The sequence below is a fragment of the Rutidosis leptorrhynchoides genome, chromosome 9 (assembly GCF_046630445.1).
Source record: "Rutidosis leptorrhynchoides isolate AG116_Rl617_1_P2 chromosome 9, CSIRO_AGI_Rlap_v1, whole genome shotgun sequence".
In the NCBI taxonomy this organism is placed as follows: domain Eukaryota; kingdom Viridiplantae; phylum Streptophyta; class Magnoliopsida; order Asterales; family Asteraceae; genus Rutidosis; species Rutidosis leptorrhynchoides.
The window spans coordinates 17,795,741-17,867,829 of NC_092341.1; the positions used below are offsets into that span (position 1 = coordinate 17,795,741).

At 35.9% G+C, this 72,089-nt stretch overlaps 2 protein-coding genes across 2 annotated transcripts; both read right to left on the bottom strand.

The window, feature by feature from the left end:
* Positions 1 to 584: 584 nt before the first annotated feature.
* On the bottom strand, positions 585 to 2,264 carry LOC139867183 (cytochrome c-type biogenesis CcmH-like mitochondrial protein). Its single transcript, XM_071855516.1, has 4 exons — positions 2,162 to 2,264; positions 1,326 to 1,404; positions 957 to 1,088; positions 585 to 855 (listed from the first exon to the last, which is right to left on the bottom strand). The coding sequence occupies exons 1-4, from the start codon at positions 2,224 to 2,226 to the stop codon at positions 646 to 648; spliced, it is 486 nt and encodes a 161-aa protein (XP_071711617.1). The 5' UTR covers positions 2,227 to 2,264; the 3' UTR covers positions 585 to 645.
* A 913-nt stretch (positions 2,265 to 3,177) lies between these two features.
* Positions 3,178 to 30,994, bottom strand: LOC139867789 (golgin candidate 5-like). The gene is made up of 18 exons (XM_071856141.1): positions 30,850 to 30,994; positions 29,516 to 30,156; positions 28,848 to 28,991; positions 28,623 to 28,737; positions 28,398 to 28,459; positions 28,255 to 28,302; positions 27,734 to 28,018; positions 27,595 to 27,654; positions 26,670 to 26,753; positions 26,529 to 26,594; positions 26,346 to 26,444; positions 25,859 to 26,077; positions 25,647 to 25,761; positions 25,200 to 25,414; positions 24,095 to 24,154; positions 23,891 to 24,004; positions 3,327 to 3,401; positions 3,178 to 3,210 (listed from the first exon to the last, which is right to left on the bottom strand). The coding sequence occupies exons 1-18, from the start codon at positions 30,992 to 30,994 to the stop codon at positions 3,178 to 3,180; spliced, it is 2,580 nt and encodes an 859-aa protein (XP_071712242.1).
* Between the last annotated feature and the right edge of the window lie 41,095 nt (positions 30,995 to 72,089).

Sequence of the window (72,089 nt, forward strand, 5' to 3'; positions counted from 1 at the left end):
AATATAAATATTATATCGAACAACATTAAATAAATAAAAAGTATATCATAATTGAAAAGGAAAATATTGATTAATTAGAACTCACCTCAAAAAAATTCTCCTGCCTAACTATTTTAAAACAACTAAAACCATCTCATCCATAACTTACAGGCTACAGCCTTATAGGATCACAGATATAGGGACCAGGGACTAATGTGCTAAAGTAACAAACTTGAGGATTTTAACTTAACTAAACTATAATAACCAGGGGTAATTAATGAAACATTTTTAAACATCTTTTCTTCTTCCAGGAACCAGACTGTCGATTGAAATCTCTTCCTCAAACATAAACCCTAATTCTTAAACTATCCATAGTAACTTCGTTAAACTAAAATTAGCGATATAACTTGGTTTATATATCCAAAATATCATATTTGCCCATAAAAATTACATTACTAACTCAGAAATTCAGGATGACCATTGTCAATAGAGGATGCTCAAAACAAATAGCATTAGAAATATGGTAATGGACTAGAAGTATATGGGCTCAATAGGGGATGCTCAGCACCCCAAAGTACCCCTATTGGCTCCGCCATTGTATGAGATGCAAAATAATCAACAGGATCATTCCACAACTAGATTAATATCATTCATGTGCAATGATTCTTATTCTCTTTGAAGCAACTTTTTCCACCATGGCGATGAAGGAAAAATTCCTTGCGCCGGTGGAGGTGTAAGGATCTCGATCATGCTTTCCTTTTCATTACGAGTTAACGGAACACCTCTCGTAAGGTTCATCGCTAGCAAATGGACGTTTGTCCTTTGCCTGTGTCTGCCATATGCCCATATTCCTCCAGCGGTCGTAGCAATCAGAAGCTGTTAAAAGAATCACAAATATTAATTAATAATCAAAATTAAAATCATTAATAATATAGAAGATTAATGAAATATAGCTTTGAATGGGCAATTAAACTGACCGGTGAAAACCACAAGCCTGCAGTCTGCCAATCGAACTTTGGAGTGTAAAGTATTGTCTCCCCGTATTCCTCTCCAAGCTTCTTATAAATATCTTTGTCACTTTTTCCAGATCTTATTTCATCACGAATAAGCTACAATAGAATGTAGAGATAATGAGTCTGTAAAGCATGTATTTGTAATATCAATTTAGTGTAATTCTAATTACAAGCTCGTTAATATCATACACGAACATTATAATTAGAATTTTGATTATGAAACCATTCAAATAAACTTCTGGCTACATCCCTTAAGCATGATTTTAAAGCTAGGTTCAACTTTTGCTAACCAAATAATAAGACGAGGAAAAAAAAAAAAAAAAAAAAGTTCACCTTTCTAAGGAGAACAGCAATATCAGCTTGGGATTCTTCGATGGACTGACTACCACACTCTAAACATCGTACGTTGTGACTTATGTTCAAGGTTGTAAAACTCGCGACTCGGGGAGTACTCGGCCGGAGGTTTTTGAGGAGTAATCGGCTACTCGGGGAGAACTCGGAGGAGTACTCGGATGTTGACTTTTGTTGACTTTTCTAATATAACTAAATATTTTCAATATATTATTAGCTATAAACAAACATTTTATAAATATATATGTTAAATATATAAAATTTTATAAATATATATGTTAAATATGTAAAGTTTAGTTACATATAAATATTTGTTTTAATTGGAGGGGTTAGATTTGTATCTATTTGATAATGAAGAAGAAAGAAAAACTAAACTTAAGGTGTTAAAATCTATAACAGTTAAACTTTAGGGGGTTTAAATGTAAATTAAAAAATAATAAAATGAGTGTTATTTTAGAAACCCTAATCAATCAGCCGCATCATTCTTCACCTAACGCTACATCTTCCCTTCTTCTTCTTCAACCTTAGCTCATTCACCAAACCCTAAATTATTTGTTTAAGAGTCTTCATGAATGGAAATCGAGACATTACAGGTATGTTCCTTCAATTCGTTCTTTCTAAACAAACAAACACATCAAATCGTCTCCTGTTTTCCTTCATCTTTTCACTGAGTTCCGATATTGTTGACCACCGTTTGACCACCGTTGACCGGCGTTGACCGGCGTTGACCGAGTAATTGGACGAGTTAGACACCGATTACTCGTTTTGTTCTTCCAACTGAGTAATCGCCGATTACTCGGCCGAGTTTTACAACCATGCTTATGTTTCTTGCTCGAGCATCCACAATCTGTTGCTTTTTCACCGGATCCTCTTCGTTTTCCATTCTCTATAGCTTCCTTACTTCACTCAAATCTGAAAACTACAAAAAAAAAAAAAACTGATATTGTTAGTACAATTTTCAATTGGGCATTTGGTCGAACAGTTAAAGTGCATATAGATTCCATTCCACAAAACAACAATTTTCCAAAATGTAATGAAAGATAACGGCTATGAACACCCATAGAAGAATTCTGTATGTGTGTATATGTATACATACACCGATTTTCAAATTTATTCATCGGTCACAATGCGAATCAGTAATGCGAATTATACGAACAGATATACCAAATGAACAAATAGCTTATAGATAAACAAGTACCTTTACGTTCTGAAAATAAAATTAATAACACCGAATTCAAAGGACTCTAGTTCAACAATGATTCGAGGTTACACAGAAACTGTTCAATCAAAAAGAGCGATTTCGTTCACCTTCAAAGTTTAGGATTGTTGTTGTTATACAGTTTTTTTTTAATTTCCATGTTTGGTCCTTGACTTTTTCTAGTTTTTTCATTTTAATCCGGTTACTATTTTCTATGTATCCGTTTAGGTTTTAAAAGTTGAAAGATGGCACAATTGAAAACTAACGTAAACATAAAGCAATTTATCAACCTAGGAAACTGTGTACAACATAAATTTTACTAGTAAGAAGTTAGTGAATACACGAACATGACTCAAAAGCAACGACATACACAAGCTAATCCATGAAAAACAAAACAATAAATTCGAAAGAATTTATATAGAAGACGAGGGCGACATAATTAAGTGCATAAAATGTAGTAACTTGGTACCAAAAAATAATTGACTAGAAACCAGTAATTGCAAATAAGTCAAACTTCAAACAGCTATAGAAGAAACTGCGTCGAATTTAGCTTGCTTTGTCCTTCGGGTCACTAAGGCTCTACGCTTTTTGGGTGGGGGAATTTCCCCAACATTGGAATTAACAAGCGAACCTGTTCTAGTCAACATTATTCAAGGAACCCTTTTGGATCTGCAAGGATGTACACTTAAGCCATTATATCAGATTGCATTTTGTTTAGTAAATTTATTTATGATTAATTATACTTATTTACAGTTTCATATCTGCTTTTGTAGGATATATAATACCTTATTTACAAGCATGTTTACTTGTTCTCTGTACACTTCCTTCAAGTCCACTATATCAGCACTAAGTTCTTCAAGCTACACAATACAAAACTTGTTTTCATTTTCTTTGTACTAATTAATAGTTAAAATCACAACGCTTTATTGGTAGTGGTAGCAAGTTTGGCCCATTTAAGGAATTTGTTGAATTGGTTGTGTTTCATGTAAAATTGTTCAAACTGATCATAACAGTAGGGACAAATGGGTCGGTCAGGCATTCATACAACTTTCTAAGTCATTTTATTAAAAGATTTAGACAATTAATGTCAAATATTGTATTTGCAATCATTATTAACACAATTTTATATATTACGGTGTAAGACCCGAATATTTTATTGTACATATGTGTGTATAAGTTATTCAAGTTGTGGGGTTTTGGTTGTATATATTTAAAAGCAAGAAAGAAGCTGAACTTGAGGTGTCGCGCGCCGCGCGGTCTGGTGGCGCGCCGCGCCATCTGTCTGCGACAGATTCTCCTCTTCTTTTAAAATAGATATTTTGAGGGCATTTTGGTCAAAACACATTGGAGCTCGAATTTAATGCCTTGGATCAGTTTTGGAGCTTCATTCACTCCATTCCCAACAACCTTATCTTCTCCAATTAAACTCTAGAGAGAGAGTGCAACCCTTGAGAGAGAAAGCTCCATTAAAGGGTGAAAGAGGTTGAATCGGGTCTTGGTGCAAGTTTTAAAGTCGTTCATCTAGTCGATAGCTACGTGGTGATTGTGTTGGTAAGTTATAAAACCCAATTTCTTACTTTAATTGCTTTAAGGGTTAGGTTTTGGGCTAGTGATGAACCAAAGACCCATTTTGTTAGTATTTTGGGGATTTTGGGTGATTATGGGTTATGAAGACTCATTGATGACTAACCTAGGGTTTGAATGTGTTAATTGGACTTTTGAGTCTTAAATTTGGTTAGTTGGTGGCTAGAACACTTTTATAATATGTAAATGGGTGTTATTGGGTATGGATGACCCAAATGGGTGTGTTGACTTTGAAATGGGTCAAATGAGTCTTTAATGACCTAAGTGGCCTAGCAAGTATGAAAACGAGTTAGCCTTGTGACCTAAGTGTGTTTTAAACCCATCTTGACGAATGATTAGGGTTTTAGTGTGTGTTGACCCAAATTAGGGTTAAGGGTGCAAATGGGTTGAAATTGCACCTTGGGTCAAAATGGCTTAGAATGGTGAAAGGGTTTGGTTAACCGACTTGAGTTTGCGATTGATGTGTATAATATGATAGGTACGTTACTTTGAGGTCTTGCAAGCTCGGGTATCTTTTCACAAGACTTTGAGGTGAGTGGAATAATTATATGCGTATGTATATAATGTATCTATTTGTTGTAGCGTGAAATGTGTAGTGTCGAGGTGCTAAGACACCATGTTTCGCGTGAAGAGTGTAGCATCGAGGTGTTAAGATGCCACTCGGGTGTAGCATCGAGGTGTTAAGATGCCACTCGGGTGTAGCATCGAGGTGTTAAGATGCCACCTAGGAGTGTAGTGTCGAGGTGTTAAGACACCACTCCGTAAATTAATGAGTGATGCATCGAGGTGTTAAGATGCCACTCGGGGTGATGTGCCAAGGTGTTAAGGTGCCACCCTAGGGGTTAGTGGTGCGAGGTGTTAAGTGCCCTAACGGATGTTGTGAACACCGATGGCGTTTTCGCGAGCGTCGTTCCCTTGTACTATTGGTTAACCATGGTTATTTGTGTTGTAAGCATATTATATTATTCGAGTTATACTTATATGCGGTTGTTATGCTAGCTTGGGGGTATTGGTGAATTATAGCTTGTTATTGCGACGATAAGCTAATGTTGTTTGCTAGCATGTTTGCGGTTGTGTAAGTGTATGCAAGTAGGTATAATTATATATGTATTCGTATAATTATTGCATTCACTAAGCTTTGTTTACCCTCTCGTTGTTTACCATTTTATAGGTTCGGTTTTGGACAAGGGTAAGGGCATCGTTTTGGACTAGAGATCCCGCTTGATGCTAGGGGACGCTTTTGGCTTTAGTAGCTCTTGGAGTTTGACCGATATTTGGGTAGTTTAATCCCAAACACCATGCTCATTGCGTTGTTTGAAACTTAAACTTTTTGGTGGTCGAAACTCTTAACTTGTACTAAACTTGTAATTTGGGTCGTGTGGGCCCCGCTTGTAAAATATTGATTTTATGTTTGGAACAGGTTAGTTTTACATATTTGGATGTATGGTAAAAAGCGTTTCGTCTAAAAGTGTCGGGAACTAGTCAATCTTTTTCGCATTTAAAAACTTTCCGGACAGCCCACTTTGGCGCGCCGCGCCCCTACCTGGCGCGCCGCGCGGGTATGCTGCACAGAATTTTTTTTTATTTTGTATTTTCGCGTGGTTTGGTCGAGGGTTGGTTTGGGTTGTTACATACGGAGTAATATGAAACAAAATATGAAAAATGACAAAAAAGTGCTTAATGATGATGTAACACCCCGTTTTTCCCCGTACATGATTTATAGGTGTATTGTGTATGTACGACAGGCGTATGAAGGGTTCGATACATGTTTGGGTGTTAAAGTCTTGTATGCGAGAAAATGTGCCAGGCCACGTTGGGTGTCGCGGCGCGACAAAGGGAGCCGCGGCGCGGCGTTTCGAATAAATCCAGATCAGAAAGCTTGTTAACAAAGTCACCAGTTCGAGGCAATCGTCGCGGCGTGACGAATTAGGCCGCGGCGCGGCGAATGGTGCGAACTGGCACCAGATTCTTGTAAATTTAAATGAAGTTCAAGGGCAATTTGGTCTTTTCGCGTTTGAGCCAGATTTGAGGATTTAACCTCATCCATTCATTTCATTTCTCATTTTAATTTCCCTTTTCTTTTCATTTTTCCTCTCAAACTCAAACACCCATTTGATTTCAAAAGGATTTTTGGAAAGGAAGGATCGGGAGTTGATCCTTGGCGTAGTTGACAAGTGTGTTCTCCTCGTTCTTAGCTACACGGTGATACTAGTGGTAAGCTCTAACTCCGAAATTCATTTTCGTGTTCATCATTCAAGTTTAGGGCTTTTGATTGTATGATTCATAGGTGAAACCCATTTAGTTGTTAATTGAAGGTTAACACCAAGATTCGGGTTTATTGTTGTTAATGTCGGGTTTTGGGTTTGGTGTGCAAGTTCATGCTTGTAAGACTTGTAAATGGTGTATAATCACTAGTATTAGTGATTATTGAGGTTTTGGGGACATTTAGGGTTCTTGGAGTTGACTAATTTTGACTAGAGCCAAAATTAGGGTTTGGTGATGATTTTGACCCGATTGTTGATTTATTAAGGTTAATGAAAGGACCCGTCCTAATCCACCTAGACGAAGTCATCAACATTTGGTCCCATTGCGATGATCGGCTCCAAGTAATGTCCTTATATTGAGCAAATGCACAGTGGAAGACTTAATTCGTACCTGAGAATAAAAATGCTTTAAAAGTGTCAACCAAAAGGTTGGTGAGTTCATAGGTTTATCATAACAATCATTTCAATATGTTAATAGACCACAAGATTTCTTAATCATAAACATAATACACTCGCAAGTGTATGTAAAGCATTCTAAGTGGTTGAGCACTTGGTAACCATACTTAACATTTAATCAACGTCGCATATTCCCTTTATTATGAAATCTCACTATACCGTACCAAGTGTAGTCACCAAAACGAAGTACTGTGCAACCGTTGAATACTGGTCGTCCAGTCCGGTTGGGGTTGTCAGGCCCGATAGATCTATCAACAGGATTCGCGTTTACAATACCCATGTAAATAGTAGTTACCAAGCTACAGGGAAATATGCCAGTGGTACAACTCAACGTAGAATATATTTTTAAGTACTTGTGTCTATTTTGTAAACATGTATAAAAGCAGCGCATGTATTCTCAGCCCAAAAATATATATTGCAAAAGCAATTAAAAAGGGAGCAAATGAAACTCACTTTTGCCTTGAAGGTATTTAATTCGACTTGGTCTCCGATAGATATCACGAACCTAACCATATATAATATATCAACATATTTTCTTTTTAAGTAATCGTTACATATATATATACTTTTAATACTTTTAATATTTTCTTAGTCCGTAGTTAGCAGTCCGATGTTAGTGGTCCACAATTAGTTGCTTAAATAAAATAAATAAAGACCCCATCATATTCGTATTGATCAGAATTAATCTCGACCCATGGTACCATGTTGTCAAATGACTTGTTGCGTACATAAAGTACCGTGTTGTCAAATGACGTGTTGCGTACAATCATGAGGTCTTATGATTAATCTTCTCGTGTTGTTTACGGGTGGTCCTGAAATATATAAAATCAAATCATAAGTAATTATATATAAAATATCATATTAATTAGAAAAGATATGATTAATTTACTTTTTCTCCAAATATTTTCGTAGCTAAACTAGCTTCGGATACCCAATCTTGTTTTAGTCGTAGTTTCTTCATTACAACTCCGTTTTTGTTGGTTCAACTTGCCACTTCCTTGGATCGAGTCAAATTTTAAGAATATGAACTGAAAATACCTTAGTTTGTATTCGAAATCATAGGTTATAGGTCAAACTTTGGTGAAACTTATGAAAGTGATCATTTTCCATCATAAAAACAACATTTAATGATCATTTTTCTAAAAATACTTACACTTTGAGTTAAACCATGAAATTTTTATGTGTTAACATATTCATAATAAATATCATTTTTCCAGAACATGAACTTCCAATTCAAAGTTCAAGATGATTTTTAATTCTCCAACCCAAAACAGCCCCCGGTTGCACTCCGACGACGTAGATTCAGTTTTTAAGATGTTCTTTGTAAAACCAAGTTATATCTTGTTAGGTTAGCATATCATTATGATATATTACAGGTCTTGAAGTGTTTTAAAAGTCAAGTTAGAAGGATCTATTTAGTTTGCGAACAAGTTTGAAATCATTCAAACTATGTTCTTGTTGTTAAAATTTTATACCACAAAATAAGATAGCTATATGAATATGAATTGAATAAGATTATGAACAAGGTTATTACCTCAAGTTACTTGGACAAAGTTACTGCAAAAGATAAGAAATAATCTTGGAATCAAAGAGTGGTGGAGTTAGATCAAAAGGTTGGAAGTAAACTTCTTCAAATGGGTGGTTATTTTGATATGTTCTTGAAAAAGTTTTCTTATGGTGTTTAAGGCTTGTAATTGAAGCTAAATGATGGGGAAAATGCTTGGAGATGATCAAGTATGAAGTTAGGAGTATTTTGAGAGAGAAATGAGGGTGTAGGTATGAGAAAATGGAGTGAAGAAATGGTGTTCATTTATAAAAACGTTTTTAGTTTATAAAGAAAGAAAAGGATTCCTAATTTTGTTTTCTTACTAATAATTCATACTACTTGACAAATTCTAGTTACCTCATATCTAGGGCAGTAATAATGTTGATTATGATGTTGATTTGATGTGTATATACCAATAGTAAATACGTATAGAAGCTGGGTATGATACAGGTACATATACCCTAGATATACGTATAGAAATCTTGAGGAAACGGAACGAGAATTCAAATATAGCTATCTTTTGTGAATATACTTATATTGTTTTATGTATTTAAGTCCTTAAAAAGTGATTAAATACATTATATATACGATACATGTATAAGCATTATAGATTATAAGTATATATATCAAAGAATGTTACGTATAGTTATCGTTTTGAAAACTTAAGTTAGTAGTTTCAAAATATACTTATAACTCATTGTCATTAGTACACAATGAGATGTTAAACCATCCTTAGATCATGTTAAATATATATAAATACATATATATACACAAACGTATAATTATCATATGTTATATAGTTCGTGATATCATCGGTCATATTGGACGGTCAAACGTTGTGTAAAACTCTTTTCAAAAACACAAGTCTCAACAATTTAGATTTCTTATCATGTTGGTATGGTTTAATTTATGTAAATATTAATCTCATAAGTATAATTTGGTCGGAAAATTCTGGGTCATTACAGTACCTACCCGTTAAAGAAATTTCGTCCCCGAAATTTGATAGAGGTTGTTATGGATAACAATAAGAAGGTTTTCATGACAAATATAAGGTGATAATGGAGTTTTATCATTATTGAGTAATGTAGATAAAACGATTCGATTATGCGAAGAATATAAGTGAGACTGTCGTAAAAGAGTGAGATGAGTAAAATATATTCGTCTTAACCGATGACGTAGTTATGATTGATTTCCGGGATTTAAGGGATTTAAAGAGAATCTTACGTAATAAGATTTGGTTCTTTGGTGATTAAGGAAATCAGGATCTTCTTTGATTATATGCAATAATCTGTTTCGATTGCTCTATCGGATATTTCACTATAAATTCACCCCTTCATTTCCTTATTTTTGCACGACTCACACCTTCTATTCTTTCTCCCTTGATTCTTACTTTAAAGCATTCATCAATATGCTCCATCCAGTCCTGATTCTTGATATACTCCTAACTTTTATATCTGTCATTCTTCTTTTTCATCTACCACCAGAAGAATCTATTTACTTCTAATATACTCTTGTGTTTATAGTGTTTCTAATTCTCCCGTGTCTCTATATGGCTATCTACATCGATACACACGGTTTGTAATTTCGGGGTTATTATCGAAGTTTATATTCTTCATTATTTTTCGGAGCTTCATGCTTTCGTTTTCTCTTCCCGACTTCGAGTCAAGCGAGTAATGGTCCGAAATTCGTAGATATGAAATTCAGAATGTTCATAGCTAATGCTCTAAGAAGAAAATGGTAATAGAACGATTTTGATTTGTTAAATTACCAGAATACCCTGGAGAAGACCGAGTCATCCAGAAAAATATTCTCTTGATATGTTTAGAGATTAGATAGAATGTAAGAGTCGTGTAAATGGCACATGATGACGGTACTGTGAATCATCATGCTTCATTAGAAACTCAGCATGACTTACTGTAATATAATGACGTTGATCAAGTGTCATTATATTATACTAATCCATGCTTCAGTTCCCAACACTACTTCAAAACATTCATATTTTAAACTCGAAGGTTTCAGAATTTAGAAACTAACACAGTTTCTTTTATGTTGCAGATATTACGGAGAGATAAATGATCTCAGATAAGAATAGTTGTGAAAATATCGCTAGAAATATGGAGGATATTTATAATAGAACATACGAGAATATCTTAGAATTTCTAATATCAATGGATGACGAAGAAGATTTGTCTGTGAAGGTTTAGAATGAGAAATAAGATGTTTGCTAACGATTTCAGCAGGCACAGAATCATTTGGATTCTTTGAAGGAAAACTTATTCTTTGTGATTTGTCCACAGCTTTCTTCATAGTTTCACATAATCCGCTTTTCGGTACTAAATTTTCTATCGAGCATTCCTAACACTCCTTTCTTTATCATCAAACTTTTGGCCATTAAGATCATCTACAACATGCTGCTTCGTCAGCATTTTCAAAGTTAACTGATCTGGGTCATCGGTTATCAAACCGAGGTAGTTTTAGGAGAATTGTGTTTTTAGAATGATTAATCGCTGATGGTAATATTGTGGAATATAAAAGGTTCCCCAGTAACAATAAAGAGTACGCATATATATCGCGGTTATAATAAAGTTGTTTCGGATGAAAAGTCGGAGTTGACTTGCTGGAGCTGTGACAAAATTAGCTACTTTGGAAAGGGATTGCAAAACGATCTTCGGTAATAACAATGTCAAAGGAACTAGAACAGATACGTGTCAAACGTTTACTCAGTTTCTGAGGGTTTTTCAGGTGCATAACTATATGCATCAATCTTTTCTTTCGTAGATGAAGTGTGGTTGGTTTATCCTCTCGATTGAGGTGTTTTTAAGAATCATGATAGATTTGAACGCTGATTGTAATCGTCGAGATACAATGAGGTTTAAGATGAAATCAAGTGGCAATCTTGAAGAAATGTTTAGTTTCATATGTTATAATTAATATTTTAATTCATTTTAATTGTCCAATGTCATTAGTCCACAGTTGATAGTCCACAGTAACAGTCCAATAATTCATATATAGTTTAATATATAATATACGAATTAATTAATACGTGTCGTGACCCGTATACCTCTCAGACTCGATCACAACTCAAACTATATATATTATTGTAGAATCAACCTCAACCCTGTATAGAGAACTCGATCATTACTGCATATAGAGTGTCTATAGTGATTCCAAATAATATATATAGATGCGTCGATATGATATGTCAAAACATTGTATACGTGTCCCGATATTTAAAGTGCGTAAAATAATTACAGAAATTAAATGACGATAAATAAAAGTGGGATAATTAAATTGCGATAAATAAACTGCGATAAATAAAATGTAATCAGTTAGCTAGGAACAGTTAGCTGGAACAGTTAGCGTAGATTCTTAACAAAATTTTTCGTAGTTAATTTGTTTGTTTCTAACAGATTTTATTTTGTCATATGTTTTCTTCATATGCCACTTGTTGGATTCTGGGAAGTCAAAATCCAAATATGAAATTGAATGAAAATGATTATTCTGCGGTGAACAGATACGTATATCGGTAGTTGTAAGTAGGATAGTAAATGACTATTGAATCAGCTTCGACGAATGTACAATGTAACTTATTAAGATGAAATCTAATTATTCCTCGGGTATTACCTACCCGTTAAAAAAAAAATTTCACCATTAATATTTTGTACAAAAGAACTTTTAAGTACAATCTTTATGAAAACATATATACATATATATTTTCTTCAGATGAAATCATGAATTTAATGAGTTAATATGATATTAATCTCATTTGCTTTTCGGTTTGAGCTAGAATAAGAAATCTCTAAAACTTTTTGAAACCACATATTCTTCGCAGAATATCAATGAAGTTATGGATCAATACTTCATCGTTCATTATTATTGGTACTCCTTGGTATCTTTGGTGCGTATGATGTTGATGTTTGTGGGACAGATTATGATGTCGAGATGTGTGATGCGGATGTTGTTTGTTAGTGGTGATGATGGTATTGTTGATGTTATTGATGGTGGTGCTGATTATGCTGCTGGTGCTGCTGCTGGTGTTTGCAACCTTCGCACCATGTTCTCCAAAGCCGTCACGAGAGCGCGAAGTTCGTTAACTTCTGCTAGTACACCGGGATGATTGGTGGTTGGAGCGAGCGAATGAACAAGATTTGTAATATGGGATAGTATATAATCGTGACGAGATACTCTAGAAATGAGAGAGAAAATGGTGTTTCGAATAGATTCGCCGGTAAGTGCTTCAGGTTCATTGCCAAGAGGGCAATTTGGTGGATGGAATGGATCACCTTCTTCTTGTCTCCAGTGATTTAGTATATTACGAACCCATCCCCAATTCATCCAGAATAGATGATGAGAAATTGGTTGATCCATTCCGGTGACGCTGCTTTCGGAGCCCGAATGGAAATCCATATCGGCATAACTGTCGGAATCTGAAGAATTCGAACTAGATGCGGAATCCATCTTGTATAATGGGGAAAATGAATTTTTGGTATGGAATAGATTATAGGAGTTAGATTTGGTACTCTTCAATACATAATTTACATATGTACATATAATACCAAAATCTCGTAAATTACAGAGAATCTTTGAAAAGATATCAGTCAAAGTTCGCAATAACAGATATGCTAAGATAAGAATTCGTCTATACACTATCAATGCAGTAAATGCAGTAAAACGTGTCTAGACTTATGAATGATAAGCAGGTAATTTCCTAAGGATGATAAGCAGATGATTTCCGACTAGAAATGATAAGCAAAACTTTTGACATGTAGACACGGTCGAAGTCCAGACTCATTAATGCATCCTAACAACTACTAGTTAGACACACTAATGCAAGACCTGGTTCGCTACGACCACCGCTCTGATACCAACTGAAAGGACCCGTCCTAATCCACCTAGACGAAGTCATCAACATTTGGTCCCATTGCGATGATCGGCTCCAAGTAATGTCCTTATATTGAGCAAATGCACAGTGGAAGACTTAATTCGTACCTGAGAATAAAAATGCTTTAAAAGTGTCAACCAAAAGGTTGGTGAGTTCATAGGTTTATCATAACAATCATTTCAATATGTTAATAGACCACAAGATTTCTTAATCATAAACATAATACACTCGCAAGTGTATGTAAAGCATTCTAAGTGGTTGAGCACTTGGTAACCATACTTAACATTTAATCAACGTCGCATATTCCCTTTATTATGAAATCTCACTATACCGTACCAAGTGTAGTCACCAAAACGAAGTACTGTGCAACCGTTGAATACTGGTCGTCCAGTCCGGTTGGGGTTGTCAGGCCCGATAGATCTATCAACAGGATTCGCGTTTACAATACCCATGTAAATAGTAGTTACCAAGCTACAGGGAAATATGCCAGTGGTACAACTCAACGTAGAATATATTTTTAAGTACTTGTGTCTATTTTGTAAACATGTATAAAAGCAGCGCATGTATTCTCAGCCCAAAAATATATATTGCAAAAGCAATTAAAAAGGGAGCAAATGAAACTCACTTTTGCCTTGAAGGTATTTAATTCGACTTGGTCTCCGATAGATATCACGAACCTAACCATATATAATATATCAACATATTTTCTTTTTAAGTAATCGTTACATATATATATACTTTTAATACTTTTAATATTTTCTTAGTCCGTAGTTAGCAGTCCGATGTTAGTGGTCCACAATTAGTTGCTTAAATAAAATAAATAAAGACCCCATCATATTCGTATTGATCAGAATTAATCTCGACCCATGGTACCATGTTGTCAAATGACGTGTTGCGTACATAAAGTACCGTGTTGTCAAATGACGTGTTGCGTACAATCATGAGGTCTTATGATTAATCTTCTCGTGTTGTTTACGGGTGGTCCTGAAATATATAAAATCAAATCATAAGTAATTATATATAAAATATCATATTAATTAGAAAAGATATGATTAATTTACTTTTTCTCCAAATATTTTCGTAGCTAAACTAGCTTCGGATACCCAATCTTGTTTTAGTCGTAGTTTCTTCATTACAACTCCGTTTTTGTTGGTTCAACTTGCCACTTCCTTGGATCGAGTCAAATTTTAAGAATATGAACTGAAAATACCTTAGTTTGTATTCAAAATCATAGGTTATAGGTCAAACTTTGGTGAAACTTATGAAAGTGATCATTTTCCATCATAAAAACAACATTTAATGATCATTTTTCTAAAAATACTTACACTTTGAGTTAAACCATGAAATTTTTATGTGTTAACATATTCATAATAAATATCATTTTTCCAGAACATGAACTTCCAATTCAAAGTTCAAGATGATTTTTAATTCTCCAACCCAAAACAGCCCCCGGTTGCACTCCGACGACGTAGATTCAGTTTTTAAGATGTTCTTTGTAAAACCAAGTTATATCTTGTTAGGTTAGCATATCATTATGATATATTACAGGTCTTGAAGTGTTTTAAAAGTCAAGTTAGAAGGATCTATTTAGTTTGCGAACAAGTTTGAAATCATTCAAACTATGTTCTTGTTGTTAAAATTTTATACCACAAAATAAGATAGCTATATGAATATGAATTGAATAAGATTATGAACAAGGTTATTACCTCAAGTTACTTGGACAAAGTTACTGCAAAAGATAAGAAATAATCTTGGAATCAAAGAGTGGTGGAGTTAGATCAAAAGGTTGGAAGTAAACTTCTTCAAATGGGTGGTTATTTTGATATGTTCTTGAAAAAGTTTTCTTATGGTGTTTAAGGCTTGTAATTGAAGCTAAATGATGGGGAAAATGCTTGGAGATGATCAAGTATGAAGTTAGGAGTATTTTGAGAGAGAAATGAGGGTGTAGGTATGAGAAAATGGAGTGAAGAAATGGTGTTCATTTATAAAAACGTTTTTAGTTTATAAAGAAAGAAAAGGATTCCTAATTTTGTTTTCTTACTAATAATTCATACTACTTGACAAATTCTAGTTACCTCATATCTAGGGCAGTAATAATGTTGATTAGGATGTTGATTTGATGTGTATATACCAATAGTAAATACGTATAGAAGCTGGGTATGATACAGGTACATATACCCTAGATATACGTATAGAAATCTTGAGGAAACGGAACGAGAATTCAAATATAGCTATCTTTTGTGAATATACTTATATTGTTTTATGTATTTAAGTCCTTAAAAAGTGATTAAATACATTATATATACGATACATGTATAAGCATTATAGATTATAAGTATATATATCAAAGAATGTTACGTATAGTTATCGTTTTGAAAACTTAAGTTAGTAGTTTCAAAATATACTTATAACTCATTGTCATTAGTACACAATGAGATGTTAAACCATCCTTAGATCATGTTAAATATATATAAATACATATATATACACAAACGTATAATTATCATATGTTATATAGTTCGTGATATCATCGGTCATATTGGACGGTCAAACGTTGTGTAAAACTCTTTTCAAAAACACAAGTATCAACAATTTAGATTTCTTATCATGTTGGTATGGTTTAATTTATGTAAATATTAATCTCATAAGTATAATTTGGTCGGAAAATTCTGGGTCATTACAGTTTATAAACTTAAAATGGATTAAGTTGAAGTATTAAACCGAGTTAAATGTGTTTTGGTGTCAAGATTTGTAAACGGTGAGATTTTGACTTAATGGGTCAAAATTAGGGTTTTGGTGTCAAAATGGGTGAGACATGTGTTTAACACTTGTGTTTGGGTTTACTTGGCATATTAGGACCATTTTCACCCGTGTTAGTAATTATTGGTTAGTTTGGGCGCGGTTTGTACTTGGAATTACATTTGGGTCGAATTTGCACTAAGTGTCAAATTGGGTTGGTTTGTAAATCCAATCTAAGTGTGTTGTTGAATTTGTGATAATGGAATAGGTACTTTCCATTGACGAGTTGCGGATTACTTGGTTGCATTCATCAAGGCTTAAGGTGAGTGTTAATATCCTATATGCATATGTATGTGTAGGATGGGTGCGGGTCGGGTGAAGTGGTTCTCGGTTATAGAGCTTACTTCACATATAGGTGGATTGATGGACTTGTGTGTAGGTCCAATTGGCACGGTTGTGCGTTTTAGTTGACCATCTTTGACGAGGTGCACACCTTGCGTGTACTCTATCACATGGGCGTGTGATGTGGATTATATAACCCCAATGGCGAAGGGTTAATATTGTGAGTGGAATAATTATGCGTGTACGTATATAATGTATTTATTTGTGTAGTATGAATGTGGTATTGTCGCGGTGTTCAAGACACCACATTCTAAGTAACGAGTAGTAGTGTCGCGGTGTTTAAGACACTACTCATTGTTTGATTGGCATGTGGTATTGTCGCGGTGGTTAAGACACCACATTGTCATGGGAGTGGAATTGTCGCGGTGTTCAAGACACCACTCATTATTTTGATTGACGTGTGGATTCGTCGCGGTGTTTAAGACGCCACATTGTCATGGAGGTGAATTAGTCGCGGTGTTTAAGACATCACCCGGGGGATTAGTGATTACGCGGTGTTTAAGTAACGCTAATGGATGTTACGAACTCCGACGGTCTCTTACGAGTATCGTTCCCTTGTACGATTGGTTAACCATGGTTATTGTGTTGTAAGCGTAAGCAAATTATGTTATTCGAGAGATATATACATATATATACATATATATTGTATACATATAATGTTGTATTGTCGTGTTGTAGCTAACCCTCCGGGTGTAGCTTATTGGCATTGTTCACATCGTTGTTGGCAAACTTATATTTTGTTGATGTATCTTTAGCTCATTGCTTAGTGATCTTACGGTATGCTTAGACTAGCTTGCCTTTATGTTTGGATGCTCCGGTATGCGGTATTTGCTATTTTGTGGCGTGTCCATTTTATGCATATATATGTATGTAGTATATTCTCACTCACTAAGCGTTAGCTTACCCTCTCGTTGTTGATATTTTATAGGTTCGCATGCTTGGCGGCTCGGGTAAGCTTGGGAATTAGAGATCTCGACTAGGTTACTTTAGAAGATCTTGCTTTTGGACTCGATTAGGATTTGGGTAGCGTAGTCCCAAATCACCATGCTCGGTTTTGTGTAAACGTAACTAGTCGGGTCATAATGATTATAACCGGTTTACGATTTAATTAATGAACCATTGTATTAAGGAGTTTAAATCATTAATGTATGTTTTAAGTTCGATGAACTTACTTTGATAACAAATACGTTTTGGAATATGTGTAACGGGACCTAAAGTATTATTTAACGCGTATTAAAAGGAAAAATTTTTATGGGCCGGTTTTAATACGGGTTGAGATGTTACAAGTGGTATCAGAGCCTGGTCTAAGGGATTTAGGTGACTTGAGATAGGTGCCTAGACTTAGACTTTTGTGTGTGCTTAATTTGTTGCGGGACTTGTAGGAGTACGGGTCGGAATACTAGTGCCTTGTTTATAGGTTGACTAACGTTTATATTAGTAATGCGAATATTATTAATATGCTATTGTGATGTGATAATAATTCTAGCGTGTGTTTATATCGCGTAGAATTTTGTTTGTGTTTGCATATATCATCGAGCGAGACGGTTGTTGTACTAACGAGCCGATACAGCGTGTATGCGTAATAAGGACTTGCAAACCTTATTACGGGTGCAAATCGTGTCTAGCAAGTGATGTACGACAAATGTTTAGCAAGATGGGGCGGTGTTGTGCGTGTGATTTACACGTTCGTGGTCTAACCGCTTTGCATTCCTTAGAATGGCGACGGGAAATGGGATCGAGACGAACGACGCTGAGTTTAACGCTAGAGTTGCGGCCGCCGTTGCGGAGCAAATGAGTCCGTTTCGAGAAGAAATGGATAGGAAGTATTCCGAATTTCGAAATGGTGGAGAAATGGAGCATTGTCTTAAGAGCTTCATGAGGACTAAACCTCCGATGTATGACGGGAAACCGGATCCTTTAGTAAGCACAACTTGGATCTCGGATGTTGAAGGGTGTTTTCGTACTATTAAATGCCCTCCCGAGAAAAAGACAAGACTCGCTACTAGTTTATTGCGGGGTAGGGCGAAGGATTGGTTGGATGGTAAGATTGATCTTGTCGGTGGTGAGCCGTTTATGGCATTATCGTGGGACGATTTTAAGAAGGAATTCTTCGAGGAGTTCCGGACTTCGGCCGACTTGTCGGAATTGCGTGATGAGTTGCGAAACTTGCAACAGGGATCTATGGATTTGAATACTCTCAAGACGACCTTTATGGCGAAGACTCGTTTTTGCCCGGAGTATTTAGGGAATGATCGGTTGTTGATGGAGGATTTCTATCGAACCTTGAATGATGACTTGAAGAATAAGATTAGCCGGGGTCACGCGAAATCGTTTGCGGAATTATTCGCCTTGGCTAGAGGTTTCGAGTCGTATTCACGATCAAAGAAGGGTGAACCTTTGAGCGAGAGAAGGGTTGTTTCGCATGGTGCTCCGAGTAAGAGGACTAAGGGTCCGAGTGTGAGCACGGGTGGTACACGGACGGGTATATTGGATTCTAGTGCGTCTAGATGTTACAATTGTGGCATAAGGGGTCACAAGTCGTGGGAATGTTCGGTACCAAAAGGCGATGGCATGGTGTGCTTCAATTGCCAAGAAGAAGGACATCGTAAGTCGGAATGTCCCAAGTTAGCGGGGACGGGGGCGGCAAGGAGACGTTAAGGTACGTTTCGTTTTAATAAACATGTCTTTTGATTATTTATTAAGTGCCGTTTGAAGTTGAGTTTATTAAATGCATTGTGTTGTGCATGTTATTGATATGGGTGACGTTCCTAATGGAAGTACCCTATGACGACGTTTTGATTGACGGGCGAAGGGCGTAAGACTTGGTGTAACCAAGCATTCCTTGATATTTGTAAAATGTTTCTACCAAGCCATGGAAATGGGTTGGTGTTCGGTTGTTAAGCGCGTGTTCGCTTTGGTGTTGAGGTCGATGAACCGTGAGGTTCGACGGGTGGGCTGAAACCCTTGAGATCGAGTGTTTTGAATCTCGATGTATGTTGGTAATGGAGTCTTTATGACGCGACATTAGGTGCCTCTTTTATACCTACTAGCATGGTGTTCGACTCCGATTATGTTGCGGTTACATTGTACTTAGGGTACCGAAGTGAAATCCTTAGGTACATGAGTGACTAGGTGGAATTTGACAAACTAAAGCAATTGGATGATTGCGAAGGTATGGTTTGTGTAATCGTGGTACACTTTTTGCTCGAAGTGTTTAAGGATTGATTGAAATCCTTTGTGTGCTCAAGGCTGGAGCAAGATATGGTGACGGGTCGTGTGAGCCCAATCTTTGTAAAGTCTACCTTAGGTAGCATTGTATGGTTGTACGAGTTGTGGATATGGGACGTAGTTCCAAATGGGGGAGTTACACTCCCGCACGAGGAAGTTTTAGTGTGAGATTTCGGATGATGCTTTTGGTAGATCCGGAAAATGTTGTCGAGACCTGATTTTGGTCGATTTGTGGTAGATTACAATTTCGGATAAATTGTACTTATGGTTTGGATTTGAATTATCACCGAGGTGGTAATGTGGTAAATCTCGATTGAGAGATAATGGACGTGTTTGGCGAGCAAGGTGAAATCCTTCGGTTAAGGGAGGTGTGTGTCGGATTCTCTTCTAGAGAATAATTGTTTTGTGCCTATGTTTGATATAGGTGGTTCTTGCTCGTGTATGTGAATGGTTAGTGGTATCCGTTAGGATTCACTATGGCGTAGCAGAGCGCGATGTTACGCTACTCGTCGTTCGAGGCCAAAAGGGCGTTGATTGATGAAGCATGACTTTCGGGTCCGCTGACTTCATCATGGTATTGGTGATTGATGAAGCATGACCTTTAGGGTCCGCTGACTTCATCATGGGAGTATGCGATTGGTGGAGCATGACCTTCGGGGTCCGCTGACTTCATCATGAGCGAGGTGTTATATTGGTGAAGCATGACTTTCGGAGTCCGCTGACTTCATCCGGTGTTGAGATTGGTGAAGCATGACCTTCGGGGTCCGCTGACTTCATCATGGGATTATTGATTGGTGAAGCATGATATTCGGGTTCGCTGACTTCATCATGGTAGTGAATCGCGTGTAGTTCGGATTCACTAAGGCGCGTGTGTTTTCGGCCAGCCTTCGTGTTGTGTGATCTGTCGGTTGTTTTATACACCGATGGTGGGGTCGTAAGGACCGTGATGTTGATCTGTTGGTTGTTTTATACACCAATGGTGGGGTCGTAAGGACCGTGTTGTGTGATCGATCGGGTGTTTTTATACGCCGATGGTGGGGTCGCGAGGACCATGTGGTATGATTAGTGATGCGATAGCCGTGTTTCGCTCACGTGTTGTTACGGATGTGACGATAGTCGATTTTGTACACCTTTGGATTTGGCATTTTCATAGTCGTTTTGGGCGCTATCGGTTTTAGCCTTTTGATTATGATGTTACGGTAGTTGCGTATTGATCGTATTGCGCACTACAGGGGATGTTTAGTGATTGGTGTTATCCGTCAGGATTCGTTGGTTCGGTCTTCATCGTTTCGGATTGTTGACCTTAGGTTGAGACTTGGTTGCTTTTAGCGTTGTACTCGGTAAGGGTACGCTAAGGGGTTGATATCTCTGTACGAGATTGGTTGAGTTTTCCCGATGTTAGGGAATGAGCATGGTTTTAGTGCTCAGATTGTGGATTTGATAAATCGCGGGTGACGATTTAGTTGTTAAAGGAAATTCAGTGGGAAGAATTGCTTAGGAAAGTCGGTTTGGACTTATGTTTGAGGACCGTGAAGTGTGGTCCGTTTGGTTAAATGACAAGGATCACGAGGACGTGATCGAGTCTAAGTGGGGGAGAGTTGTAACACCCCGTTTTTCCCCGTACATGATTTATAGGTGTATTGTGTATGTACGACAGGCGTATGAAGGGTTCGATACATGTTTGGGTGTTAAAGTCTTGTATGCGAGAAAATGTGCCAGGCCACGTTGGGTGTCGCGGCGCGACAAAGGGAGCCGCGGCGCGGCGTTTTGAATAAATCCAGATCAGAAAGCTTGTTAACAAAGTCACCATTTCGAGGCAATCGTCGCGGCGCGACGAATTAGGCCGCGGCGCGGCGAATGGTGCGAACTGGCACCAGATTCTTGTAAATTTAAATGAAGTTCAAGGGCAATTTGGTCTTTTCGCGTTTGAGCCAGATTTGAGGATTTAACCTCATCCATTCATTTCATTTCTCATTTTAATTTCCCTTGTCTTTTCATTTTTCCTCTCAAACTCAAACACCCATTTGATTTCAAAAGGATTTTTGGAAAGGAAGGATCGGGAGTTGATCCTTGGCGTAGTTGACAAGTGTGTTCTCCTCGTTCTTAGCTACACGGTGATACTAGTGGTAAGCTCTAACTCCGAAATTCATTTTCGTGTTCATCATTCAAGTTTAGGGCTTTTGATTGTATGATTCATAGGTGAAACCCATTTAGTTGTTAATTGAAGGTTAACACCAAGATTCGGGTTTATTGTTGTTAATGTCGGGTTTTGGGTTTGGTGTGCAAGTTCATGCTTGTAAGACTTGTAAATGGTGTATAATCACTAGTATTAGTGATTATTGAGGTTTTGGGGACATTTAGGGTTCTTGGAGTTGACTAATTTTGACTAGAGCCAAAATTAGGGTTTGGTGATGATTTTGACCCGATTGTTGATTTATTAAGGTTTATAAACTTAAAATGGATTAAGTTGAAGTATTAAACCGAGTTAAATGTGTTTTGGTGTCAAGACTTGTAAACGGTGAGATTTTGACTTAATGGGTCAAAATTAGGGTTTTGGTGTCAAAATGGGTGAGACATGTGTTTAACACTTGTGTTTGGGTTTACTTGGCATATTAGGACCATTTTCACCCGTGTTAGTAATTATTGGTTAGTTTGGGCGCGGTTTGTACTTGGAATTACATTTGGGTCGAATTTGCACTAAGTGTCAAATTGGGTTGGTTTGTAAATCCAATCTAAGTGTGTTGTTGAATTTGTGATAATGGAATAGGTACTTTCCATTGACGAGTTGCGGATTACTTGGTTGCATTCATCAAGGCTTAAGGTGAGTGTTAATATCCTATATGCATATGTATGTGTAGGATGGGTGCGGGTCGGGTGAAGTGGTTCTCGGTTATAGAGCTCACTTTACATATAGGTGGATTGATGGACTTGTGTGTAGGTCCAATTGGCACGGTTGTGCGTTTTAGTTGACCATCTTTGACGAGGTGCACACCTTGCGTGTACTCTATCACATGGGCGTGTGATGTGGATTATATAACCCCAATGGCGAAGGGTTAATATTGTGAGTGGAATAATTATGCGTGTACGTATATAATGTATTTATTTGTGTAGTATGAATGTGGTATTGTCGCGGTGTTCAAGACACCACATTCTAAGTAACGAGTAGTAGTGTCGCGGTGTTTAAGACACTACTCATTGTTTGATTGGCATGTGGTATTGTCGCGGTGGTTAAGACACCACATTGTCATGGGAGTGGAATTGTCGCGGTGTTCAAGACACCACTCATTATTTTGATTGACGTGTGGATTCGTCGCGGTGTTTAAGACGCCACATTGTCATGGGGGTGAATTAGTCGCGGTGTTTAAGACATCACCCGGGGGATTAGTGATTACGCGGTGTTTAAGTAACGCTAATGGATGTTACGAACTCCGACGGTCTCTTACGAGTATCGTTCCCTTGTACGATTGGTTAACCATGGTTATTGTGTTGTAAGCGTAAGCAAATTATGTTATTCGAGAGATATATACATATATATACATATATATTGTATACATATAATGTTGTATTGTCGTGTTGTAGCTAACCCTCCGGGTGTAGCTTATTGGCATTGTTCACATCGTTGTTGGCAAACTTATATTTTGTTGATGTATCTTTAGCTCATTGCTTAGTGATCTTACGGTATGCTTAGACTAGCTTGCCTTTATGTTTGGATGCTCCGGTATGCGGTATTTGCTATTTTGTGGCGTGTCCATTTTATGCATATATATGTATGTAGTATATTCTCACTCACTAAGCGTTAGCTTACCCTCTCGTTGTTGATATTTTATAGGTTCGCATGCTTGGCGGCTCGGGTAAGCTTGGGAATTAGAGATCTCGACTAGGTTGCTTTAGAAGATCTTGCTTTTGGACTCGATTAGGATTTGGGTAGCGTAGTCCCAAATCACCATGCTCGGTTTTGTGTAAACGTAACTAGTCGGGTCATAATGATTATAACCGGTTTACGATTTAATTAATGAACCATTGTATTAAGGAGTTTAAATCATTAATGTATGTTTTAAGTTCGATGAACTTACTTTGATAACAAATACGTTTTGGAATATGTGTAACGGGACCTAAAGTATTATTTAACGCGTATTAAAAGGAAAAATTTTTATGGGCCGGTTTTAATACGGGTTGGGATGTTACAGATCAACACATACATGGGTCGACCCGTACTCGGAAGCGACCCGTTTTGACTCGTAGTATTACCTGCTCATCTCGTTCACCCATCAACTCTAGTGCAGCAGAGTGCCTGACTTTTAGTGCTTCTAGCTCTGCCTTGATGCTAGGCAGAAGAGCAACTTCTGTCCGTAGTTTTTCACACTGCAACAATAGTAGGTAAACTGTTAGATACCAAAAAAATAAAAATAAAAATCACCATATATGGGTCAAACTGGGTAATGATTTACATACCTCCTCAGTCATTTTAACCAACTCCTCGGATAGAGAGTCGCGAATCGATTCCATGGATGCCTAAAACAATTTACAAAACGAAAAAACTTGGAGTTAGACCCAAAGATAAGGATTGAGAACCTAACTTCGACTCATTTACTAATATATGGGTCAATTTGGGTTATGATTTCATTAACGGGTCAAGCAGGTACAAAAAAAACTTAAAAAGAAACAGGTCAAACTGAGACACTCCACTTTTCCCCAATAACTAGTGAAATGACCCGTGAAATCACGGGTTTGTTTAAACGAAACAATTTAATGACATGTTTTAGGTATTAAGTGAATGTAAATGCTAAAGTCATTTATTTTAATGACCCGTTTAACTAAGAAACTTGTCGTTGTTTTTACAAATATATAGAGACATGTATTTTCGCATACATATGTAACGTAATTAGTTTCGTAAAAAGAATCCATATTTGAATATTAATAATATAATAATTATAATTATAATTATTATATTCAAAGTAAATAATAATAATAAAGTCCGCTCAAAGTTGAGTATTTATATTTTTAATAATAACAATAATTATTAATAATAATAAATGCCTTTTAAATTTTTTAGAAAATTAAAATACAATTATTATATAAAAGTTGTACAAATATGCTTTAAAATTTGAGTGTTTAGTAGAAGATTTTATAATTTAGGAGATATTAGTATTTTCTTTTATAAAAGATTTTGTATTATTTTTTTAATTAAATTAATATAAAATTATGACATCATCATTATAAAAATTCAAGGATAATTAGCTTAATGATGACATCATCATTTTAGAGTTTTATATATTTTAGAGTTTTATATGACTATATAGATTCTACAAAAAATTAATGGATTATTATTGAAACGTTACATGCTTCATAATCATAAATGATACACTAATTATCAAAAGGAAAGAACTTGGACAAAAAACTTGTTTCAGGTCGCCCCGCCCATTTCGACCCACAACAAAAGGAATTTCATTATGACCTGAACCAGCTTTGAATTATTAGCCAACCCTCCTATAGATGAGAGGAACAAAAAGCTGCTGATCAGTTGATGACAGTTATTCAGTTTGAAAGAAAGTCATACCAATCTAGACATATAAGACGCAAGTTCACCCTCCTTTTGACGTAAAGCAGCTTGAAAAGCATGCGGGATCATGTTCTTCGAATATAACGAGCTTCTGGTAGTCTCCCGGGGACTTGTTTCAGAAAACGTATGAGACGAGTCTATAGACGCCTGCAAAAAGAAACTCTCCTCCATACTACTTAAACTGCGAGCACTTGAGAGTCTACAAGTCAATCCTGTAAAAAAAAAAAGGTCAACTGCCACATTATCAAAACCGAAGTCACGTACAACTCTTAAATAGTCGGATACATACAACAACGAATAATTTGATGTTTGTTACATATAATAGAAGCTCATTATAAAGTTTGATAAATACATTTGAATACTTTTACATACACATAATCCAATTAAATACAAATGCGAATTTGGAGAGAAAAATCATGATTAAATTATATGATCTAATCTCACCGTTCTCGAAGGGAGACTTTGGTTGACCAAAGGAATTTTGTCCAGGAACAGTCGGAACTTGGAGACTGGTTGTTCTTTCTAGTTCCAAATGGGCAGATCTTTTGCGTTCCATGTCCTATAATCATTACAAACATAATTTATGCAACTTTAAGTACTTATAAACTAAGACTTACAAACAGTTGCATGATATATGGTTTAAAAACGAACAATACCTGCTGGAGAAGTTCGCGTTGTACTAATAATTCTTGCAACTCTCCTTTATGTTTTCGTTTAAGTTCTGTTATTTCTTCTTTGAGCTGATTCGCATGATCTTTATGAGTATCAGCTTCTTCTTTTAGAGCCAGGTACTCCTGTTGACGTTCTGATGCTATCCGCCTTTCGTTTTCGAGAGATTTAGTTAGTTGTGTTATCTCAGATCTCGAACTTGATATCTGACACAAATTACAACCGTAAGCTACCAATTATTGCATGAATTAATTATAGTTACACTAATACTCTTACAATAAAAATTTAATTTGTTAATATTAGGATTTAGAAGGTTTTTTCACTTTTACTTTTACATTTTGAAGACTTTTGAGATTGACCTGTTTGACCCATTTCCATATACACTTTTATGTGTAGAATCTGACACAACTCGACTCGTTTATAAGTACATGAGTTTATATTTCCACTTTAAAAAGTAACAAACTACAAGAGCACCTGGGCTTCGAGAACATTAATCCGGGATAATGTTTTTGATAAGCGTTTATTAACAGAACGGTCTTTTTCCGCTGCAGCTGCAACTTTGGCCTCTGCATCCTGCAATTTGATGAGCTATTAAAAAGTTCTTTAACATAGATAAATAACTAACCTTGAAATATAAATATTAATTATTTATGCGACCTGAAGACGTATGTTTAAAGATCTCTCAACTGTAGCCCAAGCTTCTGCCTTTTTAGCAGTTGTTTCCTGTTATATAAAAGATCAGTACAAAAATCAATGAACCATAAAGCTAAAGGAACAATGTTTTAGTCAAACGAAAACCTGCATAGCCTCGATCTGTCTCAAAAGAGGCCTCGTAGATTCAGGAACTTGCATGACCAGCTCTTCACATCTATGCTCACTTGCCTGAGGACCAATGTGATATAAGTTATGTAGAAAAAAATAAGTAAGAATATCATAGAGGACAAACGATCCCCAGAAAAACATGGTACACAATGTTTACTTAATGCTCCATATATTAGCATATAGATTAGGTTGACCCAAGCCCACAATAATAAAGAACATGGCACACAATGTCTACTTAATGCTCTATATATTATCATCAACAAAAGTTGTTTGCTCAAGTCTTGCTCACTCCTTAAGCAAAGACGCACAAAAAAAATGTTACAGAAAAGGAAGATGCAGTCAAGCATTACGCAAACTACATAAGCAAATATCAGTCAGTTTGGTGCAACAAATTAAAGAAAAAAACAAGCAGTTATTTATATATTTTTTCTTTAGTATTAAGCGTAGTCCGAACTTTCGAGATTTCGCCATTCGGACCATGGCGGACTTATTAGCATGTAGATTAGGTTGGCCCAAGTTCGATTGTGGGCTTAGGTCCGTTAGGGTTTCTTAGCATTCTAGGGCTTGGGTCCGTAACGGGGTTTAATTGTTCAACACTATGATGAGTTCACTCAGGTTATGATCATAACTAAATATAAAAATTAGCTTAGATATGTACTTAATATACATATAAGCAACTAAATCATCATTTTACCAATAAAAATAAATCAATATTGAAATAAATATGATAGTTTGTAATACACTTGACACACTAACAATTTTTGACAAAGATGTTTTTAGTCGGCCAGTTCCAGTTTCAACCCATACCAAAGACCCATTTTGACCCACGCCCATTACCCATTACCCGACCCACCTAATTTTCCACCTATACCATTCATAATATCAAAACTACAAAACATACTTGATATCGCTTTTGAAGGTCATCAATGTCCTTCCGTAGCATATCTTCTCTAGAAGCTGCCTGCACCAATGACATACATCAATCAATATATACAAATTTACAAAGTGAAATATTTAAGTCACATGTTCCAAATCGAAACCTGATGTTCCTTCCTGATCAGAGTTTGCCTTAATTCATTCAGAGTCTGAACTAACATAGCTTCTCGTTCTTGAGCCTCCTTTAGTCTACTCTCTAGCTCATTTCTAGCTTCATCGTTTGCTCGTGCTTCGGCTAGTGCTTTAGCATCCTTGGCTGCAGTCAATGCGTCCATATAACGTTCCTTTTGTGCTGCAATTTCAGCCTTGTTCTTCTCTATTTCTTCCTGCATCAACTTTTCTTTGGCTTCTTTTTCCTTCTTTAAATTCTCCACTTTGTTCTCTTCATTCTAAAAGTCACTCAAAAATGTAATTATGTTCATTAAGAAAATTTTGTGATTATTAAGAAAATGTAATTATGTTTATACAGATTGTTGAATGTTTCAGCATCATTTATCATTCAGATGTCAGAAACAAACGCCCGGTATGAACGATTCAGCAAGCATTCAGTGTGGAACTATTTAATAAAAGGCAAACAAACGTACCCTTAATGATTTTAAGTAGATATTTTTGTCAAAAAAAATACCTGCAACTTGCTTATCAATCCTTTCTTGCCTTCTTCAAACTCTCTAGTCTAAGACACGCATAAATAAGAAGTAGAATATTAATAATAAGAACACGTGCAACGAACAGTTCTAAAAATGAAGAAAAATACATTGTATTGCGTACCTGTGCTCGTAGTTTCCTAATAGTAGATTCTTGAACAGCTTGTTTCTTCGAAAGCTTTTCGCCTATATGAATGAAACATAAATAATTTCTCCGCCATTGTACATACTATACATAGAGAACATGAGCTACAAAGAACGATAAAACTATATAGCAAGATTTATAGTAAAAGTCACAACAAAATAATAAAGCTTAAGCACCTAATTAATTGGTTCATTAATTAATTACCTTCTGCCATAACTTGAGTAATTATATCATCTTTTTCTTTTAACAGAGCTGCAGCATCACTTCTCTTATTTTGCTCTCTGCGTAGTGTATCTCTTTCTTTTGTGAGAGCATAAACCTGTTGTTTTTATAAAGTATAGATAATAAATATAAAATATAAATCTTTCTTCCATTTCTACAGTATCCTAATAAATATAAACAAGATTTAAAAAAGTGCAAATCGTTTACCTTTCTTTCGAGATTCGATACCCTTTGATGACCCTCTTCTCTTACAGACACGATTTCAGCCTCCTTCGTTTTCTTCTGATCAACGATTATCGACTTCAGCTGCTCATTCTCATTCATCAGCTTTGAGATTTCATCTGCTTTTGCCTATAACAGATAACTACTATAATTGAGGACAACTGAACATTTTAACAACTATGAATACCATAGTTGCAAACAGCGCCCACAGTCCCGACTCCGTCTCGGCGTCTAATAAGTCGGTCAATGGTCAAAAGTCGGGTCAACGCCAGTTAAAAGTCGAAAATTCGATTAAAGTCGGCCAAAAGTCGGTCAAATCAATCAAAATTAACGTAGTTCATTGTTATTTTCCTTTGTTATATTGGCGGTAATAACGATAACGATTATAGGTATAAACTAGTCAACAAAATCTTTTTGGCTTTAAAATATGTGTATATATATTTTATATTTATATATTTAAAAACCAATGTTAGTCAACGTCCGTCTCGACCCTTTAAGGTCCCGACCGTCTCAACCCCGTCTCACGCCTTTTTCAACCTTGATGAATACGAAAAAAGACTACAGTTTCACAACAAATAACTGGTCAACAATCATTAGATGAATATATATTATATATCAATTTTATTATCATATAATGTCATCAAAATAAATACCTGAGCTTGTCTAGCAGCTCGAAGTAGTGCAGTTTCCATCTTCTTCATTTCCTCCTTTAACGTCTCCAATTCGACATTAGAATCCGCACCATCAAGCTGCAGGTTCACAACAACTTTAGCCTTTTTATATTCGTCAATACAAACTACATCATGTGCATCATCTGAACTCGGCAATACATTCGCTTCTGGTTGTGAAGTCACTTTTTCTGACTCGTCTTCAATTTCCGAGGTTCTCCTATTATGTTGTACACTTTCTAAACACTCTGATTCATCAGCACCATCAACAACTGGTTTTTCATTCGAATCAGTTTCTGTTTCAACCTTATCATCAGAAACTGCAAATGATTCACTAGACGTTACAATATTAGTTTCTACAATTTCATCTATCTGATCGCGGATAACAGTATTTGTATCCACATTTTCTGCTTCCTGACAAACTGAAAATTTTGTTTCCAACTGACTATCTTGATGGTCTTTAGGATTCAAAGCATCATCTCCTTCTGTTTCGTTCGTATTGTTTGAAGATTCATCATGTTTTTTCGAAGAATCATCGTGTTTTTCTGAAGAAGCGTATTTCTTTCTAGAAGATTCTAATTTGTGTGGCACAAAAGCCATAAACTCTGGAGACCATGCTTGTGAAGCTGAACACAATCAGATACAATTACAGTCTTAATTTAAAAAAAAAAAAAAAAAAAAAAAAAAAAAAAAAAAAAACAGAATCCATCACCATCAGCATCTATATCACCACTGCTGATATAATCTATAATTTTGGTACAACATCTCTCAAACTTATACATCTCATGCAATTACTTGAAAATATGCATTTGAATTTAGGGCAATTGATGTGTTCAGCTACACTTTTTTTTTGGACATCAGTTTGTGATCACCTAGGGCACTTAACCACCCACGCGTTCATCTCCCGTAGTTGCATAACCCGCCCACAGCTACTGCCCTGGAGGAAACCCGGACCAATCATGGCTGGTAAAACACCCCCTCCCCGATGCCTCCGCACTAAGCGAAAGGCGACCTGGGTGGATACTTCAGGTCACGGATAACATTGAGTGCAATGTTGCAGCCCAGCGGAGTCGAAATCCTGACCTCTAGCTAAGAGTGGCAGACCACTACCAGCTACAACTCAATGTTGTGTGCAGCTGCACTTAATCAGCACATTTCAAAGTTCGACAGACATATAATATTTAAACGTGTAATCAACTACACTTAAATGTGTGATCAACTACACTTTCAAACGATAAACCCTAGACACAAAACAAAATGACATGATAACAGATACAATTTGGAAATAAGTAAAAAATGCGATGATCATGTATACGTACAATCAACAACGTTTGAAGCACCAGCACCGGCACGAGCATTATCGAAATTGTGCTCGATATTTTTGACGCCTTCGCTTAATTTGTTAATGGCTCCTGATAAATCCGGAAAGCTACCTAAGGACACCCTATCACGTAACCATGCCATTTCTGGATTGATCTAAAACCTATACATATACTCTTAATTACCTTACAAATTTTAATATATTTACATGGATCAAAAGGGAACCCTGCAAATTGTGATAACGATTATCATCGTCATAAAGAAAAGGAATCGATCCATAAAAGATAAAACACATTACGTTTAATTTACCTGTTTAAATTAAAAGAAGTTGACATGATTATATTTTAGTACATGAATATATCCATGGTATTTACCATTTACCGTATCGTAACTATGGGTTAACACAACACATAAGTTTATGTGAACTTGTGGGCATAGCCTAACGGTTCACCGAATGCATTTGATTCACGAGATACGGCTAGTTTGAAAATCATTAGTAGAAAATACCATGTAAATTGTTTATGACACCACTAAATTTAACTGGATGACCCTATATCTTTTTCGAATTTATAGTTTTTCCTTTAAAAAGTATAAGACACCACTATATTTAACTACTCGGAACCAATATATTTTCTGAACTTGTAGTTTCTTGAAATTAAACAGCCACTAAAATAACAATAAAATATAATTAGTACTGGAAAAAAAAATTTAGGACCCCATTGAATTTAAGTCATGTAATCGCCACTGGGTATATATTGACCCTATAGGGAGATTTTACCGGCCCGTTCGATGAGATAAAGGCTCGACCACATGCCCTTATGGATTGTGGTTCGATATCCCCTGGTTAGCGGTTCGGGTTTTTGACCAAACGTGTTTGAGTTTCCGCCCAAACGTGTGTGTGGGTGGCAAATTAGAGTATTCGATATCAAAATTATCGTTTAAAAAAACGGAACACATAAGTATTTGGAAATTTTTTACTCGAATAATAATAATATTAATTAAATAAATAAATAATTAAGTAATGATAATTAATAATTAATAATAATAATACTTTAATACTAAATTTCTAATTTAATAATTACCTGAATTTTAATTGTGGTTTAAAGTTTTTTAAAAAAACTTAAATTTTGCCAAATGTTATTATATAGGGGCATGATTAATGTGGAAGTAACCAATTGAGGGGAAGCGGGGGGAAGCAAAAAAAAATTGTTTTTTTTGGAATTTTTTTTTGCAGCATCAAGATCACACGAAAATATGAACATTTAGAAAAGACACTTCGTGATGAATGTTATTATTTAGGCAGGAAAACGATCGACAAAAATAACATTCAAGATAATATTGTTCGTGAAGAATGTGAACGTTTTTTTTTTCCATGTTTTGTGAAGTAAAATTTAGCCCGATTTAGAGTTTAGGGTTTAGGGTTTAGGGTTTGGTGTTTTGGGTTTAGGGATTTAGGGTTTGGTGTTTTGGGTTTATTCCCTAAACCCAAAACACCAAACCTTAAACCCTAAACTCTAAACTGTTCGTGTTAAAAACTCAATATAAATCCTAAATCAAAACCCTAAATCTATGAAATGTCCCGTTCATATTGATAATAAACGTTCCATATTAATTGATTTCGTTGCGAGGTTTTGACCTCTATATGAGACGTTTTTCAAAGACTGCATTCAATTTTAAAACAAAGCATAACCTTTAATTTATCGTTAAAGGTTTAAAAGTGATAATCAAAAGTATAGCATATTCACACGACCATTACATAATGGTTTACAATAATATTACACTGTAAGACCCTGTTTCTGTTTCTGATTTTGCAGTAGATCGGGACGCCGTCCAACCTTCGGGACGCCGTCCAGCAAAGAAGGACGGGACGCCGTCCAAGATTCGGGATGCCGTCCAAACTGTCTGTCGAGCCAGCTGTTTTCATTAATTAAAAAGGGGTAAAATGGTAAATTCACTTGGATGCCGGTTTGGAGCCTTCAAGGCTGGTTCCTTGGTCATTTGTGGATGATATTTCATCCTCACAAACACTCTCAACCTTATCTAGAGAGAGAGGGGGGTTTTAGAGAGAGAGGTGGATTTGGAGAAGAAGGAGTCGGATTCTCGCAAAAGCTCGGGTTCTAAAGTTGTTCATCTCGCTCCTAGCTACGTTGTGGTGGTATTGGTAAGCTCAAACTCCGAATTTCATTTGTTAGATTTGATGTTCAAGTTAGGGTTTTAAGCTAGATTGTTGTGAAACCCTTTTAGATAATGAAGTAGGTTCATGGTGACTTGTTAATCTTGTCACTTGGCGGGTTTTGGGTTGGTTGACGTTTTAGCCTTGATTAGGGTTTGATAATGAGTTTAATCACTAGGCTTAGTGATTTTGGAAGTGTTGGAGCACTTTTGGGTGTGTTTGGTTAACTAATTTTGAAATGGGTCAAAACTAGGGTTTTGGTGTCAAAATGGGTATGACACGTGTTTAACACTTGTGTTCGGGTTTAATTGGTGTGTTAGGACCATTTTCACTCGTGTTAGTGATTATTGGTTAGTTTTGGGCTCGGTTTGTACTTGGAAGTGCATTTGGGTCGAAATTGCACTAAGTGTCATATGGGTTGGTTTGTAAGTCAACCCTAATCGTGTTATTGTATTTGTGATAATGGAATAGGTACTTTCCATTGGCGCGTTGCGGATTATTCGGAAGCATTCATCAAGACGACGAGGTGAGTGTTAATATTCTATGTGCATATGTATGTGTAGGATGGGTGCGGGTCGGGGTGAAGTGTTTCTTGGTTATAGAGCTCACTTCACATATAGGTGGATTTGATGGACTTGTGTATAGGTCCAATTGGCACAGTTGTGCGTTTTAGTTGGCCACCTTTGGCGGGGTACACAATTTGTGTGTACATTATCACACGCGGTATGATGTGGATTATATAACCACAATGGCGAAGGGTTAATATTGTGATGCGGACTTAGATATAACCCCAATGGCGAAGGGTAGTATTGTGAGTGGAATAATTATACGTATGTGTATATGGCGTATTTATTTGTGAATGTTATGGTATGAACCATTGAGCCGGTAGTGCCATAATGTGTGTGTGTGATAGGATGTGAACCACGAGCCGGTAGCATCGAGTGTGAACCACGAGCCGGCCGCACTATAAAATAATTGATGTGAACCACGTGCCGGTAGCATCGAGTGTGAACCACGTGCCGGTAGCACTATAAAATAATTGATGTGAACCACGTGCCGGTAGCATCGAGTGTGAACCAGTGCCGGTAGCACTATAAAATAATTGATGTGAACCACGAGCCGGTAGCATCGAGTGTGAACCACGAGCCGGTAGCACTATAAAAGAGTATGACTTAATTGCGTATGGTGTGAACCACGAGCCGATAGCACCATAGCGTTATGGTTAACCTTGGGAGTTTTACGCGTTGTTATATATATATTGTATACGTATAATGTTGTATTGACGTGATGTAGCTAACCTTCTGGTTGTAGCTTATTGGCATTGTTCGCAACGTTGTTTGCGAACTTACTATATTGTTGATGTTGTTAGCTTGTGCTTAGTGAACGTACGGTATGCTAGGTTTAGCTTGCCTTATACTTGGATGCTTCGGTATGCGCTATTTGATTATTATTGTAGCGTGTCCATTTTATACATATATATGTATGTAGTATATTTTCACTCACTAAGCGTTAGCTTACCCTCTCGTTGTTTACATCTTTATAGATTGCATGGATGCGGTGGCTCGGGTAAGTGCGAGGACTAGTGGACTTGCGTAGTTGCTTTAGAAGACTTGCTTTTGGATTTGTTTAGGATTGGGTAGCGTGTCCCCAATCCCATGCTCGGTCTATGTTTTGTATAAACTAATGGGTCGAAATAGTCACTTGTGGTATTTTGGGTCGATGTGGGCCCGGTGTCGTAAAACTTGGTTTTTATTATGAAAAACTCTTAGTTTAACCTATTGTAATATATTGTGAAAGTGTGTTGGTTTAAAGGTGTCGGGAAGCGGGTTTTTCACCCGTGTGTAAAACGTAAAACTGATCAGAATCTGGCAGCACATCTGGACGCCATCCCAGATGGCTGGACGCCGTCCTGGTTTTTACAACTGGAAACCGTCCAGATTACTGGACGCCGTCCAGATCAACTGGCTCTCAAATTTTTTTTATGGCACTTTTACGGATGGTTAACGGGTTGGGTTGTTACAAGTGGTATCAGAGCATGGTCTAAGGGATTTAGGTGACTTGAGATAGGTGCCTAGACTTAGACTTTTGTGTGTGCTTATTTGTTGCGGGACTTGTAGGATTACGGGTCGGAATGGGAATTTGGTTAGTGCCTTAATTGATAGGTGGACTAACGTGTATATTAATACGTGGATATTATTAACATACGATTGTGTTATGTTTGTGTTTATGTTGCGTTGCGAATATCATCGAGCAAGATGGTCGTTGTACTAACGAGGGGATACGATGTGTGTGCGTAATAAGGACTTGCAAACCTTATTACGGGTGCAAATCGTGTTTAACAAGTGATGTACCATGAGTGTCAAGCAAGATGGGGCGGTGTTGTGCGTATGGTTTTATACGTTCGTAGACTAATCGTTTTGCATTCTTTAAAATGACGACGCGAAACGAGATCCAGACGAATGAAGAGGAGTTTAACTCTAGAGTTGCGGCCGCCGTTGCGGAGCAAATGAGTGCGTTTCGAGAAGAAATGGATAGGAAATATTCCGAATTTCGGGGTACTAGTGAAATGGAGCGTTGTCTTAAGAGCTTCATGAGGACTAAACCCCCGATGTATGACGGAAAACCGGATCCTTTGGTAAGCACAACTTGGATCTCGGATGTTGAAGGGTGTTTTCGTACTATTGATTGCCCTCCCGAGAAAAAGACGAGACTCACTACGAGTTTGTTGCGGGGTAGGGCGAGGGATTGGTTGGATGGTAAGATTGATCTTGTCGGTGGCGAAACGTTTATGGCCTTATCGTGGGACGAGTTTAAGGAGGAATTCTTCGAGGAGTTCCGGACTTCGGCCGATTTGTGGGAATTGCGTAATGAGTTGCGAAATTTGCGACAAGGGTCTATGGATTTGAATACTCTCAAGACGACCTTTATGGCGAAGGCTCGTTTTTGCCCGGAGTATTTGGGGAATGATCATTTATTGATGTAAGATTTCTATCGAACCTTGAATGATGACTTGAAGAGTAATATTAGCAGAGTTCAGGCGAAATCATTTGCGGAGTTATTCGCCGCGGATAGAGGTTTCGAGTCGTATTCACGATCGAAGAAGGGTGAACCTTCAAGGGAGAGAAGGGTTGTTTCTTATGGTGCTCCGAGTAAGAGGACTAAGGGTCCGAGTGTGAGCACGGGTGGTACGCGAACGGGTATACTGGATTCTAGTGCGGCTAGATGTTACAATTGTGGTGTGAGGGGTCACAAGTCTTGAGAATGTTCGGTACCAAAGGGTAATGGCATGGTGTGCTTTAATTGCCAAGAAGAAGGACATCGTAAGTCGGATTGTCCCAAGTTAGCAGGGACGGGTGCGGCAAGGAGATGTTAAGGTACGTTTCGTTTTAATAAATATGTCCTTTGATTATTTATTATGAGCCGTTGTGTTTGAGTTGATTAAATGCCTTGTGTTGTGCATATTGATGTTATGGGTGACGTTCCTAATGGAAGTATCCTATGGTGACGTTGGATTATCGGGCGAAGGGCTTAAGACTTGGTGCAACCAAGCATTCCTTAGTATTTGGGAAATGTTCTACCAAGCCATGGAAATGGGTTTTGGTGTTCGGTTGTTAAGCGCGTGTTCACTTTTGTGTTGAGATTGATGAACCGTGAGGTTCGTCGGGGGGTTGGAACCCTTGAGATAGAGTGTTTTGTATATCGATGTATGTTGGTAATGGAGCCTACATGACGCGACATTAGGTGCCTCTTTTATACCTACTAGCGTAGTGTTCGACTCCGATGGTGTTGCGGTTACATTGTGCTTAGGGTACCGGAGTGAAACCCTTAGGTACATGAGTGAGTAAGTGGAAGTTGACAAACTAGAGCAATTGGACGATTGCGAGGGTATTGGTTTGTGTAATTTGTGGTGCACTTTTCGTTCGAAAGGCTTTAAGGATTGGTTAAAATCCTTCGTATGCTCAAGGTTGGAGCAAGATGTAGTGATGGGTCATGTGAACCCAATTGTTGGTAAAGTCTACCTTTGGTAGCATTGTACGAGTTGTGGATATTGGAACGTAGTTCCAAGTGGGGGAGTTACACTCCCGCACGAGGAAGTTTTAGTGTGAGATTTCGGATGATGCTTTTGGTAGATCCGGAAATTTGGTCGAGACACAGTTTGGGTCGATTTGTGGTAGAGTACAATTTTGGTTAACTTGTACTTATAATATTGGATTTGTAAATTATCACTGAGGTGGTATGTTGGTGAATCTCGTTGAGAGATAATGGACGTGTTTCGCGAGCAAGGTAAAATCCCTCGGTTAAGGGATGTGTGTGAGTCGGGTTCTCTTTTGGAGAATTATTGTTTGGTACCTATGTTCGATATAGGTGGTTCTTGCTCGATTGTGGATGGTTAGTGGTATCCGCTAGGGTTCACTATAGTGTAACAGAGCGCGATGTTGCACTACTCGTTGTTTGAGGCCGAAAGTGCGTATGTGATTGATGAAGCATGACCTTCGGGGTCCGCTGACTTCATCGTGGTATTGATGAATGATGAAGCATGACTTTCGGAGTCCGCTGACTTCATCATGGGATTGTTGATTAATGAAGCATGACCTTCGGGGTCCGCTGACTTCATTATGGTGTGGTTGATGGTGAAGCATGATCTTCGGGTCCGCTGACTTCATCATGGTTGTTGATTGGTGGAGCATGACCTTTAGGGTCCGCTGACTTCATCATAGGAGTATGCGATTGGTGAAGTATGATCTTCGGGTCCGTTGACTTCATCATGAGCGAGGTGATATATCGGTGAAGCATGACTTTTGGGTCCGCTGACTTCATCCGGTGTTGAGATTGGTGAAGCATGGCCTTCGGGGTCCGCTGACTTCATCAGGAGAGTAGTGTTACGTCGGCATGGCATAACATTATCGGGAAATGCGAGTACTGGTGGGAAATGAGAGTACCATTCTTGAGTTGTGTTGTGGGAACTATCGGTTGTTTTATACGTCGATGGTGGGGTCATGAGGACCGTGTGGTGTGATTTGTGATGCGATAGCCGTGTTTCGCTCACATGTTGTCACGGGTGTGACAATAGCCGATTTTGTACACCTTAGGACTAGCGTTGCCATAGTCGTTCTGGGCGCTTTTGGTTTTAACCGTTTGTTATGATGTTACAGTAGTTGCGTATGGGTCGTATTGCTCACTACAAGGGATGTTTAGTGATTGGTGTTATCCGTAAGGATTCGTTTGGTTCGGTCTCCATCGTTTCGTGTTGTTGACCTTAGGTTGACTTGGTTACTTTTAGCATTGTACTCGGTAAGGATAAGCTAGGGGATTGATATCTCGGTTCGAGATTTGGTTGAGTTTTCCCGATGTTAGGGAATGAGCATGGGTTTAGTGCTAGAACTAGTGAATTTGATAAATCGCGGGCGACGATTTAGTTGTTAAAGGCGATTCATTGGGAAGGATTGCTTAGGAAAGTCGGATTAGGGCTATGTTTGTGGACTGTTGAGTGAGGTCTGTTCGGTTACGTGTTGCAGATCGCGAGGACGCGATCGTGTTTAAGTGGGGGAGAGTTGTAAGACCCTGTTTCTGTTTCTGATTTTGCAGTAGATCGGGACGCCGTCCAACCTTCGGGACGCCATCCAGCAAAGAAGGACGGGATGCCGTCCAAGATTCGGGACGCCGTCCAAACTGTCTGTCGAGCCAGCTGTTTTCATTAATTAAAAAGGGGTAAAATGGTAAATTCACTTGGATGCCGGTTTGGAGCCTTCAAGGCTGGTTCCTTGGTCATTTGTGGATGATATTTCATCCTCACAAACACTCTCAACCTTATCTAGAGAGAGAGGAGGGTTTTAGAGAGATAGAGGTGGATTTGGAGAAGAAGGAGTCGGATTCTCGCAAAAGCTCGGGTTCTAAAGTTGTTCATCTCGCTCCTAGCTACGTTGTGGTGGTATTGGTAAGCTCAAACTCCGAATTTCATTTGTTAGATTTGATGTTCAAGTTAGGGTTTTGAGCTAGATTGTTGTGAAACCCTTTTAGATGATGAAGTAGGTTCATGGTGACTTGTTAATCTTGTCACTTGGCGGGTTTTGGGTTGGTTGACGTTTTAACCTTGATTAGGGTTTGATAATGAGTTTAATCACTAGGCTTAGTGATTTTGGAAGTGTTGGAACACTTTTGGGTGTGTTTGGTTAACTAATTTTGAAATGGGTCAAAACTAGGGTTTTAGTGTCAAAATGGGTATGACACGTGTTTAACACTTGTGTTCGGGTTTAATTGGTGTGTTAGGACCATTTTCACTCGTGTTAGTGATTATTGGTTAGTTTTGGGCACGGTTTGTACTTGGAAGTGCATTTGGGTCGAAATTGCACTAAGTGTCATATGGGTTGGTTTGTAAGTCAACCCTAATCGTGTTATTGTATTTATGATAATGGAATAGGTACTTTCCATTGGCGCGTTGCGGATTATTAGGAAGCATTCATCAAGACGACGAGGTGAGTGTTAATATCCTATGTACATATGTATGTGTAGGATGGGTGCGGGTCGGGGTTAAGTGTTTCTTGGTTATAGAGCTCACTTCACATATAGGTGGATTTGATGGACTTGTGTATAGGTCCAATTGGCATGGTTGTGCGTTTTGGTTGGCCACCTTTGGCGGGGTACACAATTTGTGTGTACATTATCACACGCGGTATGATGTGGATTATATAACCCCAATGGCGAAGGGTTAATATTGTGATGCGGACTTAGATATAACCCCAATGGCGAAGGGTAGTATTGTGAGTGGAACAATTATACGTATGTGTATATGGCGTATTTATTTGTGAATGTTATGGTATGAACCATCGAGCCGGTAGTGCCATAATGTGTGTGTGTGATAGGATGTGAACCACGAGCCGGTAGCATCGAGTGTGAACCACGAGCCGATCGCACTATAAAATAATTGATGTGAACCACGTGCCGGTAGCATCGAGTGTGAACCACGTGCCGGTAGCATCGAGTGTGAACCACGTGCCGGTAGCACTATAAAATAATTGATGTGAACCACGAGCCGGTAGCATCGAATGTGAACCACGAGCCGGTAGCACTATAAAAGAGTATGACTCAATTGCGTATGGTGTGAACCACGAGCCGGTAGCACCATAGCGTTATGGTTAACCTTGGGAGTTTTACGCGTTGTTATATATATATATTGTATACGTATAATGTTGTATTGACGTGATGTAGCTAACCTTCTGGTTGTAGCTTATTGGCATTGTTCGCAACGTTGTTTGCGAACTTACTATATTGTTGATGTTGTTAGCTTGTGCTTAGTGAACGTAAGGTATGCTAGGTTTAGCTTGCCTTATACTTGGATGCTTCGGTATGCGCTATTTGCTTATTATTGTAGCGTGTCCATTTTATACATATATATGTATGTAGTATATTTTCACTTACTAAGCGTTAGCTTACCCTCTCGTTGTTTACATCTTTATAGATTGCATGGATGCGGTGGCTCGGGTAAGCGCGGGGACTAGTGGACTTGCGTAGTTGCTTTAGAAGACTTGCTTTTGGATTTGTTTAGGATTGGGTAGCGTGTCCCCAATACCATGCTCGGTCTATGTTTTGTATAAATTAATGGGTCGAAATAGTCACTTGTGGTATTTTGGGTCGATGTGGGCCCGGTGTCGTAAAACTCGGTTTTTATTATGAAAAACTCTTAGTTTAACCTATTGTAATATATTGTGAAAGTGTGTTGGTTTAAAGGTGTCGGGAAGCGGGTTTTTCACCCGTGTGTAAAACGTAAAATTGATCAGAATCTGGCAGCACATCTGGACGCCGTCCCAGATGGCTGGACGCCGTCCTGGTTTTTACAACTGGACGCCGTCCAGATCAACTGGCTCTCAAATTTTTTTTTTATGGCACTTTTACGGATGGTTAACGGGTTGGGTTGTTACATACACAACAACATATGTCTTCGAATGCAATTTTCAAACAATATAATACAAGCATGGACTCCAAATCTTCTCCTTGATTTAGTATGCAATAGCGGAAGCTCTTAACAATTACCTGAGAATAAACATGCTTAAAACGTCAACAAAAATATTGGTGAGTTATAGGTTTAGCCTATATATTTATCAATTCGTATTAATAGACCACAAGATTTCATATTTCCATTTCTTGTAAACAGCATGCATAAAAATCATTCATATGGTGAACACCTGGTAACCGACATTAACAAGGTGCATATAAGAATATCCCCTATCATTTCGAGACATCCATCGGACATGATAAAACAACATCGAAGTACTAAAGCATCCGCAACCATGGATGGGGTTCGTTAGGCCCAATAGATCTATCTTTAAGATTCGCGTCAATTAGTAGATCGGTTTACTAATTCTTAGGTTACCAAGCAAAAAGGGGCATATTCGGCTTCGATCATTCACCCATATAATGTTGTTTCATTTACTTGTGTCTATTTCGTAAAACATTTATAAAACTGCATGTATTCTCATTCCAAAATATTAGATTTTAAAAGTGGGACTATAACTCACTTTCACAGATTTTTACTTCGTCGGGAAGTAAGACTTGGCCACTGGTCAATTCACGAACCTATATCAAATATGTACATATATATCAAAGTATGTTCAAAATATATTTACAACATTTTTAATACGTTTTAATGTTTTAAGTTTATTAAGTCAGCTGTCCTCGTTAGTAACCTACAACTAGTTGTCCACAGTTAGATGTACAGAAATAAATCAATATATATTATCTTGAATCAATCCACGACCCAGTGTATACACGTCTCAGGCTAGATCACAACTCAAAGTATATATATTTTTGGAATCAACCTCAACCCTGTATAGCTAACTCAAACATTACTGCATATAGAGTGTCTATGGTTGTTCCAAATAATATATATACATGGGTCGATATGATATGTCAAAACATTTGCATACGTGTCTATGGTATCCCAAGATTACATAATATATTAGAATACATGTATAATACAATATGAGTTAGCTAGAATATGATTAATATAGATTTGTTACCAATTTTCACTTAGTTACAACAAGCAAAAATATCCAATCTTGTTTTACCCATAACTTCTTCGTTTTAAATCCGTTTTGAGTGATTCAAGTTGCTATGGTTTCATATTAAACTTAAGTTTATGAATCTAAACATAAAAAGTATAAGTTTATAGACGGAAATATAGGTTACAAGCCATTTTTGTAAAGGTAGTCATTTCAGTCGAAAGAACGACGTCTAGATGACCATTTTGGAAAACATACTTCCACTGTGAGTTTAACCACAATTTTTGGATATAGTTTCATGTTCATAAGAAAAATTATTTTCTCAGAAGAACAACTTTTAAATCAAAGTTTATCATAGTTTTTAATTAACTAACCCAAAACAGCCCGCGGTGTTACTACGACGGCGTATATCCGGTTTTACTGTGTTTTTCGTATTTTCAGGTTTTAAATCATTAAGTTAGCATATCATATAGATATAGAACATGTGTTTAGTTGATTTTAAATGTCAAGTTAGAAGGATTAACTTTTGTTTGCGAACAAGTTTAGAATTAACTAAACTATGTTCTAGTGATTACAAGTTTAAACCTTCGAATAAGGTAGTTTTATATATATGAATCGAATGATGTTATGAACATCATTACTACCTCAGGTTTTGTGAATAAACCTACTGGAATTGAGAAAAATAGATCTAGCTTCAAAGGATCCTTGGATGGCTTGAAAGTTCTTGAAGCAAAATCATGACACGAAAACAAGTTCAAGTCAGATTTCCATTCGAAATAAGATTGTTAAAGTTTTAGAAATTGAATCAAAGTTTGAATATGAGTATTACCTTATATTAGAAAGATATCTTACTATAAATAAGAAAGATTTCTTGAGGTTGGATGATCACTCAAAGTGGATTTGCAAGATTGGAAGTAAGTTAGCAAACTTGAAAGTGTTGTTGGTGTGTTCTTGAGTAGTTGTTTTATAACTTGGTTTATGTATGGATTTATGAACTAGATTGAGCTAGATTTTGTTGAAGATGATGAAGAACACTTAGAAAAAAGGAAGAACACTTGAGAGAGAGTAGTTTGATGCATGTAAGTTGTAAAATGAAAGTGTTTGTGTACCCATCATTCACGTGAACTTTGATCATCATATAGGCTCCATTAGTTTGTTATTTTGTGAGATATTTCATGCTAGATGTTAAATGATGGTTCCCACATGGTTAGGTGACTCACATGGGCTGCTAAGAGCTGATCATTGGAGTGTACATATCAATAGTAAATACATTTAGAAGCTGTGTATTGTACGAGTACAAATACGAGTGCATACGAGTAGAATTGTTGATGAAAATGAATGAGGATGTAATTGTAAGCATTTTTGTTAAGTAGAAGTACTTTGATAAGTGTCTTGAAGTCTTTCAAAAGTGTATGAATACATATTAAAACACTACATGTATATACATTTTAACCGAGTCGTTAAGTCACCGTTAGTCGTTACATGTAAATGTTGTTTTGAAACCTTTAAGTTAACGATCTTGTTAAATGTTGTTAACCCATTGTTTATTATATCTAATGAGATATTAAATCATTACATTATCATGATATTATGATGTATTAATATATCTTAATATGATATATATACATTTAAATGTTGTTACAACGATAATCGTTACATGTATGTCTCGTTTCGAATTCCTTAAGTTAGTAGTCTTGTTTTTACATATGTAGTTCATTGTTAATATACTTAATGAGATACATACATATCATAATATCATGTTAACTATATATATATATATATCCATATATATGTCATCATATAGTTTTTACAAGTTTTAACGTTCGTGAATCGCCGGTCAACATGGGTGGTCAATTGTCTATATGAAACCTATTTCAATTAATCAAGTCTTAATAAGTTTGATTGCTTAACATGTTGGAAACACTTAATCATGTAAATATCAATTTCATTTAATAAATATAAACATGGAAAAGTTTGGGTCACTACAATCTAAACCCTAAACCCTATATTTCTAAACCCTAATATCTAAACCCTATAAACCCTAATATCTAAACCCTAATATCTAAACCCTAATAGCTAAAACCTCAACATACGCTCGAAAAACACGATAATTGTTATATATTACTTCTTCGAGCGTTTTCCCGCCAAAATAAAGACATTTATCACAAAGTGTCTTTATTAAATGTTCATATTTTCATCCCATCTATAATGTTCGTGAACAAAGTTTTTTCAAAAACCGAAAAAAAAGTTTTGCTTCCCCCCGCTTCTCCCCGATAGGTTACTTCCCTCTTGATCCTGTCAGGGTCACTATATATATATATATATATATATATATATATATATATATATATATATATATATATATATATATATATATGACAAAATTGCTGAAATAGTCCCTGTGGTTTGTACCAAAATGCTAGTTTCGTCCCTGTGCTTTTTTTTGATGGATTTGGTCCCGGTGGTTTGTAAAAGTTGCTGATTTAGTCCCTCTGACAGGCGGCCATCAAAAAATGCCGTTAACTCCAGTCATGTGCCAGACATGTGAGGGTATTTTCGTCAGTTTCTTTCATTTATTTACAATATTGCTGAAATGGTCCCTGTGGTTTGTAACAAAGTTGCTGAATTAGTCCCTGTGGTTTGTAAAAAAATTGCTGAAATCTTTATCCCCAAAATTTCTATCTTCCTCACATCAACACTGTCTGAGATCATTCATTCATTTCAGTTTATTCAATCTCAGATTCAGTTTACATAATTCACAAAAGTCACTTAATCAGATTCAAGCTACCTCCTACAGTAATCGTATGAATGTTCATAGCTCATAAAATCCAAATCTTCAAATATTGAGTGTTAACTTTAATTGATTACCACAACACGATTCTAATACAATTCCTAAACCTCATCGATCACAACTTCAGTTCTACAACAACATATTTGAGCAAATTGATCTCGAGTTCGTCGTTCTTCAGAAAGTCATGGTGACTTAAGCTTCGGATCGTTTCAGAATGAAATCGAGAAAAGTAAAAGTGCGGAGTTATTTATTTTCATCTCATGAAGGTGTATGAACAATCTCATATCTCAATTTGATGTATCGAGTTTGAATTTTGGAGTCAAAGATTAGTATAAAAAGTCAATCGAATCTTCATCCTTCAAATTCGTAATTTCTGTTATGACTCAAGTCTGGATGATGATTGTCGAGTGTTTGTGGATACATTTGCAACCACTTTTGTGAAGGATTCATATGTTAAATTGTGACAACCCAGAAATTTCTGACCAAATTTAAACTTTAATCTTTATATATTCCCGACACGGGAGAACTAGAAACACTATAAACCCAAGAGTATAGTAGAAGTAAATAGATTCTTCCGGCAGTAGACGAAAAAGAAGAATGACCAATATGAAAGTTAGAAGTATATCGAGAATCAGAACTGGATGGAGCATATTGATGAATACTTTAAAATATGAGTTGAGGGGTAAAGAATAGAAGGTGATGAAACATGACTAGGAACTTAGAAATCAACAGATTTAACTCACACAATGGCGGAATAAGTGAATCAAACCCTCTAGTGAATAGGTTAAGCTTTTTTGGATTAATTTAGTCAAACCACAACTAAATCAAGTGTGATTAGATCAACACCTAGAGCTATTATTCACCACCTGGGTGATTTGGACTGAGAGAATCGGAGGAGCTCACCAGATCTGAGTGTGTGTAACAAATGAGAGGCTTAACCTAAAATGAAGAGCATTAGAGATTATATACCCCTGCTGTTGACTCACCCGTACGATTCATCCATCACATGTACGAGTTGGCTTCATCAGCCGTACGGGTGATCACTCACTCGTGTCTTCTCAGTTAGGTTGTAATTGTGACTTAGCTCAACATCAACCGTGCGTATGAGCCTGTCAGCCGTACTAGTAAGGCTTCACTCGTACGTCTGACTAAGTCTAACATAGTCAAACATCCAAATCTCATTCCTGCAGTTCCTGTAACCACATACAAACACGGATAGGATAATAACGAGGAATCATGGTGGCCTATAAACTATTGTACCTGCAATGGACGTGGGTAGATGTCTAGGGACTTGTATAAAATGCATCAACAGAAGGTGTGAGTTGTAAGGAAATGAAGGAGGTGAATTTATAAGAAAATGTGACGACCCGGAAATTTCTGACCAAATTTAAACTTTATCTTTAAAATGATTTAATGTTTTCGACACGATAAGCAAAGTCTGCAATGTTGAGTCTCAAGTTTTGAAACTATATTCATGTAATCAATTATTCTTTGACTATTCTCGAAGATTCACGAACAATATATATATATATATATATATATATATGATTTCAAGTTATTTAGTAAACGATAGTAACATTCGATTATTGATTCGATTGTTATGTAGATAAGTTAACTAAAACATATAAGATGAACCAGTAAAACACTAATTTGCTACAGTATTTTCGAATTTCTACAGTACCCGAAAAGCTACAGTGTTTTTGAAAATCACTATTTGCTACAGTAAAAAGTAACTTTGCTACAGTAACTTTGCTACAGTAAAACACTATTTCAAAATGAAAATATATATTTAACAAAACGATAAAATATAATATTAACTTGGTCATAAAATGAATTGTTATTATATATATTAACAAATAGCGAGACGATGATTTATAGAAGTAAATGACCAAAACACTCGAAAGTTTAAGATACACTTTGAGTGATATAATTTAGGGATAATTTAAGGCTATATTTTTACAAAGGTACGTGTCCCAAAATGTAAATTACAAGTTTTCTCAGCGTACGAAGGGACACTCGAAAAACCGGAACCGGGACATAAGTCGAGTGACGACGTACGACTTATCGGAACAAAAATTACAAATCAACTATGCACGTGAATTTAATATAATATATAATTAATTATATAAATTATATATATTATATATATTATAAATAAATATGTCGACGAGAATAAAAACAAAAAAATTGTGAGCTGGACATCAGGGCCATGCGATCGCATGACTATTACCCTTCTGACCCATGCGATCGCATGGTGTAAGGGGACAGGCCACAAGTATAAAAGCTCGAATTCTGGCTCAGTTACATATCATTCATCTATCTCTCTGTATTACTATATTACTCCGTAATTATTATTAATTATTTTATTATTTATATTATTATTAATAAAGATTATTATTATTATTATTATTATTACTATTAAGATTAATATTATTATTATTAATCTTATTATTATTATTAGAATATACATAAAATATTACGACGAAGCCATGAGCGGGTCACTTTTGAAATGGGTTTTCGAGCGGGATAAAGCTAAGGAAATTATGGGTTATAACTATGGAGGTTATGGGTAATGTTCATGGGTAATATTCGCAAGTCAAACCTAGTGTTTATCATCTCTGTTGCGTTTACGTACTTTCCTGCAATATTAAATCACAATATTGATACGTGAGCATTCATATTTTATCTTTTATATATTAAATGAAATTGTTATTTACATGATTAAGTGTTTCCAACATGTTAAGCAATCAAACTTGTTAAGACTTGATTAATTGAAATAGGTTTCATATAGACAATTGACCACCCAAGTTGACCGGTGATTCACGAACGTTAAAACTTGTAAAAACTATACGATGACATATATATGGTTATATATATAGTTAACATGATTTTATTATAAGTATGTATCTCATTAGGTATTTTAACAATGAGTTATATACATAAAAATGAGACTATTAATTTAAGAAACTCGAAAACGATATATATAACGATTATCGTTATAACAACTTCTTACTAGGTACATATGAATCATATTAAGATATTGATACACTTGGTTAATTATGTTAAATGATAAGTAAATATATTATTAAGTGTATTAACAATGAAATACATATGTAAAAATAAGACTACTAACTTAATGATTTCGAAACGAGACATATATGTAACGATTATCGTTGTAACGTCATTTAACTGTATATATATCATACTAAGATATATTATATATCATAATATCATGATAATATAATAATTTAACATCTCATTTGTTATAATAAACAATGGGTTAACAACATTCAACAAGATCGTTAACCTAAAGGTTTCAAAACAACATTTACATGTAACGACTAACGATGACTTAACGACTCAGTTAAAATGTATATACATGTAGTATTTTAATATGTATTCATACACTTTTGAAAGACTTCAAGACACTTATCAAAATACTTCTACTTAATAAAAATGCTTACAATTACATCCTCGTTCAGTTTCATCAACAATTCTACTCGTATGCACCCGTATTCGTACTCGTACAATACATAGCTTTTAGATGTATGTACTATTGGTATATACACTCCAATGATCAGCTCTTAGCAGCCCATGTGAGTCACCTAACACATGTGGAAACAATCATTTGGCAACTAGCATGAAATATCTCATAAAATTACAAAAATATGAGTAATCATTCATGACTTATTTACATGAAAACAAAATTACATATCCTTTATATCTAATCCATACACCAACGACCAAAAACACCTATAAACACTTTCATTCTTCAATTTTCTTCATCTAATTTATCTCTCTCAAGTTCTATCTTCAAGTTCTAAGTGTTCTTCATAAATTCCAAAAGTTCTAGTTTCATAAAATCAAGAATACTTCCAAGATTGCAAGTTTACTTCCAAGTTTTCTAAATCCATTCCAAGTAATCATCCAAGATCAAGAAACCTTTGTTACTTACAGTAGGTTATCTTTCTAATACAAGGTAATCATCATAATCAAACTTTAATTCAATTTCTATAACTATAACAATCTTATTTCGAGTGAAAATCTTACTTGAAATTGTTTTCGTGTCATGATTCTACTTCAAGAACTTTCAAGCCATCCAAGGATCCTTTGAAGCTAGATCTATTTTTCTCATTTCCAGTAGGTTTATCCAAGGAACTTGAGGTAGTAATGATATTCATAACATCATTCGATTCATACATATAAAGCTATCTTATTCGAAGGTTTAAACTTGTAATCACTAGAACATAGTTTAGTTAATTCTAAACTTGTTCGCAAATAAAAGTTAATCCTTCTAACTTAATTTTTAAAATCAACTAAACACATGTTCTATATCTATATGATATGCTAACTTAATGATTTAAAACCTGGAAACACGAAAAACACCGTAAAATCGGATTTACGCCGTCGTAGTAACACCGCGGGCTGTTTTGGGTTAGTTAATTAAAAACTATGATAAACTTTGATTTAAAAGTTTTTATTCTGGGAAAATGATTTTTATTATGAACATGAAACTATATCCAAAAATTATGGTTAAACTCAAAGTGGAAGTATGTTTTCTAAAATGGTCATCTAGACGTCGTTCTTTCGACTGAAATGACTACCTTTACAAAAATGACTTGTAACTTATTTTTATGACTATAAACCTATAATTTTTATGTTTAGATTCATAAAATATAGTTCAATATGAAACCATAGCAATTTGATTCACTCAAAACGGATTTAAAATGAAGAAGTTATGGGTAAAACAAGATTGGATAATTTTTCTCATTTTAGCTACGTGAAAATTGGTAATAAATCTATTCCAACCATAACTTAATCAACTTGTATTGTATATTATGTAATCTTGAGATACCATAGACACGTATACAATGTTTCGACCTATCATGTCGACACATCTATATATATTTCGGAACAACCATAGACACTCTATATGTGAATGTTGGAGTTAGCTATACAGGGTTGAGGTTGATTCCAAAAAATATATAGTTTGAGTTGTGATCAATACTGAGATACGTATACACTGGGTCGTGGATTGATTCAAGATAATATTTATCGATTTATTTCTGTACATCTAACTGTGGACAACTAGTTGTAGGTTACTAACGAGGACAGCTGACTTAATAAACTTAAAACATCAAAATATATTAAAAGTGTTGTAAATATATTTTGAACATACTTTGATATATATGTATATATTGTTATAGGTTCGTGAATCAACCAGTGGCCAAGTCTTACTTCCCGACGAAGTAAAAATCTGTGAAAGTGAGTTATAGTCCCACTTTTAAAATCTAATATTTTTGGGATGAGAATACATGCAGGTTTTATAAATGATTTACAAAATAGACACAAGTACGTGAAACTACATTCTATGGTTGAATTATCAAAATCGAATATGCCCCTTTTTATTAAGTCTGGTAATCTAAGAATTAGGGAACAGACACCCTAATTGACGCGAATCCTAAAGATAGATCTATTGGGCCTAACAAACCCCATCCAAAGTACCGGATGCTTTAGTACTTCAAAATTTATATCATATCCGAAGGGTGTCCCGGAATGATGGGGATATTCTTATATATGCATCTTGTTAATGTCGGTTACCAGGTGTTCACTATATGAATGATTTTTATCTCTATGTATGGGATGTGTATTGAAATATGAAATCTTGTGGTCTATTGTTACGATTTGATATATATAGGTTAAACCTATAACTCACCAACATTTTTGTTGACGTTTAAAGCATGTTTATTCTCAGGTGAATACTAAGAGCTTCCGCTGTTGCATACTAAAATAAGGACAAGATTTGGAGTCCATGTTTGTATGATATTGTGTAAAAACTGCATTCAAGAAACTGATTTCGATGTAACATATTTATATTGTAAACCATTATGTAATGGTCGTGTGTAAACAGGATATTTTAGATTATCATTATTTGATAATCTACGTAAAGCTTTTTAAACCTTTATTTATGAAATAAAGGTTATGGTTTGTTTTAAAAATGAATGCAGTCTTTGAAAAACGTCTCATATAGAGGTCAAACCTCGCAACGAAATCAATTAATATGGAACGTTTTTAATCAATAAGAACGGGACATTTCAGTTGGTATCCGAGCGTTGGTCTTAGAGAACCAGAAAATTTGCATTAGTGTGTCTTATCGAGTTTGTTAGGATGCATTAGTGAGTCTGGACTTCGACCGTGTTTTCTTTAAAAATGATTGCTTAACATTTTTGTTGGAAACTATATATTATTAACATGTATATATTATGTGATATATTAATCTCTTAACATGTTTGATATTGTGTGATAGATGTCTACCTCTAGCACAAATCCCATTGACTCATCTAATAATAACGAAGAGTCGAATATATATTGGACTGATTCACAAGTTCCCGAAGAAGAACCGGAAGAAGAATCAGAACCGGAAGAAGAATCAGAACTGGAAGAGGAGGAACCGGAGGAGGAAATAGAACCGGTGGGGGAAATAATAAAACGGTTAAGTAAAAGAAAATCCTCAACCAACCGACCAAGGTTAATTATGGTCAATGGTGTTTCCGCCAAGGAAGCAAAATATTGGGAGGATTACCAATTCTTCGACGAATCGGATTCCGACGATGTTATAGAAATTACCCCAACTGAATTTAAAAAGGCAAAAGAAAATAATAAGGGAAAGGGCATAAAAATAGAGAAATCTAATTCCAACCTCGATGAACTTTATATGTATCGTCAACCCCCGAAGCCCTTAAGTTGTAACAATGACCCGGGAACCTCTAAACCACCAGGTTTTTCTAAACCGTTGTGGAAAACGACAGCTCGTATTAGGGGAACATCATATATCCCTAGAAACTTGGCAATACGAACCAAAACCGAAGAAGAAGAAACGAGCGAGTCGGAATAAGATAGTTGTATTCGTGTGGTGTAATATATGTAATATAGTGTGCTTATGCTTTATGATATATGTAAAAATTGCTTGTATTAATAAGTATTTTTTTTTATGAATCTAACTCTTGTCTATTTTACAGTATAAAGACACAAAATGGATAGACAACCCAATATTTTAAGAGACCTACCCGGAGACATGATTGATGAAATCTTGTCTAGAGTCGGTCAGAATTCTTCGGCACAACTATTTACGACGAAATCAGTTTGTAAGACATTCGAAGAACGTTCCAAGAATGTCTTGGTTTATAAGAGACTTTCGTTTGAAAGATGGGGGATATCACATTGGGAAACCCATAAGTTACGATGTGTTTACTTTGACGCATATATTGCGGGGAACCCAAATGCTATTTTACGCAACGGGTTAAGAAATTATTTTGACTCAATGTATCCGAATATAGGACTTCATGATTTAGAAAAAGCGGCTAACATGCAACATAAAGAAGCATGCTATGCTTACGGGTTAGTAATGTTCGCTTCTCACCAAAGTGAGAAAAAGAACATCGGACTACAACTATTAAACAAAACGTTCCCACAAGTGACGGAGTCGGTAATTGGGGTAAGAAATGAGGTTTTTAGGTTATTACGAGACTGTTGGTCATTACGTAACCCTCGTCCCTTTGACGATGTTACAACACGCTGTCTTATCAACGGCCATAACGGTTATGTTCCACAAGACCAAGGATGGGAAGTAGTCCTAGTAAAACCAGAATGCATGACTTGTTTCTGGATGTATGAATTACGTGTCTTTATTGCCTTTGCTGAATGACTTGTGTACTAGCTAGAATTATCTTCACAACTATCTTGTATCAAAGTTATTGTGTGCTATATTTCATGCTTTATGTAAAATAGGCGGTATTGTAAGTTTGTAAAATATTGTATAAAAGTTTGAACGCGAAATATTATTATAATCAGTTTTTCATATAGAATTGTAGTAGTTGAATTGTATATTAGCTACTAAGTATGAACTTAACGGGTAGGTACTACCCGAATTTAAACTTATAAAATGCTAATATGAAGAAAAAGCTTTTATAAATGAGTTCATATTATGCTACGAAATACTATTAACTATTCTTAATATTCTGTATGATTAACTTGTTCCATTTGACTATTTTGAAGGAAATGGCACCGACTACTCGACACACCGTGAATATGAATGAAGAGGAATTCCGTACTTTTCTAGCTTCAAACATAGCCGCAGTACAGGCTGCGCTACATACCAACAATAACCTTGGATCTAGCAGTACAGGAAATCGTGTAGGTTGCACCTACAAAGAATTCACTGTCTGCAAACCTTTGGAATTTGATGGAACTGAAGGACCGATCGGATTGAAACGGTGGACCGAGAAGGTCGAATCGGTATTTGCCATAAGTAAGTGTACTGAAGAGGACAAAGTGAAGTACGCTACGCATACCTTCACAGGTTCTGCGTTAACATGGTGGAATACCTATCTAGAGCAAGTGGGACAAGATGATGCGTACGCACTACCGTGGTCAGCATTCAAGCACTTGATGAACGAGAAGTACCGTCCCAGAACCGAGGTCAATAAGCTCAAGACAGAACTTAGAGGGTTACGAACCCAAGGATTTGATATTACCACGTACGAAAGACGATTCACAGAATTGTGCCTATTGTGTCCGGGAGCGTTCGAAGATGAGGAAGAGAAGATCGACGCATTTGTGAAAGGATTACCGGAAAGAATCCAAGAAGATATAAGTTCACACGAGCCCGCCTCCATACAACAGGCATGTAGAATGGCTCATAAACTAGTGAACCAGATTGGGGAAAGAATTAAAGAACAGACGGCTGAAGAGGCCAATGTGAAGCAAGTCAAAAGAAAGTGGGAGGAAAATGGTGATAAGAATCACCAATACAACAACAACAGCAATTACAATAATAATCGCAACAATTATCCCAACAATCGCAACATCAATCGCAACTACAACAAACGGCCCAACAACAACAACAACAACAACAACAACAACAACAACAACTACAACAATCATCCCAACAACAATAACAACCGCAACAACAACAACAATCAGAAGCAGCTATGCCAAAGGTGTGAAAAGTATCACTCGGGGTTCTGCACCAAATTTTGCAACAAGTGTAAAATAAATGGTCATAGTGCGGCGAAGTGTGAGGTCTACGGACCAGGGGTTAACAGAACGAAAGGAACAAATGGTGTCGGAACGAGTAATGGCGGAGCAAGTAGTGTCGGAGCAAGTTATGCCAATGTAGTTTGTTATAAATGTGGAAAACCGGGCCACATTATTAGAAATTGCCCGAACCAGTAGAACACGAATGGACAAGGCCGCGGAAGAGTTTTCAATATTAATGCGGCAGAGGCACAGGAAGACCCGGAGCTTGTTACGGGTACGTTTCTTATTGACAATAAATCTGCTTACGTTTTATTTGATTCGGGTGCGGATAGAAGCTATATGAGTAGAGATTTTTGTGCTAAATTAAGTTGTCCATTGACGCCGTTGGATAGTAAATTTTTACTCGAATTAGCAAACCGTAAATTAATTTCAGCAGCGAAATATTTAAGATTGATTTGATACCAGTAGAGTTAGGGAGTTTTGATGTAATAGTTGGCATGGACTGGCTGAAGAAGGTGAAAGCAGAGATCATATGTTATAAAAATGCAATTCGCATTGTACGAGAAGAAGGAGAACCCTTAATGGTGTACGGAGAAAAGGGCAACATGAAGCTACATCTTATTAGTAATTTGAAGGCACAAAAACTAATAAGAAAAGGTTGCTATGCTGTTCTAGCACATGTCGAGAAAGTACAAACTGAAGAAAAGAGCATCAATGATGTTCCCGTCGCAAAAGAATTTTCTGATGTATTTTCGAAAGAATTACCGGGACTACCTCCACATCGATCTGTTGAATTTTAAATAGATCTTGTACCAAGAGCTGCACCAATAGCTCGTGCTCCTTATAGACTCGCACCCAGTGAGATGAAAGAACTGCAAAGCCAACTGCAAGAACTATTAGAACGTGGTTTCATTCGACCAAGCACATCACCATGGGGAGCTCCTGTTTTGTTTGTCAAGAAGAAGGATGGTACATTTAGGTTGTGTATTGACTACAGAGAGTTGAACAAACTTACCATCAAAAACCGTTATCCACTGCCGAGATTTGATGACTTATTTGATCAACTACAAGGCTCGTCGGTTTATTCGAAGATCGATTTACGTTCTGGATATCATCAAATGCGAGTAAAGGAGGATGATATTCCAAAAACTGCTTTTAAGACGCGTTATGGTCATTACGAGTTTATGGTTATGCCGTTTGGATTGACTAACGCACCAGCTGTGTTCATGGACCTTATGAACCGAGTGTGTGGGCCATATCTTGACAAGTTTGTCATTGTTTTCATCGATGACATACTTATTTACTCAAAGAATGATCAAGAGCACGAAGAACATTTGAGAAAAGTGCTAGAAGTATTGAGGAAAGAAAAACTGTACGCTAAGTTTTCAAAGTGTGCATTTTGGTTGGAAGAAGTTCAATTCCTCGGTCACATAGTGAACAAAGAAGGTATCCAGGTGGACCCGGCAAAGATCGAAACCGTTGAAAAGTGGGAAACCCCAAAAACTCCGAAGCATATACATCAATTGTTAGGATTGGCTGGTTACTACAGAAGATTCATCCAAGATTTCTCCAAAATAGCAAAACCCTTGACTGTATTAACGCATAAAGGGAAGAAATTTGAATGGAAGGATGAACAAGAGAAGGCTTTTCAATTATTGAAGAAAAAGCTAACTACGACACCTATATTGTCATTGCCTGAAGGGAATGATGATTTTGTGATTTATTGTGATGCATCAAAGCAAGGTCTCGGTTGTGTATTAATGCAACGAACGAAGGTGATTGCTTATGCATCTAGACAATTGAAGATTAACGAGCAAAATTATACGACGCATGATTTGGAATTAGGCGCGGTTGTTTTTGCATTAAAGACTTGGAGGCACTACTTATATGGGATCAAAAGTATTATATATACCGACCACAAAAGTCTTCAACACATATTTAATCAGAAACAACTGAATATGAGGCAGCGTAGGTGGATTGAATTGTTGAATGATTACGACTTTGAGATTCGTTACCACCCGGGGAAGGCAAATGTGGTAGCCGACGCATTGAGCAGAAAGGACAGAGAACCCATTCGAGTAAAATCTATGAATATAATGATTCACACTAACCTTACTACTCAAATAAAGGAGGCGCAACAAGGAGTTTTAAAAGAGGGAAATTTAAAGGATGAAATACCCAAAGGATCGGAGAAGCATCTTAATATTCGGGAAGACGGAACCCGGTATAGGGCATAAAGAATTTGGGTACCAAAATTTGGAGATATGAGAGAAATGGTACTTAGAGAAGCTCATAAAACCAGATACTCAATACATCCTGGAACGGGGAAGATGTACAAGGATCTTAAGAAACATTTTTGGTGGCCATGTATGAAAGCCGATATTGCTAAATATGTAGGAGAATGTTTGACGTGTTCTAAGGTCAAAGCTGAACATCAGAAACCATCAGGTCTACTACAACAACCTGAAATCCCAGAATGGAAATGGGAAAACATTACCATGGATTTCATTACTAAATTGCCAAGGACTGCAAGTGGTTATGATACTATTTGGGTAATAGTTGATCGTCTCACCAAGTAAGCACACTTACTGTCAATAAGAGAAGATGACAAGATGGAGAAGTTAGCACGACTGTATTTGAAGGAAGTCGTCTCCAGACATGGAATACCAATCTCTATTATCTCTGATAGGGATGGCAGATTTATTTCAAGATTCTGGCAGACATTACAGCAAGCATTGGGAACTCATCTAGACATGAGTACTGCCTATCATTCACAAACTGATGGGCAGAGCGAAAGGACGATACAAACGCTTGAAGACATGCTACGAGCTTGTGTTATTGATTTTGGAAATAGTTGGGATCGACATCTACCGTTAGCAGAATTTTCCTACAACAACAGCTACCATTCAAGCATTGAGATGGCGCCGTTTGAAGCACTTTATGGTAGAAAGTGCAGGTCTCCGATTTGTTGGAGTGAAGTGGAGGATAGACAGATTACGGGTCCGGAGATAATACAAGAAACTACCGAGAAAATCATCCAAATTCAACAAAGATTGAAAACCGCCCAGAGTCAACAAAAGAGCTATGCGGACAGTAAAAGAAAAGATATAGAGTTTGAAATTGGAGAAATGGTCATGCTTAAGGTTTCACCTTGGAAAGGCGTTGTTCGATTTGGTAAACGGGGGAAACTAAATCCAAGGTACATTAGACCATTCAAGATTATAGATCGTGTCGGACCAGTAGCTTACCAACTGGAGCTACCTCAACAACTCGCGGCTGTACATAACACTTTCCACACCTCAAATTTGAAGAAATGTTTTGCTAAAGAAGATCTCACTATTCCATTGGACGAAATCCAAATCAATGAAAAACTTTAATTCATTGAAGAACCCGTCGAAATAATGGATCGTGAGGTTAAGAGACTTAAACAAAACAAGATACCGATTGTTAAGGTTTGATGGAATGCTCGTAGAGGACCTGAGTTCACCTGGGAGCGTGAAGATCAGATGAAGAAGAAATACCCGCATTTATTTCCAGAAGATACGTCAACACCTCCAACTGCTTAAAATTTCGGGACGAAATTTATTTAACGGGTAGGTACTGTAGTGACCCAAACTTTTCCATGTTTATATATATATTAAATGAAATTGTTATTTACATGATTAAGTGTTTCCAACATGTTAAGCAATCAAACTTGTTAAGAGTTGATTAATTGAAATAGGTTTCATATAGACAATTGACCACCCAAGTTGACCGGTGATTCACGAACGTTAAAACTTGTAAAAACTATACGATGACATATATATGGTTATATATATAGTTAACATGATTTTACTATAAGTATGTATCTCATTAGGTATTTTAACAATGAGTTATATACATAAAAATGAGACTATTAATTTAAGAAACTCGAAAACGATATATATAACGATTATCGTTATAACAACGTCTTACTAGGTACATATGAATCATATTAAGATATTGATACACTTGGTTAATTATGTTAAATGATAATTAAATATATTATTAAGTGTATTAACAATGAAATACATATGTAAAAATAAGACTACTAACTTAATGATTTCGAAACGAGACACATATGTAACGATTATCGTTGTAACGTCATTTAACTGTATATATATCATACTAAGATATATTATATATCATAATATCATGATAATATAACAATTTAACATCTCATTTGTTATAATAAACAATGGGTTAACAACATTCAACAAGATCGTTAACCTAAAGGTTTCAAAACAACATTTACATGTAACGACTAACGATGACTTAACGACTCAGTTAAAATGTATATACATGTAGTGTTTTAATATGTATTAATACACTTTTGAAAGACTTCAAGACACTTATCAAAATACTTCTACTTAACAAAAATGCTTACAATTACATCCTCGTTCAGTTTCATCAACAATTCTACTCGTATGCACCTGTATTCGTACTCGTACAATACATAGCTTTTAGATGTATGTACTATTGGTATATACACTCCAATGATCAGCTCTTAGCAGCCCATGTGAGTCACCTAACACATGTGGAAACAATCATTTGGCAACTAGCATGAAATATCTCATAAAATTACAAAAATATGAGTAATCATTCATGACTTATTTACATGAAAACAAAATTACATATCCTTTATATCTAATCCATACACCAACGACCAAAAACACCTACAAACACTTTCATTCTTCAATTTTCTTCATCTAATTGATCTCTCTCAAGTTCTATCTTCAAGTTCTAAGTGTTCTTCATAAATTCCAAAAGTTCTAGTTTCATAAAATCAAGAATACTTCCAAGATTGCAAGTTTACTTCCAAGTTTTCTAAATCCATTCCAAGTAATCATTCAAGATCAAGAAACCTTTGTTACTTACAGTAGGTTATCTTTCTAATACAAGGTAATCATCATATTCAAACTTTAATTTAATTTCTATAACTATAACAATCTTATTTCGAGTGGAAATCTTACTTAAAATTGTTTTCGTGTCATGATTCTGCTTCAAGAACTTTCAAGCCATCCAAGGATCCTTTGAAGCTAGATCTATTTTTCTCATTTCCAGTAGGTTTATCCAAGGAACTTGAGGTAGTAATGATATTCATAACATCATTCGATTCATACATATAAAGTTATCTTATTCGAAGGTTTAAACTTGTAATCACTAGAACATAGTTTAGTTAATTCTAAACTTGTTCGCAAATAAAAGTTAATCCTTCTAACTTGACTTTTAAAATCAACTAAACACATGTTCTATATCTATATGATATGCTAACTTAATGATTTAAAACCTGGAAACACGAAAAACACCGTAAAATCGGATTTACGCCGTCGTAGTAACACCGCGGGCTGTTTTGGGTTAGTTAATTAAAAACTATGATAAACTTTGATTTAAAAGTTGTTATTCTGGGAAAATGATTTTTATTATGAACATGAAACGATATCCAAAAATTATGGTTAAACTCAAAGTGGAAGTATGTTTTCTAAAATGGTCATCTAGACGTCGTTCTTTCGACTGAAATGACTACCTTTACAAAAACGACTTGTAACTTATTTTTCTGACTATAAACCTATACTTTTTCTGTTTATATTCATAAAATAGAGTTCAATATGAAACCATAGCAATTTGATTCACTCAAAACGGATTTAAAATGAAGAAGTTATGGGTAAAACAAGATTGGATAATTTTTCTCATTTTAGCTACGTGAAAATTGGTAACAAATCTATTCCAACCATAAATTAATCAACTTGTATTGTATATTATGTAATCTTGAGATACCATAGACACATATACAATATTTCGACCTATCATGTCGACACATCTATATATATTTCGGAACAACCATAGACACTCTATATGTGAATGTTGGAGTTAGCTATACAGGGTTGAGGTTGATTCCAAAATATATATAGTTTGAGTTGTGATCAATACTGAGATACGTATACACTGGGTCGTGGATTGATTCAAGATAATATTTATCGATTTATTTCTGTACATCTAACTGTGGACAACTAGTTGTACGTTACTAACGAGGACAGCTGACTTAATAAACTTAAAACATCAAAATATATTAAAAGTGTTGTAAATATATTTTGAACATACTTTGATATATATGTATATATTGTTATAGGTTCGTGAATCAACCAGTGGCCAAGTCTTACTTCCCGACGAAGTAAAAATATGTGAAAGTGAGTTATAGTCCCACTTTTAAAATCTAATATTTTTGGGATGAGAATACATGCAGGTTTTATAAATGATTTACAAAATAGACACAAGTACGTGAAACTATATTCTATGGTTGAATTATCGAAATCGAATATGCCCCTTTTTATTAAGTCTGGTAATCTAAGAATTAGGGAACAGACACCCTAATTGACGCGAATCCTAAAGATAGATCTATTGGGCCTAACAAACCCCATCCAAAGTACCGGATGCTTTAGTACTTCGAAATTTATATCATATCCGAATGGTGTCCCGGAATGATGGGGATATTCTTATATATGCATCTTGTTAATGTCGGTTACCAGGTGTTCACCATATGAATGATTTTTATCTCTATGTATGGGATGTGTATTGAAATATGAAATCTTGTGGTCTATTGTTACGATTTGATATATATAGGTTAAACCTATAACTCACCAACATTTTTGTTGACGTTTAAAGCATGTTTATTCTCAGGTGAATACTAAGAGCTTCCGCTGTTGCATACTAAAATAAGGACAAGATTTGGAGTCCATGTTTGTATGATATTGTGTAAAAACTGCATTCAAGAAACTGATTTCGATGTAACATATTTGTATTGTAAACCATTATGTAATGGTCGTGTGTAAACAGGATATTTTAGATTATCATTATTTGATAATCTACGTAAAGCTTTTTAAACCTTTATTTATGAAATAAAGGTTATGATTTGTTTTAAAAATGAATGCAGTCTTTGAAAAACGTCTCATATAGAGGTTAAAACCTCGCAACGAAATCAATTAATATGGAACGTTTTTAATCAATAAGAACGGGACATTTCAATGTGCATGGAGTCTTACATGGCATATTTATCAAGGAAACGTTGCATTCACCAAATCATCACCATGTATCTTATTTTGACTGCATTGTCAATGGAAGTACTATTGTAAACTATTATTTACGGTGATTGTCTATATGTAGAAATCATCAGATGTCGAAAACCTTTGATTTAAATATTCATTTATGGTGTACCTTTTCAAAAGAATGCAATGTTTACAAAACGTATCATATTGAGGTCAAATACCTCGCAATGAAATCGATGAATGACGTGTTCGTCCATATGGATTTGGAGCGATCGTCACAGAAAATCTCTGACAGAATAATTAAAATGGACGATCGCATTTAAAGCGGATCCTAATTCCCTTGGTTACTGGAGAATCAAATCTTAAGATTTTCTTCAAATCCCTTGAAATCTGGAAATCAATCATATCTACGTCAAATGATAAGATGAATCTACACTTACTCATTTCACTCTTCTATGTTAGCTTCATTCGTACTCTTCATATAAATGGATTGTTTATCCAAATTATTCGCTGATGATAAAACTCTAATTTTCAGCCCGTATGCATCATGAAAACATACTTATTATCATTCACGACCTTTCCACTCAAATTTCGGGACGAAATTTCTTTAACGGGTAGGTACTGTGACAACCCAGAAATTTCTGACCAAATTTAAACTTTAATCTTTATATATTCCTGACACGATAAGCAAAGTTTGTAAGTTGAATCTCAAGAATTTTAAACTGTGTTCATACATTCATTTAACCTCGACCAAATTCCAAAGATTTACGAACCATTATACGAACGGATATGATTATATATGTATATGTGTATATATTATAACTTGATAACGTTAACGAAATATTAAGTATAAATACTTTACAATATAGTATTTGGTTCCATATGTTTGTCGATGGAATTCCATAGTAATCAATTGATGTAGTTTTTAACCGTACTAAAACACTTTTTCATATAACAGGACTTGTCTATCTAAACTGCCTTTAAATAAATAAACGTAAGTTGAAATATTGGTTGTAACGTATATTTAAAACGTGTTCATTAAATATATATGTTTTCAAATTAAGTATACGGTAGTAACACCCGCCTAGTGACGCAATTCATATTTAAAAATGATTAGTACTTGTATCCATTTAAATTCTTAAAAAGAAAAACGTTACGCGCTAAACTATTTTCCTAAATGAAATGAAAATAAACTTTGAAAAATAAATAGTTTTGAAAAACTAAATGTTATATAGTTAGATGAAAGATTTTGGATACAAAATTTATATTTCTAAAAATGTATATATATATATATATATATATATATATATATATATATATATATATATATATATATATATATATATATATATATATATATATATATATATATTAATCTCGTCATAAAACGTCTTAATTTAAAATAAAATATTTTGGTAAACAATGAGTCACTGATTTATAGAAGCAAATGACCACGATGCTCAAATTTTATAAGATACATTTTTACAAAGTAATTTATTGATGAATAAATCAAACTATTACTAAAGGTACACGTCGCGTAACGTAAAAGGCTAGTTTTCTAAACGTACGAAAGTGCGCTCGAAAAACCGAAAGTGGTACATGAGTCGTGAGACCACGACTGTGTCATTTTTGTAAAAATTATATTTTTGCCATGAGCGTAAATATAATATAATATTTAATTAATTCTAAAGATTAAATATATTATATATTAATTAATATATAAATAAACGTATTATGTGTAAAGTAAAGAAGGTGTCGGGAGCCTCAATTATTTCGATCATGGGCTGGCAAAATGAGCCATACGATCGCATGGTTATGACACTTAAACCTCATGCGATCGCATGGGGGTTAGGTGACAGAAATGTTATAAAGTTTGCTCGACTTCTGGCTCGTGTAATCCATATTTCATTTCTTCACAAACACTCAGAGTAAATAAATATATATTATTAATAATATTATTAGTAAGATTATTAATATTATTATTATTATGAGTAATACTAGGTAGCATTATTATATACATAAAATACTACGACGAGGTTCTGCCCAAGTGTTTTCAAAACTGGTTTTCGAGTGGGATAGAACTAAGGAAATTATGGGTTATAGCTTTGGAGGTTATGGGTATGGTTCGAGGGTTTTGCTCGTGAGTCAAACTAGTGTTTATCATCTTCATTGCGTCTACGTACTTTCCTGCAATATTGGATCTCAATATTGATACGTGAGCACTCATAACTTAACTTTTATATACTATTAGTGTATCCCTGACTAGTGCTCGAGTATTTAGGATTATGCATGCTTGTACTTTTGATATTGCCTTTATTTAGGTTATGTTGAATCCTGAATTAGTTACATATGCGGTTGAGATAAGGTATAAGATATGCATGTCGTTGGAAAGCTAGCGAAAAATTAAGAACTTTTCCTTTAGATATCGAATGGTTTCGATGAACGGATTTGAAGTTATAGTCAATTGAATTTTTGTATTATTATTAAAAATGATTATTATTATCGTCGTTATTATCGTCATTCTAGTTTTATCTTATTATTATTATCTTTATCAATAAAAGGGTTTATCATTAAAAATTGTTATTTTTATTATTATTACTATCGTTATTATAGTTAAAGTTATAATTAGTATTACTATTATTATTATCTAATTATTATTATTATTATTATATTATTATTATTATTATTATTATTATTATTATTATCATTATTATTATTATCATTATTAATATATATATACATCATTATTTAAAAATGGTTATTGTTATTGTTATTATTATTATTATATTATCATTAAAATAATTATTAGTATTATCATTAATAATGTTATAGTAATTATCATTATTAGTATTATTGTTATTAAAACTAATATTAGTAACACTTAATTTTTATGATTACTATTATTATCATAAAAATGAACACGTTATAAAAGACAATTAAAAGTTATTGAACGAATAGATTTGGAAATAATAAGTATGAGTATCATGATGAAATTAAAATATTATAAGATATTGAATTAGATAAAATTATCGTTCTTATTATTTTTATTTTTTTATTTAAAAGAATTATTAATATTAAAACTATCATTTTTACTAAAATTATCATTTTTAATAGAGATATCATGGTTATTATAAAATATCATTATTATTATCAGCTTAGTACTATTATTGATAAAAATTATCATTTTTATATCATGTCCGAAGGATTTTCCGGAATGATAGGGGATATTCTTATATGCATCTTGTTAATGTCGGTTACCAGGTGTTCAATCCATATGAATGATTTTTTTTTTGTCTCTATGCATGGGACGTATATTTATGAGAACTGAAAATGAAAATCTTGTGGTCTATTAAAATGATGAAAATGATCGTTTATGATAAACTAATGAACTCACCAACCTTTTGGTTGACACTTTAAAGCATGTTTATTCTCAGGTGTTAAAAAAATCTTCCGCTGTGCATTTGCTCATTTTAAAGATATTACTTGGAGTCATTCATGGCATATTTCAAAAGACGTTGCATTCAAGTCGTTGAGTTCAATATAGATTATTATTAAGTAAATGACAGATTAGGTCATTTATAGTTGGATATTATGAAATGGTATGCATGCCTGTCAATTTTCGATGTAAAGAAAGTTTATCTTTTAAAAACGAATGCAATGTCTGAAAAATGTATCATATAGAAGTCAAATACCTCGCGATGTAATCAACTATTGAGAATCGTTTATAATGTTTATGAACGGGTCCTTTCAGTTGGTATCAGAGCGGTGGTCTTAGCGAACCAGGTCTGCATTAGTGTGTCTAACCGATAAGTTGTTAGGATGCATTAGTGAGTCTGGACTTCGACCGTGTCTGCATGTCAAAAGTTTTGCTTATCATTTCTAGTCGGAAATCATCTGCTTATCATCCTTAGGAAATTACCTGCTTATCCTTATTAGTCTAGACACATCTTGCTACATTAATTGCATGAGTAGTGTATAGACAAAATTCATATCTTAGCGTATCTGCTAAAACATATCTTATCGTATCTGTTACTTTAAACTTTGCCTGACATATCCCGCAAATTCCTCCGTAATCTATGAAATCTTTTGATCTATATATATATAGATATCCTATGTAAATAGAATACCACCCGATAGCCGGAAAATCATTTTATATCAAAAAATCCTTTATCCAATCGTACGAAATGGAATTTGTCATCAGTTCAAGTCACTCGGATTCCGAAATGGAATCCCATTCAAGCTCCGAAAGTAGTGTGACCGGAATGGATCAGCCAATCAGTCATCATCTATTCTGGATGAATTCGGGATGGATTCGTAGCCTCCTCAATCATTGGAGACAAGAGGAAGGTGATCCTTTCCATCCACCACATTGCCCTCTTGACGAAGAACCTGAAGCACTTACCGGCGAACCTGCCCGAAACACCATTTTCTCTCTCATTTCCAGGGTATCTCGTCATGATTACATACTACATCAAATTCTAGATTTTATTTATCCGCTCGTCCGAACCGACAATCATCCCAGTGTAATAGAAGAAGTCAACGAGCTTCGCGCTCGGGTAGTGGTTTTAGAGAATATGGTGCAAAGGTTATAAACACCAGCAGCAGCACCAGCAGCATAACCAGTACCACCATCATCAACGCCAACAGTACCATTACAAACCCCAAACAAAACCGCGTCGTAAACCTCAACTTCACAATCTGTTCCACGAGCATCAACGTCATACGCACCATAGATACCAAGGAGTACCAACAACAATAACTGACGAAGTATTAATTCATAACTTCATTGGAGAAACATTCCGCGGCGATTATGTAATCTCTAAAGTCTTAGAGATTATCTAATCTAGCCCTAACCATAAATCGGTTAAGCGAACCAAAATGATAGAAGAAAGAGTAGAAACCCTGACAAAAATGGTGTGTGATTAACAAGTTAAACTTGTTTTACCAACATCATCAACAGTACTGTCAGTGTCACCAGCATCGTTAGTATAGTCAACATCAGAATCAACAACACTTATAACATCACAAACTCCGTCAGTTCAAGAATCACTGTGGACATCATTACGAATCAATAATGCGTATATTGTATCAACAAGTTATGAAGAATTAACTCATTCCCTCTGGAGAAATTATATGTATATTATATATATATATATATTGAAATAAATAAATCTTTCCGTGCTAAGCTATTGTGTGTGAATCTTAAGTACTCGGTTAATTCATATTACAAATATGCAATAATGTAGGTCCTTCACCAGCAACTTAACCATCGTTAACTACAATCTCTGTCTCAATTCAACAAATTCCAATTCATAATAAATCAAGTATATATTTGATTTTACACTTTCATCATCGATGTACCCGAAACTTTTCAGATAACATCATTCGTACTTTGCGAAGTTCACAAGAATTTAACGAAAACCAACATCACGCCCCAACAAATAACGAAGTATTGATTCATAATTTCAATATTATTGAAGAATTACTTATGTAATCTCTAAAGCCTTCAAGGGATTATTCAATTCTAGTTCCAACCGTAAATCGAATGAGTTTAATTTAGTATTAACTCATTAAAATCTATATTACATCTGAAGAGAATATATACATATATGTTTTTCATAAAGACTGTAATAAAATTCTTTTGTACAAAATATTAATTGTGAAATTTTTTTTAACGGGTAGGTAATACCCGAGATATATATATATTCATAATTAATATGTTACATTCTTCGAATCTGATTAAACAAATTATCAACTATACTTCCTACTTTCACAATAATATACATTCTTTCATAGAAATCAAAATAACCATACTCATTCAAACTCAATTACATATTTTGATTTTGAAACCTCAGAATTCAATTCGAGATATAATCGGTACCATCACTTTTAGATTCCTACATCTTTCAAAGCTATACTTTGACTTCAAAACTGTGTTAGAACATCAAATGTATATTAATGATTACCATCTGTGTTCAAACCCTTCGAAAATTTCTGAAGACACTTCAAATAATGAGCAATCAAGATGATGATCTTACCACATATTACCCACAGTTATATACTTAAAAAGCTCTCGAAACTAAAGTCATAATTCAACACATATCTGTGTCAGATCCTTTGGCATTTATTAGCAAAAATAACTTTGCAATTCCTTTTCAAAGTAGCAAATTCTATCACAGCTCCAGCAAGACAACTTCGATTTTTCATTCGGTGTAGCCTTATCATATGTAACATCCCGCCTTTTTCCGTTTACTTTTCCGTTATACTATTTTAAACTCCGTTATATGTTTAAAACATCTCCCGTTAATACGCGTTTTAAATTATCTCGTTTAGGTAATTCACGCACCCGTTTCCAAAGTTGAGGGACTAGGTTTGACAAAGGAGCAAAGAGGTGACTAGGTCAAAGAGTCAACACTCTTCCTCCTCCATTCATTATTTCTTTTCTTTTCCATTTTTCTCTAATACTTTCACAAATTCTCTCAAACACCATTTCAAAGATTCATCATCTAATCAAAATCTAGCAAGCTTCAATCTAAACTAATTACATATTTGGAATCCTCTCATCTTCCTCTTCGATTCCATACCGATTTCATCAAGTTTGGGTAACTTTCTAAAATCACTAGATTTTGTGTTCTTGATGTTTTTAACTTATAAAGTTGTTAATTAGTGTCTATGGCTCAAGTCTAACATGATTATATGATTTATATGCTCGATTTCGTTATTTGAAGTAACTAGCTTGAATATGAACTTTGGTGTGTTTGATTTGGTAATTTGGTTGCTTAAATGTTGTTGTTATGGTAAAGTGCAAGTATTAAATGTGTTACTAGTAGCACTAGCTTCAATTTGATGTGTGGGTTGTTTTAGAAAACTTCATAAACTTGATTATTGGTTTTGGTGGATTTGGATTAGGGTTTGATGAACTTGAAATGAACTGTTGATGCTTTGAATGACATGAAATGTTATTTGTAAGTATTAGGTTGTATTGTATGCTTGATCACCTTCGAAACGGTATATCATTCATGTAAATTGGTTGCCGAATCATCGAATTTCATTTATGAACTTGAATGCATTTAATGAGGAGCTTTGAATGTGATTTTGGTTGTTGTAAATGTAAAAGTGATTGATGAAATGTGTTTAGTTGTTTTCCTTGTCAAAATACCTTTCCGATGATATAAGATACATGCTTTGGTTGTTTGCGGGTCATAAATGGTGATTGTTTGAAGTTAGGTTCGTGCATAAAACTTAAAAACTGCCAGTTTTCTCTGCACAGGTAATGGTGCGGCGCGCCATATACCCGCGCGGCGCGCCAAAGTAGGCTGTCTAACTTTGTCCATTTTTGGAAAATGTTTGCTATGCTACGCACCTCCGATTCACATGTAACTTGTTCTAACATGCTCATATATGATTAAAAACCTCAGAAAAATAGTTCGGGACCCGACCCGAACGTGTTGACTTTTTCGTTGACTTTGACCGACCAAAGTTTGACTTTTTGTCAAACTTAACCAAATGATTATGCAACATTCCTAACTTGTTTCTATACTTGTATCTTGCATGAAACTTGACAAATTGATTCACATGCTACGTAATCGAGTCGTAACGAGCCATAGGACTAATTGAACATCTTTGACCTTTTGTGTTTACCGTTGTTGATACGACCTATTTGTTTAGGTCAAGGCTAGCATTGTTCTTTGCACACGTTACTTGTCGAAGTACTTATTTACTCTTCCGCTCAAGGTGAGATCATAGTCCCACTTTTACTCTTTTGCACTTACATTTGGGATGAGAAAACATAAACGTTTCTTTTTACTAAGTGAACACAAGTACAGGAAAACAAACATTCTACATACGAGTTTGAACAAAAATTCTCAATTCGATTATCATTAGTTACACTTGCCGGGTGTAAGCGAGAACTTATGTTATATGGCCATATGGGTTTGACAAACCCTCATTTAAACGGTTCGCTACCGTTTACGAATGAAATGTATTTTCGAGAAACAGTGTATGTTCTAACACTATTGTGATGGGGTTCTATGGAAGGAATGTTAAGCATTGATAATTGGGTGCTCGTGAAACAAACTTTTGGAATGTATTACTATTATCTCATTGTTGCAAATCTTGTGGTTCACTTGTACTTACTTACTCAAACCTATGATTTCACCAACGTTTTCGTTGACAGATTTCTATGTTTTTCTCAGGTCCTTGAACATTTGTGTGATACATGCTTCCGCTCATTACTTTTGATACTTGCTTGGATGTCGAGTATACATGCATAGTTGGAGCGTCTTTTGGCTACTTTAAATTGTGTCGCATAGGTTTCATTCGTACGTTAAACATTGTAATGTAACTAGTCTTTTGAACTACATTTGTAAACTTGAAACATCCTTTTACTTATGAAATAAATGCGACATATTTTGGTCAAACGTCATGATAAAGACTTATGACCACGTAACGGGACCTAATTAGTCGGCGCCGTCAAACATGATTTGGTCGGGTCGCTACAGATGGTATCAGAGCGTTGGTTGTAGGGATTTAGAGTTCATTGGTGTCAACCCGAGTCATAGGGTACATTAGTGAGTCTAGACTACAACCGGCATATAGACTTGAAGTAGGAATTACTTGACTACTTGTACATTATACTCGAACGTTTCTACTCACATCTACTTTTATTTCATCTTAATCTCACGTTGTTTAATTTGATTGACGTGCCACCTTGACTTAGTGAAATGATGTCGAATGCACATATGAATCAGGGTAATATAATTTCCGGGATTATATTACGGTGACTCATATGAACGTTCCGATATTGTGGCATAAAGTATTTAAGGCGAGTCAAGGAAAATTTTTCTCTCTATCCTTATTCCATATCATGATTAGTATTATTGAAAATACTAATCAACGGTATTCTTGTGTTTTGAAGGAACAATGCCTCGTCGTCGTGTGCCACGCCATGAGACTCCCGAACAAGCTCTACAACGAATGATAGCCACCGCCGTGGAAGCGGCCATGGCCGATCACTCCTCCAACAATAACAACAACCACAACAACAACAACAACAACAACAACAATGGAGCCGGTAACTCAAACGAAGGGTGCTCCTACAAATCCTTCATGGGGTGCAAACCTCACACTTTTGATGGAACCGGGGGACCGGTAGTGCTCACCCGATGGTTTAAGCAAACGGAAGCCGTCTTTAGCATAAGCGGTTGTCGGGACCAAGACAAGGTCAAATACTCCACTCACACCTTCGCCGGTGTCGCTCTTACATGGTGGAATACTTATGTACAATCGGTGGGTACCGATGAAGCTCACGCCCTCTCTTGGGCTGACTTGAGGGAAAAGATGATTGTCGAATATTTCCCTCGTGAATAAACCCGAAGGCTCGAACAAGAGCTAAGAACTTTAAAGGCGATCGGAAATGATCTCAAGGCTTATAATCAACGATTTTCCGAACTAGCCTTGATGTGCCCAAATCTTGTGAACCCCGAAGCTTTAAGGGTTGAACTTTACATGGATGGTCTTCCAAAGAGTATCAAACACGGAGTAATGTCATCCAAACCCACTAATCATCAAGAAGCTTTGAACATGGCCCGCAAATTGATAGAAACGGTTGACGAAATCGTAGTTCCGGCACCTAAGGCCGAGGATAAATCAGGCGGCAACAAAAGAAAGTGGGAACCCTCCCAATCAAGCAACAACAACTTTGCTAAGAAGCCTTACACCTCCGACGGCAAGAAGGGTTATGCCGGGAACCTACCTCTTTGCAACAAATGCAACAAACATCACTTTGGTGAATGTGGCAAGTTAATTTGCCACCGGTGCCAAGGAGTTGGTCATAAGACCAATGAGTGTAAAAGTGTTGCCCCCATCGCTCGAAAGGGGCCCAATGCACCAAAAACGGGCACTTGTTATGAATGTGGCCAAACGGGCCATTATAGAAATGCATGCCCGAAGAGGAAAGATAACCCCAATACGCGTGGCCGAGCTTTCAACATCAACACTGAGGAAGCCCGAGATGATAATGAATTAGTCACGGGTACATTTATTCGATTCGGGTGCCGATAAGAGTTTTGTATCCAAGACTTTGACTCATTCTTTTCATACTCCACCATGTTCACTAGATACCACTTATACCATTGAAGTGGCCAATGGAAAACTATTGAGTGCCGACACATATTACCGGGGGTGTACGTTAAACATTTTGGGTAATGAGTTTGAAATCGACTTGATACCCATGGAACTAGGTAGCTTTGATGTAATAATCGGTATGAATTGGCTAGCCAAAACGAAATCTCACATCCTTTGTGATCTTAACGCAATCCGAATCCCTATCGAGAATGGTGAACCTTTGATCGTCTATGGCGATAAGAGTTGCACCGGACTCAACCTCGTTTCGTGTATTAAAGTTAGAAAACTACTCCGTAAGGGTTGTTTTGCGATCCTTTCTCACGTTAAGAAAGTCGAGTCCGATGAGAAGCACATCGATGATGTGCCAATTGTTAGTGACTATTCCGATGTATTTCCCGACGAATTGCCGGGTCTTCTACCTCATCGACCGGTTGAATTCCAAATCGATCTTATTCCGGGAGCTGCACCCGTAGCACGTGCACCATATAGACTCGCTCCATCCGAAATGCAAGAATGGCAAAGTCAAATCCAAGAACTACTTGATCGTGGTTTTATCCAACCTAGCCATTCACCTTGGGGCGCTCCGATTTTGTTTGTTAAAAAGAAAGACGGATCCCTACGAATGTGCATTGACTATCGTGAACTAAACAAATTGACGGTTAAGAACCGATATCCTCTTCCTCGCATCGATGACCTCTTTGATCAATTACAAGGGTCTTGTGTATATTTAAAAATCGATCTCCGCTCGGGTTATCATCAATTGAGGGTTAAGGGGGAAGATGTCTCCAAAACCGCTTTCCGAACTCGTTATGGTAGTTATGAATTTCTTGTAATGCCATTTGGTCTCACTAACGCACCGGCGGTGTTCATGGATCTTATGAACCGCGTGTGCAAACCGTATCTTGACAAATTCGTTATCGTGTTCATCGATGATATTTTAGTCTATTCAAAAAGCGAAGAAGAACACGAGGAACACCTCCGACTTGTGCTTGAACTTTTAAGATAAGAACAACTCTATGCCAAATTCTCCAAGTGTGAATTTTGGTTAAAGGAA

What these genes read in the sequence shown, in the direction of transcription:
- LOC139867183 (XM_071855516.1), bottom strand. Translation starts at nt 2,226, where the DNA reads ATGGAAAACGAAGAGGATCCGGTGAAAAAGCAACAGATTGTGGATGCT. An exon ending in GCTCGAGCAAGAAACATAAG is followed by an intron (nt 1,405 to 2,161) that starts CATGGTTGTAAA and finishes CTTGAACATAAG; the next exon opens with TCACAACGTACGATGTTTAG. An exon ending in CAGGCTTGTGGTTTTCACCG is followed by an intron (nt 856 to 956) that starts GTCAGTTTAATT and finishes TTCTTTTAACAG; the next exon opens with CTTCTGATTGCTACGACCGC.
- LOC139867789 (XM_071856141.1), bottom strand. Translation starts at nt 30,994, where the DNA reads ATGGCATGGTTACGTGATAGGGTGTCCTTAGGTAGCTTTCCGGATTTA. An exon ending in ACCTTCAAAAGCGATATCAA is followed by an intron (nt 26,754 to 27,594) that starts GTATGTTTTGTA and finishes ATTGGTCCTCAG; the next exon opens with GCAAGTGAGCATAGATGTGA. An exon ending in TAAACATGCTTGTAAATAAG is followed by an intron (nt 3,211 to 3,326) that starts GTATTATATATC and finishes ACATCCTTGCAG; the next exon opens with ATCCAAAAGGGTTCCTTGAA.